General features: G+C 43.3%; 1 protein-coding gene across 1 annotated transcript; it reads left to right on the top strand.

Moving 5' to 3' along the window:
* The first annotated feature begins 36,551 nt into the window (after positions 1 to 36,551).
* On the top strand, positions 36,552 to 42,969 carry C1QTNF7 (C1q and TNF related 7). Its single transcript, XM_077814631.1, has 3 exons — positions 36,552 to 36,687; positions 38,707 to 38,952; positions 42,160 to 42,969. The coding sequence occupies exons 2-3, from the start codon at positions 38,715 to 38,717 to the stop codon at positions 42,789 to 42,791; spliced, it is 870 nt and encodes a 289-aa protein (XP_077670757.1). The 5' UTR covers positions 36,552 to 36,687; positions 38,707 to 38,714; the 3' UTR covers positions 42,792 to 42,969.
* The last annotated feature ends 29,120 nt before the right edge of the window (positions 42,970 to 72,089 follow it).

Below are 72,089 nucleotides of genomic sequence, written 5' to 3'. Positions count from 1 at the left end.
GGATTCCACTGTATATGCAAAATCAAAGTGTAAATCCAGAACTATATTTATTTAAAATGTCACCCAACATATTTTAACTTTAGCGATAATCTGCAATCTTAGTACAAATAAAACATTGTCGCAGCAATAATTATCTGTATTGTGGTAGCATCTGGGGCCCTAGGCATGGATTATGGCCCCCTTGTGCTATCTGCTGTACAAATACAGAACAAAGAGACTGTCCTTGCCTGAAGAGTTTACCGCCTGTAATCTGTCAGTACTGTCTAGTATTTTTATAGTGCTTTTCTTCTCCACAGGGTGCTTTACAACTATTAACTCTTTTAGCACCCCTGTGAAGGAGGGAAATATTATCTCAAATGTACAAATGAAGAAGCTGAGACCAATTAAATGATTTGCTCAAAACCACAGAGTGAATCATTGTCAAAGTCAGAATTTGAACTCATGATTTCTTAGCTTCTAGTCCTGTATTCTGACTAATATTGCCCACCTCTCTGTCTCCTCTGAAGTGGAGATGGGTGCAAATTGTAAGCAGGATCAGAATGCCATCAGCCTTTGGGAACATTTGATTCTGAATCCCAATTTGGCATTTCAGGCTCATCTCTGACCGGTAGGAATGCATACTATTGATTCATTCTGACAGTAAAGAGAACCATCTCAAACGTTTCGAGAGATGCCTACCCTCCTCATGCATCTGAACAAAAGCAATGTTAGAAGTACATTTTAAACTGTATAACCCCAATAGTGCATACATTTTCAGGAGCAAAGCATGCACACAACAGCATATGTGATGCCATCTAGTGGTCAAAAGAGAGTATAAATAGCAAATGTTTATAAAGCTCAAAAGTTAAGTTTATGATAAAGCACTGTTGCATGCCGAGATTTTGCTCTGCTGATTCCTGATTTGATCAGGACTGGCCTGTTCATGACTTACTTTCTTTTGACTTGGCTTTGCTGAACTTTTCCCTTTACTCTGGTAATTGCTTGTTGTGCTGTTATATGTTGGAAAGAGGCAATAAAAAAGTGTTCTGAAAGCAGACTAAAGTACGAGGCTATTGAGAGGTGTGTTCTCCACTTATATAAATACTGTTCTTTTTACTGTTTAGCAAGAGCCTATGACATTGTGGGTGCTACCAAAAACTAATACTAAATAATATTATAAAATCATTAATACTTTACACAACTATAATGATTTGTATTATGGTTTATTTGTTGAATGCCAGCTATGTGTTTGACACAGTACAAAACACAAAATGAAGACCATTCCTGCCCTGATGAGTTTACCATCTAGGAGACGGGCACAACAAAGCCAGGACCCAGGAATAGTTTGGGGTTTGGAGGTTATTTTTAATAACTGTTGGCTCCCTTCTTGCACATCCAGAAAGAGTGAGATTTTAGGAAGAACTGGAACAGGGTGAGTGGGATGGCTTGATGGACAGTGAAGGGGAGGGGATTCCATGCGTAGGAGGCAGGGAAATGCCTTGTGAGCCATAATTGGAGATACAGGCTGGAGCACAATGGTGCAGGACACTTTAAGAGCACTTTACAAATGTAATATTGAATTAAGGCTCATAATATTCCTCAGCGGTAAGTGTCTCCATTTTATAGGTGGGGAAACAGAGGCACAGAGCAATTGAGAGGTTAAGCAAGGTCATAAAGCAAGTTAGTTTTGGAGTCAGGAATAGAACTTGGATCTCCTGGTTTTCTCATTTTTTGAGGGAGTATTTAGTTGGCTACTAGCCAACACTGTCTCTCATGTGTGGAAATACTTGTTAAATCAGGAAAAAAATGTTTACTTACATATGCCTCATTCATAGACTATGAATAAGCTATCTCTTTAGTTTCTTTGGACTTGTCTACACATAAAAGTTGTACTGCTTTAACTATACTGGTACAGTTAAAGTGATACAAACTCTCCAGTATGGATGTAGTTATACCAGTTGTCAAGGTTCCTTCCCCACTCTGAACGCTAAGGTACAGATGTGGGGACCTGCATGAAAGACCCCCTAAGCTTATTCTTACCAGCTTAGGTTAAAACTTCTTCAAGGTACAAACTTTGCCTTGTCCTTGAACCTTATGCTGCCACCACCAAGCGTGTTAAACAAAGAACAGGGAAAGAGCCCACTTGGAGATGTCTTCCCCCAAAAATATCCCCCCAAGCCCTACACCCCCTTTCCTGGGGAAGGCTTGATAAAAATCCTCACCAATTTGCATAGGTGAACACAGACCCAAACCCTTGGATCTTAAGAACAATGAAAAAGCAATCAGGTTCTTAAAAGAAGAATTTTAATTAAAGAAAAAGTAAAATCTCTGTAAAATCAGGATGGTAAATACCTTACAAGGTAATCAGATTCAGAACACAGAGAATCTCTCTAGGCAAAACCTTAAGTTACAAAAAGACATAAAAACAAGAATATACATTCCATTCAGCACAGCTATTTTACCAGCCAATAAACAAAAGAAAATCTAATGCATTTCTAGCTAGATTGCTTACTAACTTTTTACAGGAGTTCTGAAGAGCATTCCTGATCTGTTCCCGGCAAAAGCATCACACAGACAGACAGACCCTTTGTTTCCCCCCACCCCCTTCAGCTTTGAAAGTATCTTGTCTCCTCATTGGTCATTTTGGTTAGGTGCCAGAGAGGTTATCTTAACTTCTTAACCCTTTACAGATGAAAGGGTTTTGCCTCTGACCAGGAGGGATTGTATAGTTCTGTATACAGAAAGGTGGTTACTCTTCCCTTTATATTTATGACACCAGTATAGAATCATAGAATATCAGGGTTGAAAGGGACCTCAGGAGGTCATCTAGTCCAACCCCCTGCTCAAAGCAGGACCAATCCCGAACTAAATTATCCCAGCCAGGACTTTGTCAAGCCGGGCATTAAAAACCTCTAAGGATGAAGATTCCACCACCTCCCTAGGTAACCCATTCCAGTGCTTCACCACCCTCCTAGTGAAAAAGTTTTTTTTCCTATTATAAAACCTAAACCTCACCCACTGCAGCTTGAGACCATTACTCCTTGTTCGGTCATCTGCTACCAGTGAGAACAGTCTAGATCCATCCTCTTTGGAACCCCCCTTCAGGTAGTTGAAAGCAGCTATCAAATCCCCCCTCATTCTTCTCTTCTGCAGACTAAATAATCCCAATTTCCTCAGCTTCTTCTCATAAATCATGTGCTCCAGCCCCCTAATCATTTTTTTGACCTCCGTTGGACTCTTTCCAATTTTTCCACATCCTTCTTGTAGTGTGGGGCCCCAAAACTGGACACAGTACTCCAGATGAGGCCTCACCAATGCCAAATAGTGGGGAATGATCACATCCCTCGATCTGCTGGCAATGCTCCTACTTATATAGTATAAAGGTGCTTGTTTTGGTATAGCTTAGGCTATGTCTACGCTTGAAATGCTACAGTGGCACAGTTGTAACACTTCAGTGTAGACACTTACTGCAGCAACGGGAGGGGTACTGTTGCTATAGATAATCTCTCTCCCTTAGAGGTGGTAGCTAGGACAGACTTTTGTCAACCTAGTGCTGTCTACACTAGGGATTAGGTTGGCTTAACTATGTCTCTTGGGGTGGGTGGATTTTTCACACCCTGGAAAGCCTGGGAGGTGGGTGAACCCCCCCTTCAGGGAGGCTAGCCCACCAGCCCTGCCTCTTCTGCCCAAGGCCTTTGCCCCCTGTATGCCAAAGGCTTGAGGCACACCCACTCCCTGTGGCAAGAGGAACCTCAGCCTGCCCACCCCAGCCACGCTAGCTAGCCTCCACAGTGCCGGGCCGGCCCCAGCGACAGGCTGAGCCGCTGGCCCAACCCCCCCCACACACACACTCCCTCCAGGCCACTCTGAGCACTGCCCCTGGCTGCTGGCATGCCCAAGCTCCAAGCTGCCGGCTGGAGCTGAGCCCCCCCACCAGCTTCAGGTTAGAGGCAGGGCCTCCTGGCAGAACATGTGCAGGGCCACAGCCGGGGTCAGGTGAGGCTTAGCCTGCTCTGGCCTTTGGTACCTACTTTTCTGTGTAGACCAGCCCTTATTCTTGTCCATGAAGGGGACTAAGCCATTGTGGTAAAAGGGACCTTTATAATGATATATCTGTGTCTACACTAGGAGTTGTACCAATATAATTCTATTGGTTAAAAAAAAAAAATCACATCTCTACCCAATATAATTATACCAGTACAAAAACTGTGTGTAGACCAGGTCTTACTTATGTTTTGTCTAAAGACCAATGACTCTCTACAACATTAACAGCCTCTTATGTCTATTATACAGCTCCTGACACTGGCCCAGTTAGGCCTTTTTCAGACTGGGGAAAAACAATGGTTTTTCACACCATGTTAATTATGATGTTTTAATTAAGGGTTGTCTCGCATGATAGCTCCTAGTGTAGAGAGTTTAACACCTTTAAAGATGTGTTAGCTGGTCACCAATCCTGGTGCTGTTTAAAAGCATGTTAGCATTCAATGTTGACAGAGCGGAGCAACCTCTTGTTAGCTGGTTGTGTTGTGTAGCGAAGGATTTGGGTAGCCTTTTGTTGACCAGAACTAGCTTGAGTGATTTTAAAGGTTTTAAACTCTCTCTGGGTGACTGGGCAACAAAATGGCAGATGAAATTCAATGGTGATAAATGCAAAGTCATACACATTAGAAAACATAATCCCAGCTATACATATGAAATGATGGGGTCTAAATTAGCTGTTACCACTCAATAAAAAGATCTTTTGTGGAGTCATTGTAGATAGTTCTCTGAAAACATGCACTCAATATAGCAGTGGCAGTCAAAAAAGCTAATAGAATGTTGGGAATCATTAGGAAAGGAATTAATAATAAGACAGAAAATATCATATTGCCTCTATATAAATCCATGGTATGCCCACATCTTGAATACTGCATGCAGATCTGGTTGCCACATCTCAAAAAAGATATATTGGAATTGGAAAAGGTACAGAAAAGGTCAACAAAAATGATTAGGGGTACGGAACAGCTTCCATATCGGGATTGATTAGTAAGACTGGGACTTTTCAGCTTGAAAAAGAGATGACTAAGGGGGGTTATAATAGAGGTCTATAAATTTGTGACTGGTGTGGAGAAAGTAAATAAGGAAGTGTTATGTACTCCTGTGATAGATTTATGTAACGAATCTGCCTGGGGCATCAGATGATCAGGCTGAGGCCACAGGATCGTTTCGGGGGGAGATGACGAAACACACCGAGTGTCTAAATTGTAAAGCTTTATTCCCCATGTCACTTAGAGGAAGGAAGAAAGCGTTAGTGCCCGTAAGCCCTAGCCCACTTTCATACACACACACACATATACATTCTACCCGAGGCTGGCCAAGCCTGGGTGTAACGTAAGCAGGAGAGGGGAAAGGGTGGACGGGAGTTCTGTCCTGGGCCCAGGTCATCCAGGGTCTGCTGTGATCTCCGAATTACTCCAGCTCTCAGGAGGGTTTTTAGGCCTGGGTTCCTTTGGGGGTGTTCCATTCCGCAACCTCTGTTCCTGGTGCTCTTTGTGCCAATCCAAACCGGCTTTCTGTGGTGGTCTTCTCTTTCCCAAAACACAACGGCTCCAGGGATGCAAAGCTCCGCTTCCCTGCTTGTTGTCTCACCTGTGGTTTCCATCTCTTCAGCCCTAGTTTTCTCATGGCTGGCTGTTGCTGAGTGAGAGATAAACTTCTCGTCTAGGGCCGTGACCTTGGACTGGGGCCAGCGTCTTATCGTTGGACTGAGCTTTCTAGCTTCAGTGTTGAGTTAACCTGTTCCTTGCTCTCTTTCTCCTTCCCCCTTTGCCATCTTGCAGCCTGCAAAAGAATCTTCCACTCCCCACTCACACCTTTGACCCTCCCCAAAATGCTTTGCAATGCTTGCAACAGTGTTAGCAACATGCAGTGCTAATCTGCCTTCCCTCCCTTGACCCTTGATCAACATTTTGTTGTGAGGGGTCACCACTTAGGTTTCCACCCTCCCTCTGACATGGTGGCTAGGGTCACGGTTGGCTGCCTACCTAAACAGCAATGTAGCACAAACAAGTTTGTCAGGGCGGCAACAATTGCATATACTAGCCCGTAGTGGCTTCTGGCTGCAGTAGTAACATAGCATAACACATCCCCCGGTTGACATAAATGCCCCATCCGAATGGCTATGACAAAGGCAGCTTTCTCCAGATTAAACGTATTACAACACCGTAAAGGAGAAGGCATCTGTCTGGAATATAGTCAGTTGTTCCCAGGTGTGCTTTAAGGGCAGGAAAACATTGGGTGCAATCTATGAAAAATTAAACACACCATAGTTAGAGATATTAACCATACTTTGCGTAACTGCGGGCCAATGCATCGAAAAATTTTGCGCCTGAGACTGTAACAGCAAATCAAGGGGCACATTAGGGGTAGGTGGTTCTCCAAACACATGCAGAGGTATTGGTAAACACATGGGCCTTAGTGGCGGCATATCCCGATAGCTCCCCTTCCCAGCAGATGTGTTGACCCACCTCGTAAAAGCGGCCTGGCATTACCTTTTCTTTACAGATCATTTTGGGGGGCTCCATAGGCCATAATTGCCAGGTGTTGCCCTCTGCAATCCGTACGTGCTGATGGTCAGTGGCCGTGGTCAGCACATACCACTTAATTGTGTTATTGGGGGAGCTACCTCCCACACGTTGCGATGGACCACCCAATCCCAGATAATATGTGATGCCACATTACCAGGATGCTAAACCACAATTGCCTGCCGACCCCCCCGCCAATGAATAAATGACCTTTTTTTTCCCACCATGGTCAATTCTGAACAGTGGTGAAATTAACAAAGGAGGCCCAAAATATCGGAAACCCAAGGATTCCCAGAGAGAAATACCACCATACATAGATTGTTTTTCCCTGATGAATTTTGCAGGCTTAAAGCAGCAAAAGCGGTCCCACCACTCCTGTTTGGGGTGTCCCTGGGCTCTCGCTATTACTGCCTTGTCCTGTTAACAAAACAAGAGAGAAAGAAAGAGAACAACACAAATCCACCTATTGGGGAAACTGAGGCACAGATTAAAAACTCCCTAAATTATTAGTTGTCCCATTACAGCCCTCCCTGGCTTTCATTATGGATGTTGTTTTCCTGGTTTAGGAGGTTACAACAACAATATTACATCCTGAGATCAGTAATTGCTATTGCTTGCCCAAGGGCTTCCCATTCCACTTCCACTCCAGGCCACCACTGGAGGAACAGAGTTTGTCCCCATGGGAGGTTTGGGGCCACCCACCAGGTATCTTGCTGTGGCCCTGCTGTGTCTGTCCGGACTATGCACTGTGTCCAAGGTGCCTCCCCTCCTGCCTTCCGCCACACTGTGGCTTGGGCCCCTTCGGCCGCTCGAGCTAGGGAGAGCCTTTGGAGGTATTTTTCCTCCTCCTAATTACGATTATCCAGATAATCCTACGGACAGCTGAAAACTCAGATGGTCCAGGCAGGTGGTTGGTCCACAACCAAGGCCCATGACGCCATGACCAGAAACCTAGGGAGAAGCATATGTTTTGAGCCAATTGGCATGTCCCCATTTTAGTTTGCCTGGTAGCTGAAGCTGGTACGCTACCAGGGAGATGCGGTTTACGATGGCTTATGGACCCACCCACTTGGCATCCAGAGAGTGGGCCTCCTTCCCCAGCTTTTGCAACATTACTTTGTTTCCAATTTGCCATCCCTGATGTCTTTAATGATGATCCCCTTACGCTTGGCCTTTTCCTTATCTAAAGTGGTCTCTATGGCTTTGCGGGTTTCACATAGCTCCTCCCTCAACTGGGCAAAGCTGAGACTTTCTTGGTTGTGGCAAATAGTAAATGTGATTATTGGTAAACATAGTACGTACGTTATATTTACATTTGTCTACTAGCGGGTTGCTAACACTTCCATCCTCCCAAAATACTTTTTCCCAGGAATTAACACATACACATTGCCCATTATACAGTACTTTGGTCTTATTATCCAATTTATCCCACATACAGGATTCTAGTGAAATGTCTTTACTACATGGCTCTGGAGCAACGGGCAAGGACAAGCACACCCACTTTTGAGGAGTCCACTCGGTACAACCTCTGGTGTCCAATAGCTTCCCTCCCTCCCCAGCCCACTGGCTCGAGGTCTGGGCTAGCCAGAAAGATTCCATGTGCCATATGAGGAGTGGGTTAACTTTCCATATCCTTGCTTCCAGAGCTTTTTGGTGTGTGTGTTTTTAACAATTTTCCCAATTAAAAGGTCTGGCCTTACTATGCCAGAAACATACTGCATCCATTCGTATTAATAAGTATCAAACAGTGATCTTTTTCTTTGCTTTAGCAAGTGTATCAAAACCTTAGTGTTTCCTGATATTTCCCAAAACATTTTATGTTTCAATGTGAACAAAGCAAGTATCTGCATTTCAGAACATCCCATAACTATAGCAGTATGATTTTTTATTTTCATTTGTTTCTGTGTTAGGCTGTCCTGTAGCTGGGACAGAGAGCTTAATTTATTCTTAATCATCTCCAGGTCTACAGTATTTATAATCCCTGCTTCAAAACCAATTTCTCCTAATGTGGTGTCTGCTACCTGAGGAAGTTTCCCTGCAGCATTTGGTACACAACAGTGCTAGCAACAAGACAACACACAACAAAACATAGAACAGAAAACACAATTTCTATTGTGACAATAGATTCATGGTATTCTGGGTTGCTCTTCAGCTGGCATCAGCTTTTCCTGTTCTGAAATAAAAGAAAAATATATTTCTACCCCTTTGGGGGTGGCAGATTATTGCTTAAAATATTCCTTTCTTTTACAAATACCCTTACTGGTTGCAGACAAAACAGAGGAATTACCCCCATATTTTCCTGTGTTTGTTCTATAGGTAGGCGAGGTTTCAATGGCTTCTACAGTACTTTTATCAATTAGGTAATTTGCATTAACGCAGACACTTTCTGGCTTGCTTTTGGATTCAAAGCCATTCGCAGCTCAGAGACTCTGTTTTACAAGGGACACAATCAACATTCACCAGAGTTCTGATTACTGTTCACTTTCAACTGCTGCTTTTAAAACATACAAAAATTTGAAAAAGAAAACACAACCTATTGTCAGGTTTCAGAGTAACAGCCGTGTTAGTCTGTATTCGCAAAAAGAAATGGAGTACTTGTGGCACCTTAGAGACTAACCAATTTATTTGAGCATGAGCTTTCGTGAGCTACAGCTCACTTCATCGGATGCATACTGTGGAAACTGCAGAAGACATTATATACACAGAGACCATGAAACAATACCTCCTCCCACCCCACTCTCCTGCTGGTAATCCAGCAGGAGAGTGGGGTGGGAGGAGGTATTGTTTCATGGTCTCTGTGTATATAATGTCTTCTGCAGTTTCCACAGTATGCATCCGATGAAGTGAGCTGTAGCTCACGAAAGCTCATGCTCAAATAAATTGGTTAGTCTCTAAGGTGCCACAAGTACTCCATTTCTTTTTACAACCTATTGTGGCTCCCTTTGGAGCCCTAATAGGATTTTAATTAAGTAGCATGGTATGTTTGCATTTCTTTTACCCCTTTTACAATATACACTGCTCTGTTTTTACATAGCTGTATATAAATTGCATTCCCTTTATACATTGGGGGCAGTTAAGTTCCAGTAGAACCCCCTTATATTCTTTTAGCAAATTTGACTAAATTGTCCATAGTCAAATGATTTCAATTAGATAGTCTCTTTGCCTGGATTATTTACAGACATTTCTTTGGAAAAGGGCCCATTTGTCCTTCAGAATGGCTGCAAAGAAACCAAGAATTATCTTTCTATAACACGTTTCCTTTTTAACACTGTTACAACATTTAACTGCTTAATTTCCTCCAGCCTCTGCAGAGTTAACTTCTCATTCTCTTTCCTTAAATCACTTGCTTATCTCCCAAACTGACACCTTCATCAACTCAGATTTTACCATTCCAAATACTATTTCAGGGATCTGAATTTTCCATGCCTGTACTTACTGCTTCCTTTACTCCTGCTTTACTCCTCAAGGCTTCCAACCTGTTTTCCAATTTCTTTATCTGCTACTGCCTGCTTGTCTGGGCCTGATCCTTTTTTTCTCGCTGCACTGTCCCTTTCCATGGATACAGGCTTTGTTCCACTACCAATTTAGCAAGGAAGGTGGGCTCCTTAATTAGCTCCCACCCCTCCTGGTTCCTTTCCTCTTCATAATCACCCCTCGGAGTGCTCTCCACGTAGTTGGGGGTGCCGTACATACAACCTTCTCCCCCTTCAGCCGCTGGACTTCTTCTCTGTCTTAATGAGGGCAGCTATAGAGGTGCACCAAGGTTCTGCCCAAAATTGAGGATCCTCACAAAGGGAGAAATCAAAGCCCTCACAAGGGTCACCCGAATCATCTCCCATGAGGGTCACCACCTGAACCGAACACACACGGTTAACTGACGTTTTAACTGCTCAGTTTCCTTTTCATGGTGGACACACTGCCACTGCGGTGTTGCTGAGCACGAATAGTCAAATCTTTGACAAGCCCCTGAAGGCCCGGTATTTGCTTAGCCGGTGCTTCCTGGTGGGTGCGTTCCGCTTTTTCCACCTGGAAGTCCTGTCTCAAGGCTTGCAACTTGTCCTGAGTATAGGTTTGTGTTGCAGCCTCATTAGTAATCTGTACTTACAATTGCTCCATTTCCACCAGGTGTCGGGTACACACCTCTTCCCTTTTCCCCCCAACTCCTCTTTCTGTCCCGACAACATCTGATACCACATGGCTGCTGCAGTCCAAATTAATCCCACAGCTGCCCCTAGGTTCTTACCCTTCTGCTTTTCATACTCAGCACATAGGTCTGCCAAGTCTGCACTCTTCTCTGAAGCTCCACCATGGAACCCCAGGGATTATATCCCACCTTGGTGAGAGCCTTCTCCAGCCAGGAAAGGTCTTCACCCCGCTTTGAAAGAGGCAGCAGGGTCCCATCCCTCTTTGCTGCCTCTCCCGTGGCTCAGGCATCAGGTCCACTAGCCTCCCATGACACCAACGGGCTGGGCAGCTGGACTTCTGCGTCCACACTCCCTAACGCCCGTGTGTCCAGCCTTGAACCCATTGTTGATGCCGTTGCCCATGACTGCGGGACTCCTGAGTACTCCTGAGTCCGCAGTTGTAGTCTTCTGTTTCCTGAACATGCTGACACAATCCCCTTTTAATCAGTTGAGATGTCATGCTGCCCACACTAGCACCGGGGCTCACCATGTTACCCCACTGGGCCAGAGGGAAGAACGCTAAGCCACCCTCTGTATTACTCGGCCTACTACCACCAAAGGTTCATGCACCAAATACAAAACTCCTCACAGGGGCAGAATGAGAAACCCAAAGTTCTTCTCCTTTGCTGAGTCATGCTACACTGAGAGAGTATGCACCGAGCACACCTGTCACGTGGAGCGACGGTCTCTAAGCCCATCTCCTATTGCTTGGCACTCCTACGACTGGGGGTTGACCCACCTGCACCCTTCCCCCACCAACCAGGGTGGAGAGAGGAATGCTAAACCCCTCTCTGATTCTCAGCCATGCTACGACTGAGAGTGGGGCATACCTGTAATCATAAAATCCTCAACATGAAATACCAACAGTGCAAGACAGAGCAAACATGAAATACCAAGGGCAGAACAGTTGGTGCGCTCCGCAGGGCTCCCCCCTCCCCCACTGCATTCTCCACCAAAACTGTGACAGATTTATGTTACCAATCTGCCTGGGGCGTCAGGTGATCAGGCTGAGGCCACAGGATTGTTTGGGGGGAGATGATGAAACACATCAAGTATCTAAGTTTTAAAGCTTTATTGATAAAATAATAAAATAACAGCGGAGAGTGCTGAGGGCGGGAGGGGGGTCCCCACGTCACTCAGAGGAAGGAAGAAGGCATTCGTGCCCCAAGCCCTAACCCACTTTCATACTCACACACATTCTACCCGAGGCTGGCCAAGCTTGGGTGTAACGTAAGCAGGAGAGGGGGAAGGGTGGACGGGAGTTCTGTCCTGGGCCCAGGTCATCCAGGGTCTGCTGTGATCTCCGAATTACTCCAGCTCTCAGGAGGGCTTTAAGTCCTGGGTTCCTTTGAGGGTGTTCCATTCCGCAACCTCTGTTCCTGGTGCTCTTTGTGCCAGTCCAAATCAGCTTTCTGTGGTCTTCTTCTCTTTCCCAAAACACAACTGCTCCAGGGACACAAAGCTCTGCTCCCGACCCTCCCCATCGTCTCACCTGTGTTTTCCATCTCTGCAGCCTGGTTTTCTCATGGCTGGCTGTGGCTGGGTGAGAGATCAAGGTCACAGCACTAGACGAGAAGTTTGATTGGGGCCAGTGTCTTATCATTGGACTGAGCTGGCTAGCTGCAGTGTTGAGTTAACCTGTTCTCTGCTCACTTTCTCCTTCCCCCTTTGGCCTCTTGGAGCTTGCAAAAGAATCTTCCACTCCCCACTCACACCTATGACCCTCCCCAAAATGCTTTGCTATGCTTGCAACAGTGTTAGCAACATGCAGTGCTGATCTGCTTTCCCCAGGGGAACCCCTGAGGTTGTGACACTCTTCAGAACACAAGAACTAGGGGTCCCCCAAAGAAAGTAATAGGCAGCAGGTTTAAAACAAACAAAAGGGAGTATTTCTTCACACAGTGCACAGTTAACCTGGGGAACTCTCTGCCAGATGATTTTGTGATGGCCAAGACTGTAATAGTTTCAAAAAGAACTAGATGAGTTCATGAAGGATAGGTCCATCAGTCACTGTTAGCGAGGATGGGCAGGGATGCAAAACCATGCTCTGAAGTATCCCTTGCCTCTGTTTCTCAGAAGCTGGGAATGGGTGATATGGGATGGATCACTTGTTGATTACCTGTTCTGTTCATTCCCTCTGAATCAGCTGGTATTGGCTACTGTCAGAAGACAGGATAGCGGTCTAGATGGACAATTGGTCTGACCTAGTATGACCATTCTTATGTTCTACACAAGGCACTTTGGAACAGTCTTTAATTAAAATGTGCTCACTAACACATTGGTAAAAATCACCTTTCCTGCAACCAGTCACATTAGTTGAATGTGTTTCAATAGCTGATTGTTTACTATGAAACCCAAACCAGTCCAGTATGCTCCATCTTGTCTACACACAGACTAGCACAAGGTGTGTTTTTTAAACTTATTCAGTTAAACCAGTACATACCTCTGTGTGGACCCTCTTAAATCAGTCTGGAAATAGCTCACTCTGATTTAGCTTATATCAATCCCTTACTGAATTAAACTAAACCAAAATAAGCCATTTCTAAAAAAACAGTTTGAGTATCCACACAGGGGTTTGCCCTGATTTAACTAAATTAGGGTATGTCTACACTGAAATCGGAGGGTGATTGCAGCTTGGTTAGGAATACCTGTGCTAGCTTTGATCTAGCTAGCACAGCTAAAAATAGCTGTGAAGACAGGGCAGCACAAACCCTGGTGTGGACTAGCAAGGTGAGTATGTACTGAAGTCTGTGCTGCTGTGCGAAATTAAAGCTCCTGTCTGTATGCCTGCATAACTGCAATCATGCCTCCGACTGCAGTGTAGACATAGCATGAGTTTAAAATTACATGAGCTCAAGTTTGTGTGCAGGCAAGGCCTTACAAACACACAACATCCAGATAAATTCAGAAATAATAACTGTGGTAGAGACTTCCACTTACTTTCTCACCACAGCTTTGAACTTCGCTAAGTAGCCAGTTGGTTAATGGGCTCACCCATAGGCCTTGTCTTCACTTGGGGAAAAGGTACATTTATAATCTGTTTTAACCTAGCCTATGTTAACTATACTGTGTTAAAATCCTAGTGAAGTCAAGGAAACTGTAGTTTTAACTGTTGGTAAATCAAGGTAAACTTGCTATGTCTTCATGGGTTAGTTAACAGGGGTTGAAAATACACCTTTTTTCCTAGTGAAGAGACAGCTGTAAATTTTTCAGAGACAGGGTTGTTCATGTTCTCTGGTGGTAGTTAAATATTTATTTATGAATGAAGGTTTGTCTACATATAAACAGCTAGTATGGCACAGCTGCAGCTATGCTGAAATAGTACTTCAGCGAAGACACTACCTATGTCAATGGGAGGGGTTCTCCTGTCAGCATAGATACTCCCCTTCCCCGAGAGGCAGTAGTGAGTTCGATGAGAGAATTCTCCCGTCAGTCTAGCACTATCTACGTCAGGAGTTAGGTCGGTTTAACTGTGTCGCTCAGAGGTGTCGATTTTTTTTCTTACCCCTGAGTGACGTAGTTATACCAACCTAATTTCCTAGTGTAGGCTAGGCCTAAATCTCACAGGTTTATAAGCTTCTCCAGGGGTGAAAATAAATCAAAGAAGAGGGGGAGTACACCGTTTAGTGATGTCATGTTGAACCATTCTGTACTGATAGGTCACAGAAAAGAGAACGGGGAAGAATGGAATAAGTTTGTGTCTCCCAGCAACCAAAAGTGTGTGCGTGTTGGAAGTGGTAGTTCTCCTCACTGGTGCTCCTTAACCCTTTTTTCTACAAATGCTCTCATTTAGATTTGACCAGGGAGTGAATCCGTTTTCATGTAAATACGCAGATGTGCGTACACACACAAATAGTGGGGTCTGTGTGTTCTTCTCTGAACAGTCGGAAATATCCAATACAGTTTTCTGCCTTTTTGAAGATTTAATGGCATTTTGAAAGACACATTTCATGCAGAATCTCTGTAGTGTGTTTTCATTACTTGTCTTTCCTCTGGAAGAGTGAGGGAGGGAGTTAGAAGCTATGGGTCTCCTCCTTCCCTTTCCCATTGGAGGGGCAGAGAGAGCAGATCTACCTTTAAATGAAAGAAGGTAAATAAGGAACTCCCAGCTGGGTCACCTCCTCTTTCCCTGTCAAGTGTTGCAGCTGCTACCAATGGTGAGGGGCCGTGGAAGGTCCTCAGACAGGAACCAGCACCTTGTGGTACTCCCAGTTTAGATTTCCCTACCTGGTAAATCCTCACCTAATCAGCCAAGAGAGAGGGGAAGCAGAGCTCCCCCAAGCCAGAGGGATGAGGGGGAGCTCTCTTTTCAGAGATACCAAAGTGACCTTCCTCCCTGAATACACATACATAAGTGCTAACTTATTTGTGAAACAGACTCTTTGCGGCTTTTAGAAATGTCCGGCAGCTGCATTCCTCATGTGTGCTCTCCATAGGCGCCGGATCTTAACCAGCTTAGCAGCCTCTGAGCATTTGTGGTGGTCATCGAAGAAGAAAAGCTTTAGGACATTAGCCCTGCTGTCCCCTGATTTGAGGATGGGGCACAGAGCCAGGTGGAGAGAGAAAAGTAAAAAATCCTGCAGCTTACAGATGAAAATATGCGATATAACAATCTCTTTGCATAATGGGCTTTGTGTTTTTGCCAAAACCACTACACTTGCTTTTACGCTATGAGTCATTATTGGCTACTCTACCCTTCTTCCGCTGCTGGGGGCTCCGAAAAGGAGATTGTTTTGGCTGCAATTACAACTGTACAAGTGCAAAATCTTTACTTCATGTCTGGTCTACAACAGAGAGTTAGTCTCTTACAGGTTAGTTGTCAGAGTGGACAGGACAGAGTATGTGAGTGGTGGTTTTGTTCCATAGCTGCTTTTCATTGTTGTGGGGTTTTTCTTGTTTGTTGGGGGGGGGGGAGGTGCGCAACTGCTGGCATATTGCATGCCTACTGTGGAGTCTGGATAGGCCCCAAATGCAGAGGATCCACTATGAGATCCAAGCTTGTCACAGCTTGATTTTTTACAGTAAGTAAACCACATTTTAACATATTTCCTGTAGAAATAGTTCCATGGCCCAGGTGGCCCACCCATAAAGTTGGCTCTGGTTCCACGTATGAGACTTTTTCATTTAGTGGCTTTTGTAAGTGGTCTTTCAACTCAACCAGCCATCCCAGAACTTTTACCAGAACTGCCTCTGCACAGTCGGTGCCTATGATGTATAATCATACAATCATAGAAGATTAGGGTTGGAAGAGACCTCAGGAGGTCATCTAATCCAACCCCCTGCTCAAAGCAGAACCAACCCCAACTAAATCATCCCAGCCAGGGCCTTAGAGGTTTTTAAGGATGAAGATTCCACCACCTCCCTAGATAACCCATTCCAGTGCTTCACCACCCTCCTAGTGAAATAGTTTTTCCTAATATCCAACCTAGACCTCCCCCACTGCAACTTGAGACCATTGCTCCTTGTTCTGTCATCTGCCACCACTGAGAACAGCCGAGCTCCATACTCTTTGGAACCCCCCTTCAGGGAGTTGAAGGCTGCTATCAAATCCCTCCTCACTCTTCTCTTCTGCAGACTAAATAAGCCCAGTTCCCTCAGCCTCTCCTCATAGATCATGTGTCCCAGCCCCCTAATCATTTCCGTTGCCCTCTGCTGGACTCTTTCCAATTTGTCCACATCCTTTCTGCAGTGGGGGGACCAAAACTGGACACAATAGTCCAGATGTGGCCTCACCAGTGCTGAATAGAGGGGAATAATGACTTCCCTCAATCTTCTGGCAATGCTTCTACTAATACAGCCCAATATTCTACTAATATGCCATTGGCCTTCTTAGGAACAAGGGCACACTGCTGGCTTATATCCAGCTTCTTGTCCACTGTAATCCCAAGGTCCTTTTCTGCAGAACTGCTGCTTTGCCAGATGGTCCCCAGCCTGAAGCGGTGCATGGGGTTCTTCCTTCTTAAGTGTAAGACTCTGCACTTGTCCTTGTTGAACCTCATCAGATTTCTTTTGGTCCAATCCTCCAATTTGTCTAGGTCACTCTGGACTCTATCCCTACCATCCAGTATATCTACCTTTCCACCAGCTAAGTGTTTTCTGTGAACTTGCTGAGGGTGCAATTAATCCCATCATCCAGATCACTGATAAAGATGTTGAACAAAACGAGCCCCAGGACCGACCCCTGGGGCACTCCACTTGATACTGGCTGCCAACTAGACATTGAGCCATTGATCACTACCTGTTGAGCCTGACAATCTAGCCAGCTTTCTATCCACCTTATAGTCCATTCACCCAATCTATACTTTTTTAATGATCTGTCAGAAAGACATCTGCTCCTGTCGCTCATAAGGCTAGTTTGTGCCTAGACCTAAACATGTGCACATAGATCAGGGGAGAGCGGGTGGTAAGATCCTTCCCAACCTTTTGCCCTATGCTTGGTCAGGGCAAGACTTGGTCATTGCCCTCCTGGCACTCAAAGACCTGGGAAGATGCTCTTGAAGGACAACAGTGCTAAGAGGATAGAGAGTTGGAGGGCTGTGCATCAGGAGGCAGAACTGGACAGATACCAGAGAATGAGGGGAGCACATACTGCACCCTATAAAAGGGTGTAGCAGATGCCACTGCTGTCCAGTATGCTCCCAGCCTCAATGCTCCCAGAGGTTCTTTACAGAATTGTACTGTACAGTACCTTACCTGGTACAGAAGAAGTGGGAGAACAGGAAGGCACTGATATTCAGTAATGCACCTGGGTTCAGTTGACAACTTATCCTGACTGAAGGATGAACCTAGACCATTTGGCCATCTGCTTTGAAAAATGTGAAATTAGTTTTGAACGGATTAACCACTACTTTAAATGGGGAATTGAAGCCTGAATTATGCTGTCAGAAATGTACTCGTTAAAGCAAAGTGCTACAGAATGTCTGAACTTCCATTTCAGTGATCCAGAGCAACCATGGGTATTCACACAGCTCTTATCAGCTAAAGGAAGTCTGCCTTTAAAAGTCACTCATGTCTCCTGGAAAACATTTTATTTAGAAACAAATCTGAGTGTGCTGTGTTTTCCTGGGAAGTTTAGAAAGATTTTTTAAGTTAATTCATTGTTCATTGAATGCAAACCTATTTAAATCCTGGGATGGTGAGCAGAGCCCTCTTACAACAAATGGCCTACTGCCTCAGATGAGAAAGGGGCCCCAGGACTCAGGACTTAACCAAATGTGGGGAGAAAAAATGAAAAAAAATGGGAATGGGAGTGAAGATTATTGAGTCAAAAGGAGGGAATCAGACCAGAGGGGACTCCCTAGTAGAAAACCCTGGAAAGTTGCAGGCCTATTTGAATCCTAGGAGGGTGGGCCAAAGCCCATGCAGGACGAAAGGCCCACCCCTCAACTGGGCTGTAGGGTTATAGAATCTGGAAGACAACAGAATTACAAGGGCAACAAACAATAAAACAGGAATGAGAGTGAGGGTCATAGGTTTATAACAGAGGATATAGATAGGGACACTGAGCAGAGAAACCTGGACGGCGTCCACTTGCGAAAGGTGTAGGATTGACAGTCCCGACACATAGTGGCGTAACGGGGGGCACGGATCCATGTTCACGTCATGCTCCCCATTAGTGCCTGGCCTGGGCAAACTAATGATCCAACCAGTGGACCAAATTCAGTGATGAATCCTGGTCACAGGCCACCCGAGGCACATTGTGCATACACTAAGGAGTAGCATAACAAGCTCCATGCCTATTCCATTCTCTTAGGACAGTCGTCAGTTGGGAATGCCTTTTATTGTATTACTTGCAATTAGTGATTTTTGTGATGTGGACTGGTACGCACCACGAATGGGGTGAGATGAGAGCACCAACTCATTTCACAAGCACCACTGAAGCCAGACAGTGACAATCTTCTGTCACTAATGACCCAGACCAAATTGACACCACTCATCTGAAGGTGAAAGGGTCTTTGTTCCAATTTTCCCTGTAGCCATTTAGTCCTGTATCTATATCTCCTAACTTAAAGTGCAGTTTTACTCTAGAAAGTAACTATATAAATGGTAGCTTTTTGCCCAACAGATCTATTTTTTCTTATTCAGAGTAATACCTGCTTATTTTAGTGATAAAAATAAGTTTCCCCTGCTTATCACTCATGTTAACGCTGCAGAATAAAGATGAGGACTGAGGCAACTGGATTCTATTCCATCTCGCACATCATCAACAGAATCCTAATCTGCTATACTTTGGTTTCAATGAGAATGCACATGGGTTTGCAGAGGTGTAAATGGGAACATAATCTGAAGACAATGGGGTTACAGAGATCTGCAGAACCTTCATTATTGGTGATGATGCTACATGGTAGAAAGAGCATAGTTTACACTCGGAATTAGGGTTGACCTTGAAGTATTTAGAAAAAAAAAATTTTTATTAGTATATTGAGTGTGTCTGATGTATTATGTTGGAAATATTTGTGCCAACAGCATGGAGCCCTTCAATGCCAGTTTTCAGAAGAGAAACATTTTCAAACATGGATGATTAATATAAAAATGAGGCAAAGTAGAACTATTATTTTATTTGATGGCATTATTCTGTTTGTGGCATCACAATTATGATGTCACAGGAATCGATGGGTTTAGGTGAGGAATAGGCAACAGGAACAGATGAACTTTTGCCTAGACCTATTTTCATGAAAATATTCCAGTAATAAAACAAACAGAATAAGGAAAATACATGGGAGAGATTCTGGATAAACAGAACTGTCTCCTAATAGAATGTGGTTTTACGGTGCCCCTCCCATTAGGTATTAGTGGGTCTATAAAACTTTAGTTTATTTTTTAACTTTTTAGTTTATATATATTTAAATTTTCTCAAAGGAAAGAAGAAAAAATAGAACTCACACAATAAATCACTGTATCTTACAGAAAGAAAATGAGACTTCTAAGCAAAATAGATATGCAGGATAATAGTAAGTCCTCTATTAGGTTTGAGTAGGGGAGAGTTCTCCATCAATAAATGTAATTATCCCATTCAGTACATAATCTGTATTTAAAGCAATAAATAAAATCACAAAAGATACCATATTCTGCAATATGGAATGCAAATATCTGACAAAGATAAAACAAAGAAAAAAGCTAAATCAGCTAGAGAACAAATCTAAGTCGATAGTTTATTTAGACCATCAGAGAATAAATTTATATTGGAGCAAATTAACTCTATTATTCATAGTCAGATCTTTAGAATCTTTAATAATACCTTTGATGGAAAACACATCCAAATGAGCTTCAAGGTTTTAAAGAGGCACTAAGTGAGAATCAGGAAACCTTTGACTTGGTGAAAATTTAAATATCCAGACAAAAATATGCACTTGGGGTGGGGCGGAATAGCTGCTTGGGCAGGTTTGAAAGAATTCAAATGTAAAGAAATTCACTTTTTGTCAGGTTTATATTTTTGATTCATCTTCTTATAACTTCAGTTTTATGACTGGAAAGGATGTTTCTAACAAACGCAGTAGAAAGTTATTTAGTGCTTTTAGTATTTTTTGCCACATTTGCAAGTCCATACATTTTTCCACTCACTGTAGATTTTCATCAAAGTGGAAATTGCAAAAATCTTTTCTCAGCTTGGAATCTTGAGGTGTATGTGCCTTGAACCTGTATGTGCCTTGATTCCTCTCTTTTCATCCTTTAATTGTGTGTATAACTATGCAAAGAAACTTGTAAGGGCTAACCTCTCTTTTCATGGTTTTACTGAAATACCTAAAAAGACCCATGGTTGTATGCAGTGTTGTTGTAGTCATGTCGGTACGAGGATATTAGAGAGATAAGGTGGATGAGATAATATCTTTAATTGGACCAACTTCTGTTGGTGAGAAAGACAAGCTTTCGAACTTATTCAGAGCTCTTCATCAAGTCTGGGAAACTGGTTTCCTAGAGCTGAAGAAGGGTTTTGTGTAAGCTCGAAAAATTGTCTCTCTCAACAGAAGTTGGTCTAATGAAAGATATTACCTCACCTACCTTGTCTTTCTAAGAAAAAAACCATGGCAGTCAGCTGGCACTGATTTGTTTTTTTAACACAGACTTTATCACTGCTGTGGATTACTGCAGCAGATACCCAAGATACTACAATAATCCACCATCTGACAGTCATATTGACCACTGGTGGAATCTGTGGGAGTTTTACCTATGAATCCCTGTTTTCCTCGAAGGAATTTGTAGACTTTGACACTGCTAATTTTCCAGACACTACACAGTCATTCCAACATGATGGCCTTACTGGGAATCAATCCAAACCATCAAATAAATGTCAGCAAAGACCCCTTCCTCAGTGTGCTTGAGCACCAGAACACTATTATTGAAAACTGTTAAGTCAACTGGACCAAATATTGATGCCCTGTATAAAGAAATATTGGGAACCTGATACAACAAATTCTAGCCAGATATTCATACAAGTTAGACTGCATGACAAATGACAACCACAGTATTACTACAGCAAGTCAGCTAAACCTTTTTCAAGGTGAAATTCAGCCGTGGTGTAAGGAGTTGCACATCACTTAATTGCAGTGACGCTGTGCCCACTTGCTTTAGGACTGCGTTTGGCTTTCAGCAGTGTACTCTGACACAAGTGATGCCATTAGAAAGTCAAAATCTGTCAGCTGTTACACATGACCTCTCATGCTTTATGTACTGGTAAGGCTATGATTTAATCATGGGTATTTTTTAGTAAAAATAATGGACAGGCCATGGGCAAGAAAAAAAAAATTACAGCCCGTGACCTGTCTATGACTTGTACCATAAATACCCCTGATTGAACCTTAGGGGAGGGCACTGCCAGGGGGAGCTCGCAGCACTAGCAGCTGGGGAGGGAGCCCCGGAGGGCCAGCAGATACTCCAGCCGCCACTGGGGGTGGAGCCCCAGGGCCAGCTGCTGCTTCAGCCGCCCCGGGACTGCTGCCAGAAGCTGTGGCTGCTCCCACCACCCCCAGGATTGCTGCTTAGGCAGTCCCTGGGGCCAGCTGCATCGGCTGCTGGTTGGGCAGTCCCCAGGGCCAGCTGCCTGGGGCCACGAGAACAGTGACCGATGAGGCTAACCCTGGGAACGCTCCAGCAGCAGCTGGTGTGGCTGGCTGCAGAGCTGCCTGAGCAGCTGGCCCCACTACTCGGGCGGCCCTGGGGTCAGCCATACTGACTGCCTCAGAAGTCACAGAGGTTGCAGGAAGTCACAGAATCCTTGACCTCCGTGACAAACACAGAGCCCTACATATAGGGAATAACTGTGCAGTAACTGTTGCTGAATGCTGCTTTCAATGAGTGAAGAACAAAGAGCATCTGAAAGCTGCTTGGGAAATAAGACACCTTTTCTCCATTAGCAGAGTAATATCAGCACTAATTATTATTATTTTTATCATCCTCTTACAGATGAGGAAGCTGAGGCACGGCAAGGTTAAGTGATTGTCACGAAAAAAATAGCATCTGACAGAACTGGGAATAGAACTCAAAGCCCCGACACCAACTGTTGTGCTTTAACTACAGGACTGTCTTTTTGCCTCTGGATAAGCCTTCTCCTGCAACACTGAAGTCAATGGGAGCTTTGCATAGGACTTAAATGTGTGCAGGATCAGGCCTAATATGCAATAATAATTACATGTCCAAAGTTAGAGTTATGATATAGCAGGGGCAACTAGTGCTCTTCTCAGTATGGCTTCCTTAGCTTTCCATTTTGCACTCTGTTTTTCTAAGCTAATACACTCAGACTTCGATTTGTGAAAGTTTTTGGGATATATTGCAACTATGGTAGATGGCCAAATAGATTTACAGACTTGTAGGAGCTGTATGTAGCAATGTGGTTTTGTTTCTTCCAATGTTTGTGCGAAAAGAAAAGAAATAATTATGTAAGCGAGATACAGCTTTTTCGTTTTTCCTGGACTTCTCTTTCTCTGAGATTTAAATCTGTCTGTAACGGAGTGCACACAATGCCTCTCTGGTTCGGCCCTTTTCCCCCTCTTCTCAGAGACTTAGGGACACCTCAGGATGGTGCAACACCTGTGCTCTTTATTTGTGATCAAGTCTCCACCACAAGTTTCCAACTATATACAGGCTTTTTACAGCAGCTTGGTCTACCTCAGGCCTGGCCAGCAACAGACTAGGAGACCCCACCTCAGTCCTGTCCTGTCCTGTCCTCCTGGTCTCCAGCCCTACTCCACTATCACTTCCTCCCAGCCTTACAGCTCCTGCTAACGAGGCTGGCAGGCGTGGTCAGTTAGCCTGCTGCTTTCCTGGTATCTATCCAGCCCCAATCAGGGGGATTAGATTGGGTTTGGAGTGGCAGGAGCTGATTAAGGTCTCTCTAGCAGCACCCTGCTACACACCTCCCACCTTAAGCCACCACCGGGGGGGCCTGATCCAGCCCGTTCTCCCCCTGCCTGGGAGGCTGCTTGGGGTAGGCCCGCTGCCGCCCATTCGGTGGTCACCAGGGTCAGTCTATCCCCCAGCCATAAAAGGTGCACTGAGTTGAGGCGGACCGCCCCACAAGTATACTGCTATCCACAGGTCCTCTCACCAGTTGCAGCCTCATGGTCGCCTTCCCTGCTGCTCCCCCTTTTTGGCTGGCAGGGGAGCCGGGTGGGTCTGTACGTTGCCCTGGCCACCCAGGGCCACAGGTGCAGTTACCCTGCCCAGGGGGGTCTGGCTCTCCCTGCCTGGAGGCTCCACCTTCAGGCATTCCTTGCGGCCCTCCCCCCTTTTGTCCTCAGGCTCCTTCCCCTTGGGTTCTATAATAGGACACTCCTTCGGTCCCTCACCCTCTCCTGCTCTCGATGGGTTGTCTAAGGTCTTTCTCTCCTGTCCTCTGTGGATCTGGGTCCTCCGTCTCCCTGGGGCCACTGGGCATAGGGGTCTCCCCTTCCTTCTTGCTGGGGGTCCCCTTCCACAGCCTCCTTTCCCCTTTGGGATGGGGCCCCAATCTGTCCCCACTACCCCACTATCACCCCCACCCATTGACAGGCAAACCAGCCACTGACCTCCAGGAGCACCTGGGCCACAGGACAGGGTCTCCAGTCTCTGTGGATGCACTCAAGCGTCATTCTCGCCCTGGGAATAAACCACTGGGGCTTCACCAGCCCTCTCTGAGTGAGGGAACGGTCTCAGGCCGTGTCCACTAAGCCCCTCTGGGGCTTCCTCCCGACCTGCACGGGGATGGTGGCCAGTCCTTGCCCCTGCTCATTCCCTCCACCATTCGTCCAACCACAAAACTCAGTTAGCCCACACTCCATTTCTGGACAATCTCTGCGTTTGTGTCCCGGCCGCCCACATCACCAGCAGACCAACTGTTCCGGGGGACTAGGGGCTGCCTTGTTCTTCTCCTTTCTTTTCTCCAGGCTTCTCCTGGGGATGGTGGTTCTCGGGGTTTCTTCACCCAGTCCAGGTCCCGGCCTGTCTGACCCTCCTTTCGAGGAACATCTGCCTCTGTGTATTCCTCAGTCAGTTTGACAGCTACCTCTACCGTATTCGGCTGGTGCCTCCAGAGCCAGACTCCCAGAGGCCCTACACAAATTGTTCCAGGATCACCCTGTCCATAATCTCTCCCACTGTCTGGGTGTCCAGCCTCAGCCACCAAATGGCCAGGTCCATGAGTTTCTGGGCAAAAACTTGGGGCCGCAAACACCCTGTCCACCAGGCACCCGAAATTTCTGTCGGTACTTTTCCACGACAGTCCCATCCAGTCTAGGATGGCCGCCTTCACTGCATCATAATCTTTGGCCTGTTCATCACTTAAGGCCATACAGGTAGCCTGTGCCTCGCCGGACAGATAGGGGGCCAGTCTTAGGGTCCAGGTTGCTTGCACCCGTGGCCACCCCCTCAAATGTACACAGGAAGGCGCTGGGGTCATTTGCAGGGCCCATCTTACAGAGTCCCAACCCTGGCACACAGTTGCCATCACCTCCCGGGGGACTCACCCAACAGAGCAGGAGCTGCTGCTGTACACTGGCCTGCTCCATGATGAACTCCTGGAGAATCTTCTGTTGTTCAGCCTGCCAGGTAGTAAGGCCTGCCGCTCTGCCTGGTGGGACTGCTGGAAGGGCTGCAGGGTTTTCTGCAGCTCCTCTTCCCGTTTAGCTAGCCATTGCTCAGTTCCCTCCATCCTCAGGTAGCTGGCAGTGGCTTTGTGATCCCAGACAAGCTCCCACATGTAACAGGGCACACACCGTGCCCCTTTGGTTCAGCCCTTCTCCCTCTCTTCTCAGAGAGGCCACAGGCTGGTGCAACACCCATGCTCTTTATTTGTGATCAAGTCCCCCCTACCAGTTTCCAACTATATATGGGCTTTTTACAACAGCTTGGCCTGCCACAGAGCAGGCCAGCAACAGACTAGGAGACTCTAACCTGCCCCTGCCCTTGCTCTCACTTCTTCCCAGCCTTATAGCTCCTACTAACGAGGCTGGCAGGTATGGTCAGTTACCAGGCAAGCATCAGGCTATCTACCCATCCCCAATACAATCCCCCTGATTGGGGCTGGAGTGGCAGGAGCTAATTAAGGCCTCTCTAGCAGCACCCTGCCACACTGTCTATTTGAAATGCTATCTTCTGTCCAAGTCTGTACATTATAAACACACACAGAAAAGATGAACTCCAGACTGAGGAGCTTGAATAAATGAGGAGCTCTTTTAAACTGGCTTTTAAGTTTTAAAATGTGTACTTATAGTGAGGTCATGTGACCTCCCTCTGAGCCTGACAGGAAGGAACCACTCTCCAGCCCCTCGTGGGTGGAGCCAGGCAAGCCACGCCCCCCATGCCTGAAGCAGAGGGGTAGGACAGAAAGTTTAAAAGGCTGGCCTTACAGCTCAATTGTGTGACAGCCAGGGAAGGAAGCAGATGTCCCTTGCCAAGCTTTGTGCTAGAGACTGAGCTCTACAGTGTCAAGGACGCAGTGGAGGTGCTGGGACTGCCAGTCGGTCAGTACCCAGAGGAGCTACTGGGTCTGTCACTGGCTGTGTACCCTGGGGAGACAGAGGTACACTCAGAAGGGGTAATAGGAAGTAGCCCTAGGATACCAGACATTAGTCTGGTTGTATTGCCAAAGTCTAGGTCTGGGCTGGGACCCTGTGGAGTAGGGTAGACGTGGGTCCCTCTACCCCTGCTGCCAGCCCCACCCCTGTGGTGGCAGCCTACCTAACATAGGCCGGATGGCCTGCATTTGTCTGCTGTCTTCCACAGCCAGAGAGCTGGGCCTTAGATGGCTTATTCCTCCTCCCTGCCAAGAAGGCCAGAGCCCTTAGATGGTTTATTGATCTGCTATGCCCAGAGGACCAGAGCTCTTAGATTGCTAATTCCTCTCTTGAGTATTGTAAAATGTAGTGAGGTGGGGTGGCCTCCTTCTGAGCCTGCCTCCTTCTGAGCCTGATGGGGAGGGACAGCCACAGAACCACTACAGTATTCAAGAACACTTCTTATGCTTGGTCAAAGAAGCAAGTTAGCTATTTAGGGTTTTATTATCCATAGTATATACATTTAAAACAAAATCCCCCAAACCAAAACTCTACTAAAACAAAACACACCAGTGCACATGCATTTCTCCCCTTGAGAGTGGATGAAAAAAAGAACAAACCACATATGACAAATGTCAGTCATGTCACTTAGTGCACTACTGGAAGGTGTGCTAATACTATGATGTTGAGTTCAGAATAAGAACCTAACTAGACTAGACTGCCTTGTACTTTATGTAGTTATTCCCACCATTGTAAAATGGATGTAAAACACTCCCAGATCAGGATGGTATAGTTTTACTCCCACTTTGGACAAGAATAAACATCTGCACAAAGTATAAGGTAATGGAAAATCGGCCCCATAAACTAGAAACACACAAACTAATGTTTATTATAAATTAATATATTTACTTAATATTAAGAAATCTGTGTCAGGGAATGCGTAATAAGTCAGAGACTGCTGGAGAATGGCTTGCTGTAGCTAGGTGGACAGGTTTCCTGAAAAAGAATTGTGCCTGCTAACACACTTAGCTCATTGCTCTTCTTCTGGGCTGCTGGAACGTGGACCAGACCCTACTACAAATGGAGATAATTGAGGGTAGGCCTAGGTGCAGCTGGATTTTCTAAGAAGTGTGATAAAAGCAGAGACATCATCCTTTTGACTTTCATGTGGAAACTCAAGTCTTTCATTTGAATAAAAATATTTCCTCCCTCCACCCCCAAGCTTTTAATTGTAGTTTGAGTCCAAATGGTTTCTAGATCTTTCTCAAACACAAGTGTTCTTTAACTTCAGTTTCATAGACACAGAGATCAGCCTCATTGAAAGTCATGATGTTATTCAAAGGTATGATTTCATTCAGGAAGATGCATTATTTAAGCAGCTTGTTAAAGCTGACGCAGTTAAAAATCCTGCTATTATCAAAAAGCAGACATTACGTAGATTTAATTCTATTTTTATATCTTTCTGGCTGTTACCTTAAGAATTTGACATGAGCCATAACAATTACATACAGCATGTACCAGGCCAGATTCTGTTCTCTATTATACCAGGGTAAATCTGGGGTGATTCTACTGAAATAAATGGAGTTACTCCAGACTTGTACTGATGTACTACTTTGTCTCTGGTGTTTAAGAGTATGTAGAATTTGACCCAGAATGTCCACTATACCAGACAATCTGGGAACTATACATAAAGCTTTGGGGCTAGATTTTTATCTCCTTAGTGACACAGCTGCAAATCCAGAAAAACACTATTGAAGTTAATAGAGCTATTACAGTTACACTTGTCTAAATAAGATCAGGCTCTAACCCTTGATCTGTAACAGACTTGTGACTGGTTTCAGAGTAACAGCCGTGTTAGTCTGTATTCGCAAAAAGAAAAGGAGTACTTGTGGCACCTTAGAGACTAACCAATTTATTTGAGCATAAGCTTCCGTGAGCTACAGCTCGCTTCATCGGATGCATATTGTGGAAAGTGTAGAAGATCTTTTTATATACACACAAAGCATGAAAAAATACCTCCTCCCACCCCACTCTCCTGCTGCTAATAGCTTATCTAAAGTGATCACTCTCCTTACAATGTGTATGATAATCAAGGTGGGCCATTTCCAGCACAAATCCAGGGTTTAACAAGAACATCTGGGGGGGGTAGGAAAAAAAAGGGGAAATAGGTTACCTTGCATAATGACTTAGCCACTCCCAGTCTCTATTCAAGCCTAAGTTAATTGTATCCAATTTGCAAATGAATTCCAATTCAACAGTTTCTTGCTGGAGTCTGGATTTGAAGTTTTTTTGTTGTAATATCACAACTTTCATGTCTGTAATCACGTGACCAGAGAGATTGAAGTGTTCTCTGACTGGTTTATGAATGTTATAATTCTTGACATCTGATTTGTGTCCATTTATTCTTTTACGTAGAGACTGTCCAGTTTGACCAATGTACATGGCAGAGGGGCATTGCTGGCACATGATGGCATATATCACATTGGTGGATATGCAGGTGAACGAGCTTCTGATAGTGTGGCTGATGTTATTAGGCCCTGTGATGGTGTTCCCTGAATAGATGTGTGGGCACAGTTGGCAACGGGCTTTGTTGCAAGGATAGGTTCCTGGGTTAGTGGTTCTGTTGTGCGGTACGTGGTTGCTGGTGAGTATTTGCTTCAGGTTGGGGGGCTGTCTGTAGGCAAGGACTGGCCTGTCTCCCAAGATTTGTGAGAGTGTTGGGTCATCCTTCAGGATAGGTTGTAGATCCTTAATAATGTGTTGGAGGGGTTTTAGTTGGGGGCTGAAGGTGACGGCTAGTGGCGTTCTGTTATTTTCTTTGTTGGGCCTGTCCTGTAGTAGGAGACTTCTGGGAACTCTTCTGGCTCTATCAATCTGTTTCTTCACTTCCGCAGGTGGGTATTGTGACTGGGACATCTGAGATCAACATCTCAGAACACTTCAGTTAGTGTTACAGGGTAAAATTTTCAAAAGCACCTAAATGACTTGGGAGCCTAAGTCCCAATTTATAAAGTGACTTTGGCACTTAAGACTAGCAATAAAACTTAGGCTTCTAAGTGTCTAAATCATGTTTGAAAATGGGGACTTCGGCTCCCTTTAGGCTCTTCATAAAATTTTATCCACAACTCTTAACAGTGTAAAGATTCCTTCTTACCCAGAAATTTTTTCTTCCACAACACCCATTTTCTTTGGCAATATCTGTTTTGAAATGCATTGTTATGCGGTTTGTAATATACATTTTGAGAGTTCTCATACAGAGTTCTGGGAGTTTCAGCAAGACAATTGGATAGTCTTTGCTTAGAATTGGATTTAAAAAGTCCTCAGTACTGGTCTAACTCTCTCTTCTCATTGATGTCAAAGGAAGCTTTGCCATTCTTGGAAGCATAGGTAAGTCCAGTGTCAAGCACTTTTGAAAATTCCCACCATTCAATTCTGACATAAAATGTCAACCTGAGGGAAAGATTTAAAAAAATCAAGCTTGGTTTAAGATGATACCATCAGATTAATCAGTAAGAATATTACTTATCAGTTGTAGAGTGTTTTATATCTTCAAAGTGTTGCACAAATATTAATGAGTTAACCTACAACAGCCTTGGGTTACACAAGTATTTGTCCTAGTTCTGTAGCTAGGTAAACTAAGGGCATAGCGGACTAGATCCTCAGCTGTGTTTAAAGGTCCATGTGGTGCAGCTGCCTGGGGCTCCCAATCTGCCTGGGGCTGAAATGCATCTATTTGCAACCTCCCCCTGAACTAGGGAACTAAGGGTGTGTCTACATTGCTATTAGACCCCTGAGGATAGCCCATGTCAGCTGACTCAGGCTCATGGGGCTCAAGCTAAGGAAATTTTTAATTTTGGTGTAGACATTCAGGCTGGAGCCTGGGCTCTGGGACTCTTCTTCCCTCATAGGGTCTCAGAGCCCAGCTTCCAGCCCAAGCCCAAACATCTACATCAGAATTAAACAGCCCCTTAGCCCAAGCCTCCCAAACCTGAATCAGCAGGCAAAGGCCAGCTGTGGGTTTTTAATTGCAGTGTGCACATACCCTCAAGGGCCAGCTATGCCAACTCTACATTAGTTGTGAATTTGCCAATGCAGAAAAATCTCCAGCTATCCCTTTGGGTCAGATTTACAGCTTTTTTATGATACCAGAGAAGCATAGAGTCCCTCGGCCGGGTCTACACTTAAACAGTTTTGGCAGCAGATAGCTATGTCAGGGACCTGTTTGGAAAAAATCACACTCCTAGCTGACATAATGATACCAAAAAAAGCCCCAGTATTGTACCAGTTATACCAGCAAAAAAGTTCTTTTGTATAAATGCTTTTGCTTGGGGAACTGTTTTGCCTGTATAAGCTATGTCTCCACTAGGAGGGTTTGCACCATAGTTATACCAGGAAATCCTTTCTAGTGTAGACAAAGCCCTAGTGTGGGTCAGAGAAGGTAAGTGGCCAAAGAGCCAGTCAGTAGCTGTTTCTGGCTCCTAGTTCCATACTGAGTTCACCAGACCAATGATTCTCAAAGGTCTTAAACCTGGGGGTGACCTCTTCCTTAGTCAGACACTTCTCAGTTTAATCATAGATTCATAAATTCTAAGACCAGAAGGGACAATTGTGATAATATAATCTGATCTCCTGTATCACACAGACCATAGAACTTCCTCAAAATAATTCCTAGATCTGATCTTTTAGAAAAGCCATCCAATTTTCCTTTAAAAATTGTCAGTGATGGAGAATCCATCATGACCCTTCGTAAATTGTTCCAGTGGTTAACTACTCTCACCGTTAAAAAGCTATGCCTTATTTCCAGTCTGAATTTGTCTACTTCAACTTCCAGCCACTGGATTGTATTATACCTTCCTTTGCTAGATTGAAGAGCCCATTATTAAATATTTGTTCCCCATGTAGATACTTGTAGACTGTGATCAAGTCAACCTTTAGCCTTCTCTTTGTTAAGCTAAATAGATTGAGCTCCTTGAGTCTGTCACTATAAAACATGTTTTCGAATTCTTTAATCATTCTTGTGACTCTTCTCTGAACACTCTCCAATTTATCAACATACTTCATCAGAATGGTTTCCTATCCCCTTCCATCTTTGCTGTGTCTGAAATGAGGGCATAGGTCTCTGGCTAGATGTTCATTTTTGAGAGATTTTTTAGCACACATATAGTGGCCTGGGTGATACCATTTGATCAGCCTCCAGAACTGAATAATTTGTAAGGGGGAGAATAAATCCCTTCTATGGGGTCTGGGAGTATCCTTTCCTGGTATTTTTTTATTTTAAAATGTTGGTATTTGGTGCCTTCCAAAGGCAAATGGGGAAAAAATAACTCTTCAGAAGTCTCTACATTCTAATAACTTGCATCATGACAGGAATAGGAGGTGAGCAATATTGGAGATAGGGATACACTCAGCAAGGAAATACCCCACTTCCTCCCTCCCTTATATGCACAGCCTGCTTCCCTTTCTGCCCTGCCGCATTTGTACCTATGCAAAGTGAGTACAAAATGCAACCCAGTTGTTAGAGAAGCATCTTACATGTAAGCAGAGTCAGAATGAGCTCTACCCTGACATCTGGTGGTGAGTTGTGGAAAAGGACTTCAGGGGGTGATCTCATTTGCATGGGCACACCCACCCCGCCTAGCATGATGGGACTGCTTGCCTAAATAGTCAGTTTGGCTGCTGTAGGATCCCCAGTCTCTTTGTTATTGGGGTAGGAGTAATAAAGTGTTGTTATCCTGGTAATGGAATCAAGGACAGTAGAAATGTACTTGGCATTTTATGGTGGAGGGACTCACCCTCAACTAAGTAGCACTCGCTAGGCAAGGGGCTTGGGTTCCAAAGCCCAGTGAACTCAGAGAGACTGGGAACAGGTATATGTACTCGGTAGTGTGGGGTTCCTCCTGAGGGCCCCAAACACTATTTTGACTCCTTTCTGTCTTTCCACTGTGTAATAACAGAGCTGCGTTTGACTCAATTAGAAGTCTTGTCATATGCTGTAGAGCTGGAATCACTGATTCCTAGGTCTAAGCATTAGATCTACTTTGGGCTATGGTTCTGCTTGTGCTAGCACTGGGCCCTCCCCTACTAGCAGCTGAAATCACTAAAGAGCTGAAGTTACTCAGAGCTGAAATTGCTGTGTTAAGTGGAGGGGTTGAAGGCATATTGGTGAGTGGCTAGCAGGATGACTGGCGGAGAGGAGTAGCCAGCAGGGTGGCTGGTGGAGAGGCGTAGCTGGTGATGAAGACTGCAGCAGAACCCCATGGAGAGGCATGGCAATTAGTCATTGACCCAAGCACTGGAGCATGTAAGATGCCACCATACCTCCCCCTACTTCCACCCAGGCTCGGAGGTAAACTCTGCAGATGAACTTCTAAACTTTTGGGGCTGCACTGACCTAGAATAGGAACTGTGGGAGGGGTGACTTTTGGGTTGCTGGACTTAAGACCCTGAGGGGAAAAGGACAGTGCCAAACTTAATTGGGGATGGGTCTTTTGCTCATGGTTTGTGTTATGAATCCTGTTTGTGGTGTTTCCCCAACATAATGCCGTATTGTTTACCTCCTTTATTAAAAGGCTTTTGCTACACTCAGACTCTGCGCTTGCAAGAGGGGAAGTATTGCCTCTTAAGAGGCGCGCAGGGGGATGGTATGTAATTGTCCCAAGTCACTGGGTGGGGGCTCGAGCTGGTTTTGCATTAAGTTATTGAAACGGAACCCCTAGATACTGAACCCGGCCCTTGTTGCTCCCAACTCTGACGGGCAGAAGGGTTACATACACATGTATTTGCTCTTGTTATGCACGGGTGTGGTACTGTGGCACAAGAAGTAAAGCAGTGGAAAGTCAGCCCTTGTGTGTGAGTGACTCACACTCACACACATGCATTTTCTATTACTTTTGGTCTTTTGTCTCTTCCTATGCCTTTCAGGCTCTGCCATGTTCTCTTTCCTGCCCTCTACCTCTATCTCCCTTGCTCCCCTTCCCTTTCCTTGACTGTATTATCCCCTTCTGCCCCATTTGTGACATTATGGCTAGGATTATAAATGTATCTTGTTTGGTAAGGAAGAATGTTCTAGTGCAGGGGCCCTCAATCTGATGGACTCTGGCAAGAGTATAGAGAAGTGATTATGGGAAACCTGAAAGGATCAAGCCAGTCTGAAGTAAAAGAAGGCAATGGGAGTTATCTGCCTAACTCACTTTTGTAAATTCCATTAGGTGCCTGTCTGTATCTTTTGGTACCTAAACACCTTTGTAAACCTGGGCCCCAGATATGTCATTAAACCTGCAAACTGAGGGGCATCATAGAGCTCTGCTCTGGCGATCTGCACTATCTCTGTTTTTGGAAAGGTGAAGGAAACCCTTCAGAAGCAGCTCTTTTCAGACACATACTTGTGTCGTGAGTTTTCTAGTGTTAGATAATGAACATTCTTTTTTGTAAGACACTTTCATTTTCCCCACAAGGCTGCTGCAAATTGCATGAGTGACTTTTCTAGATTCTGAGCTTTTTGGTGTCAGGAACAAAAAAGCACAAAAAGACATCATGATTTAATTTTTTGTATGTGTTGGCAGTAAAATAACTGTCCATGTGTGCCGGCCCAAATATTACAAATACACGTGGCTATCCAGGCCAACATAGAGAGTCAGCCTAGCTCACAGCAGGGATCCAGAACAGCTTGTAGGGCAGCTTTTAGCAAAATAGCTGGGACCAGAAAGAGCCAGATTGTTTGGAATCAGAATGAAAACTAAAATGAACCCCACCTTGATGGTCCTCAAACCACGCACAGTGAAACCATAGGCAAATTGATTTTATGTCCCATGTTTTCCATGTGTCCATGGCCATGGAATTGGACACACAGTCATGGAATCTGGCTGCAGAATACACTTTCATTCTTTTAAAAAAAAAAAGTGTACTGAAGCATGGGATGAGAGTTTAAATGTCAGCATTGTTAACTAGGCCATTACGGATCACTTTCTCAGAAAGATTTACCTACTGTACCTATCTGTTATCTTCAGTGGCAGATATCTTTGGGGATATTGGGGCATTATTGGGGTGGGAAACAAAAGTTCATTCTATCCAAAAAGTTTCAGGTCACCTCTCCCCTTATTACACAAGGTGGAAGTAAAGAGAAAATGCAGAGCTTCTGTAATCTACTGGTCTGTGTGTATTGCACATTTCCCACTGTGTCTGATTCATAGAGCATGCAAGTCTGTTACAGTGCCCAGCTCTGGAGTCTGTATCCTATAGCTGTAGAGTCTCATGCTTTCAGCAGCGGAGGTCCCTGGTTCAATTGTCAGTGCATCGATAGAGATCATCACACTTCTGCTGCCTCTTGCAAGCTAGAATGCTAAACTGCCAGAAGCCTCAACTGCATCCTGTGCAAACCTCCAACTTTCTATTCCAACATATTCTATAATGCAGAACAGCGATGCCTATGCAAAATTTTTGTGACACAATTTGTGAGTAGTATAAAATATTGTTAATCCCTTTTGACCTGAGCGAATAGTCAGTGTTCGGAACCCTGAGGGTGTTCCAGTTGAGAGTAGAAATTGACAATAGAGTCTGGTATTTTCTTTGATACAGTCTTGTTTATTTACTAGGAATGTACAAAGTTCTGCTTCTCCAAATGCAGGAGAAACCAAAGCCAAAAGGAGAGAATTTCTTTCCTTACAACCCCTTTTCAGCTAGCACGAGACCCAGAAGCCCCCTCTCTGGATTTTTCCAGGGTCATACACCATGCTTGTCCAGAGTGTCCATCTCTAAGTCTTGCTTCAGTTTGTCTGTTCCTGTGTCTGTATGATGGGGTATACGAACCCCACATTGGGATGAAAGGGGTTATCATTAACACTGTGTGCTTGTGTAACCCATGTGCCTAATATGGAGATATCTCTTTAAGAGACCCTTTCGGTGGGGAGGTAGGAGTGAGCTGTGTCTGGGTCATTGTTGCTAGGCAGATTAAGCACTCCACATCCAGAAGCTTCTGGAATTGGGTGCGGTAGTTTTGGGTATGCTCCAATAGGTTCCCTGTTGCTGGGGTCAGACTTCATGAGGGCAAGCAGTGGGGGCAGCTGCTTTGCAAAAGGCCATGTGCCCTGGGTGAGTTGGGAGAAGCTGAGCCCAGGACCAGGAAGCCGGCTGTTGTCCCTAACTCTGAAGCATTTTGCAGCAGGTTAGTGATATTGTTAACCCTCTAACAGGGAAGCATGGGCAATGCTAATTATAGGGAGGGAAAAATAACTTCTATTTTAATTGTATGCTTTGAATGTCTTGATTTTAGCCAAACTGTTCCAGTTAAATTGTCTCAACTAGTCTGAATCACCAACTTTTCTTTAAATGTAGAAATGGGGAAAAAGTCATTTCAGTTTTGCTATTCTCAGTTTTCCATTTTTTTGTAACAGGGTTTTCTTTAACCAATCACTCACTTAAGTGTATAGATTTAATCAGTTAGCTGACTGGCTATCAGTGATTTCAGCAGCGGAAGAGATTCCTACAAGCAAGTGGAGGAAAGATGTTGTTTTAGACTCAGCAGACTGTGTAGATTTGTTGATCAAAGACTCTAACTGAGGGCATGCCTACACTTGCAGATGTAGAGCACTTTGAGTTAAACTAGCCTTCGGAGAGCGCAGTAGGGAAAGCGCTGCAGTCTGTCCACACTGACAGCTACAGGTGCATTGGTGTGGCCACATCAGCAGTCCTTGCAACAGCCACAGAGAGCGGTGCATTGTGATAGCTATCCCAGCATGCAAGTGGCTGCCACGTGTTTTTCAAATGGGGGGGTGGAGTGGAGTGTGACAGGGAGTATGTTGTGTGTATGTGGGGGGAGAGAGAGTGGGTTTTTGGGGGGCTAAGAGCATGTCAGCTTACTGTCTTGTAAGTTCAGACAGCAGCAGACCCCCCTCCTCCCCCGCCTCTCTCTCACACACAGCATTTCACAGTAATGGTTGCTTGTCTCGGAGCAGATAAGCAGCCGGTTGTCAGAAACGGAGCTTTCAAAGGGCATATCCACATTCCTACAGCAAGTTCAAAACAATGACAAGAGTGGCCACTTGATTTAAGGGGATTATGGGATGTTTCCGGAGGCTGATCAGAGCTCAGTAATGCAACACCTCGTTCACACTGATGCTCAGGCATTTCAGCCAAGGCGCAACAAACGTTAATCTTCTCTTCAAGGTGGAGTACCAGGAGCGCTTTAGCCGTGGAGTCAGCACGCTCTATGTGCCTTGCCAGTGTGGACAGGTAGTGAGCTAGGGCGCCTGGGGCTGCTTTAATGTGCTCTAACTCACAAGTGTAACCAAGCCCTGAGACTTAGATGAACAAAACCTAAGCTTTCAGGAACTTTCAGTTTCTTCTCGCTGTATTTCTGTGGGGACTGAACTGTTCAGATTTAAATTTGTTTTTTTTAATTTATGTTTATGTATAACTGTGAAGGTAATGTCTGTAGATTATAAAATAGCCATGTCATGCTATAAAAATTATGTTATTATTCTTTATCATAAGATTTTATAAAGGTATTTAATTAAATTCATTTCTTTAGTTCCTTTTGGGACCTGAATGTTGGGAGGCTGACCCTGTACGATCCTTGCTGAAAATCCTTAGAGACTGAACTCTGGGTCTCTAGCTACTTTCTGTGGGAGTTGGTTTTGTTTTGTTTTTGTTTTGTTTTGTTTAAGGTACTGGAGACGGGAAATGAAGTGAACTCTAGCCCACCCAAACGTTACACTTGTTCTGGCTTCGAAGATATGCAGAAAGAGTGGACTCCTGAAGTTTGTTTCCTTGATGGAAAAGAAATTATTTGGCACAGATGACTGACATCATTTCCTAATCTAAATTATTAACAAATATGTGTTCTTTGGAAGAGGGATACCAGATATGAAAAGCAAAGTGCATCTTATAACTCACGGATTTAGTTCCAATTTTAGTACTCTAGTAAAACAGCTGTGATCAAACACTCTAGTCATTCTGTGTTCCTTCCAAAATTACAAGAACCAATCACTTAAACTAAAGGTGAGTCTCTCTGTTAGCTGTCAACAGTAAAGGGACTAAAGCACAGTTAACCAATTCTGATTCCATCCAGTACAGAGCAGTAGCATACATACATACATACTAGCCAATTCGTTACACACACGTTTATTTGTACTGTCCCCAAATACTCATTTGCCATTCTGTAGCTGCTTTTTTTTACCCTCGCCCTCTAGAGATGCTGTGCATGCATTCCCAAAGCCGCCACTCTGTCATCTCATGGGCTTCTTTAGTACTACATGCTGAGGATGCATTGGTCATGTAGCTCTGGGAATTGGACAAGCAAAGTTGTTCCTTTTTATCCAGCTGCTCTCAAACATAAAAGAAAGCCTGCTCATATTTATACCTTGCTCTTAAATGCAAAGAGTCATATTCTTCCCTGATTTAGACCCTGTATGGTTCTGGTAACTTCAGTAGGGCTGCAAGTGGTAGAAATCAGAACAAAATTTCATCCAAAGTCTCAAGTGTTGGTTGCTAACTACCATCAGCAGTTGTCACTTATTGCTCTTGCAATAAGCACCTATCTCTTAACCCAATTGTTAAAGATCAATTGTGTCTGCAATGGCTGACCCATTCTGTAGGTGCCTATCAAATTTCAATAAAGTTATTAGTACAGTCTCCTTGCCATTTTTGGTACGGGATTGTGTATGACAATCAAGTGACACAATAGCCCTAAAGGATCTGGAGCATTTCTCTTTTGCTCAAAAAACATTGTATTTGGTTCTTTTGTCAGTCTCCACTACCACCTGACCATATTCTCTCTCTCTCTCTCTCCATTGCCATTCCATTTCATTTATATTTAGTAAAATAACTAAGATGCATAGTAAAATTTGTATTTATCTGGTGACTCAGTGAAAAAGTTTTTTTCCCAAAGGAGCTGATACGGGCCTGCTATACACCAAATGGAAACTCATGAATTATAAAGGACTGTAAATGGCTCTGGTTTTACAAATAAATTATCACATGACGAACTAGTATGACCAATAGGGTGCCTAGATATTGTGGAGAGAAGTGAGTGAGATGTGGATTCTCTGGGGAAGTAGTCTGATTCTTTGTGCAATTTGCCTGAGTGTTTCATTATAATAAAGCCATAGATAGCATATAAATGGATTTCTTTGATTCCGTCATTCCATTTCTTTTTTTTGCCAGAAACTGTGATTTTCTTATAAGCTATAAATTAGCACTGCAGAGATGGATAATTCCACATAAATACTCTGATCTGGACACTGAAATAGAAAAAATACAACTCTATTTCCAGAATCACAACTCACACTAGTTTCAGGCCAGTCAATCGTAGGTAACACTGATTTAGGACATTGTTGTATGTAAGGAACTGCAAGTTCTTGGCAGCAGGTTACTATTGTAAGCTGTTTCTTCTTTCATCATATGGTATATTATAAAACCAAAAGGCACAAATGTAAAAATCTCTGATTATTTAATCATGAAGACCGACAACTAATAAAAACCAAAATACTCTTGTGAAAGCATGTTGGGAGACTATGCAATGTAGATCAGTTTGTATCCCATTCAGAAGCAGACTGGAGAACAAGTGTGAACAGTCTATTCTATTCAGACTTGACTCACAATCCCAGAGTAGCTGGCTGATTCTTCCTCAGTTACCACAGTGAAATAGTTAACTGTACTGTAAACATGAGGATTCAGAGTTAAATTCCCATTTTCTTAACTGACTTCACACCTCTTTTAAGGATATTGTTTTTATCTGTCTGTAGTCTCAGTGTGACACACTGCATCATTCAGATGTGGAAGATTTTTCTTTACATAAAGAAGGCTTGAAAATTAAATGAAATCTTTAAATTCTTCAGAAACTGGTGGGGTCACTACAGCATTGCTAGTTCAGTGTGCTGCCCTGCATTGGCTCAATCCATATTATGTTTAGGATTTTAAAAGTGTGAAGTATATATGCCTATAATCTAAATCAAAACCATCTGAAGGCTTTAATGACAAGATATGCATTCATGGTCTGTACATATGTATTTTTTCCAGAGCCAAGGATGTTTGCATTGCTTTACATTACAAGTTTTGCCATCTATACAAGCGGACAATCTCTTCACAACCAGCTCAAAGGAGAAAATTACTACACGAGATATATTTGTAGCATTCCTGGCTTGCCGGGCCCTGCAGGTCTCCCTGGAGCTATTGGATCACCAGGGCCCCATGGGCGTATTGGTCTTCCAGGAAGAGATGGTAGAGATGGCAGGAAAGGAGAAAGGGGTGAAAAAGGGAATGCAGGTATTGAATATTTGTGCTAACTAATGGAAAAAACAAAACAAAGAAACCAACAACCAGGATCTTCTCCTGGAACTTACTGTATTTTTTTAAATTTTATTTATCAGTGACTTCCTGAGTATAAAATACTAGCAAATATAAATGTAAGATACTGTTATGTATGTATGTAACAAAAAATGACAACTTATATCAGATTTAAACTCATAAAACAAGAACACTGAATCTCCAGGGTGAAACTTCATTATTATTATTTATTATAATTTACAATTTATTATTCATTTAGCTGAAAAAAAATTAAAAATGTTAAGGTGGAGTTAAGGTTGAGATTATCTATCAGTAACTTAAAGTTAAAACATTACAGATGTTGTAATTATCCCAAAAACAATTATAAGCACAGGAAATTCAGACTTAAGGTGAAACTTAAAAGAAATCCAAGCAAGTTAAGAAAATAAATAGTTAGTGCACCCAAGCGACATTAACTTCATCCTGAAATGATACATTTAATAACCATTCAATTAAGATTAGCGTATCATAGTTTTGTAGTTCCAGATTAGATTAAACTGAATGTTAAAGACACATTAGATATTCTGGGTTTTTTGTGTGTGTGTGCCCTAATTAAGTACTTCCAGACCTTAACATGTTTAATTTTGGGGGGTCTACTCACCTGTATAAAGTTACTCATGTGGATGGACTGTTTGCAAGATCCGGGCCTAAATGAACACACAACACAATAAGTAATAGGGGCAAACAATGTGTGGAAGATAAGAGGAAAGGAGAGTGTGTGTGTGTGAGAAAAAAAAAGTTTTCATAGTTACAAATAGTAAATTATTATGTGTAATTCATGTTCCTCAAAATGCATGCACCCTTTTAAAAACTTCCTACCCTATTTGTTTCTAAAACATCCCTGGTCAGCCAAAGGACATGGTCAATATTAATGTACAATTTTCTTTATTAGTGAATCACTCCAAACCTTGTCCCACCATTACCCCTTTTCTTGTTGCTTTAAATCATTTTTCAATATTTGTTTTTTAAATTTTGATATAAAATCTCACCACATTTGTGGTGGTATTGCTTCTTATTTGTTACATAAGGTCATCCTTTGTTTTGGAGACATCCCTCATGAGATTTTGATTTTAAAAAATGGAACAATATAAAATTAACGAGGCACACATTAAATGGATTAAAAATTCATCAATGAGCAGATGTGTTTCTAATGGGGTCCTGAAGGGATTAGTTCTTGGCCTTACACTATTTAATATTTTTGTCAATGTTCTAGATGAAAACAAAATCATCACTGATAAAGTTTGCAGTGACACAAGTTGAGGGAATGGTAAACAAGAAAGAGGACAGGTCACTGATATAGAGTGATCTAGATCATTTAGTAAGCTGGGTGCAAGCAAACAATATGTATTTTTAATATGGCTAAATGTAAATCTAGTAACAAAGAATGTAGATCATTCTTGCAGGATGGAGAACTCTGTCCTGGGAAGCAGTGACTCTAAAAAAGATTTGGGGGGTCATGGTGGAAAATCAGTTGAACATGAGCTCTCACTGAGGTGCTGTTTCCAAAAGGGCTAATGCGATAGTGGAATGCATAAATAGGAGACTCTCGAGTAGAAGTAGAGAGGTTATTTTTATCTCGATATTTGACCCTGGTGTAAGTGCTGTTGGAATACTGTGTCCAGTTCTGATGCCCACAATTCAAGAAGGATGCTGATAAATTCTGGTGCAGAGAAGAGTCACCAGGATTAAAGGGTTAAAAAACATCCCTTATAGCAATAGACTCTGTAGCCCAATTTATTTGCTTAACAGAAGGTTAAGGGATGACTTGATTACAGACTCTAAGTATCTACATGGGAAACAAATATTTGATAATGAGCTCTTCAATCTAGCAGAGAAAGGTATAACATGATCCAATGGCTGGAAGTTGAAGCTAGATAAATTCAGACTGGAAATAAGGCATAACACTTTAACAATGAAAGTAATTAACCATTGGAACAATATACCAAGGGTTGTGGTGGATTCTTCCTCACTGACAATTTTTAAATCAAAATTGGATGTTTTTCTAAAAGATCTGTTCTAGGAATTTGGTTTTTTTTATGGCCTGTGCTATACAGAGGGTCAGAATAGATGATCGCAGTGGTCCCTTCTGGCATCTTTGAAAACATAGGTAACTATTATAGTATAATACGTATAATATTATATAGACATAAGAAAAGTACAGTTTAATAGATTGAGTTCAGTTGAGAGGTACTGTTTAATACTTTGGTTGTCAAATGTCTATGCCATATGCAGCGGTCCCCAGACTTTTGAGGGTCACACCCCCCATACCCACCCCAGAGCCCAGAGGGGAGCCGTGGCTTGGGGGCAGGGTGGGAGAGGCTGGAGTAGAGCTGCAGCCAGGCTATGGTGAGGGCCGGCAGCCGGGCCCATGGCCAGATGCAGCTCTGCTCCTGGCCTGGCCCCCAGCCTCAGCCCCGGGCCAGGAATGGAGCCGTGGCCAACAGCCTAGGCTGTGGGCTGGAATGGGGCTGGGAGCAGAGCCATGCTGAGGACTGGACTGGGCACCAGGCCAGGAGCCATCAACGTGTCTGGAGATGGGACCAGAACAGAACTGGAGGCGGGGAGGAGGCTGGGTGGTGCTCCCTCCTTCCTCCCATCTCGTGGGGGCTGGCCTGGGTCCCGCCATGCCATCTCAGATGTTCCTCCACTCCCTGCTGGGGGCACGCCGGGACCTCTGCCATACAGTAACTGGAAGTTTTAAAGAATTTCCAGTCTAAAAAATATAAGCTATTTCTTGTCAATAGTGACATAACTTACTAATAGAATTTTCAAGCTCTTATGGCTATATCCTGTCATTGTTCTGCACACAGAACTTCCATTAAGAATAAATGGAGTTTTACCTTTAAATAAATAAATGCCAGATTAAGGTCCTTAGTATTAATATAATGTCTCACCCTTGTTTGACATTTGATGAATTTTATGCATTGTCAGTGCACACAAAAACAAAAATAGACATGTTTTTTAAATCTCAAATTCCATTCTAAGTGTGGGGTGTTTTTGAAAATCTGACAAGGATTACACCAAACCAGTTTAATTATATATTTAATTTTGTTCAAACATATCCAGGAGCTCATGGAATCATTTGCTTTGCCACCTACAAAAGAGATTGTGTATGTAATAATTAACTAATATAAAATGTTTTTCAAGGTTTAAGAGGCAAGACTGGACCTTTAGGAACAACTGGAGATAAAGGAGACCCAGGACAGTTTGGTAAAAAAGGACCTACAGGATTGGTTGGTGCCAAAGGCGAAGTGGGTCCCGCTGGACCACCTGGGCCTAAGGGAGATAAAGGAGAACGAGGAGAACGAGGTGTACCAGGGATCTGTAAGTGTGGAAGGATAGTGCTGAAATCTGCCTTTTCTGTTGGCATCACCACGAGCTACCCAGAAGAAAGATTACCAATCATATTCAATAAAGTCCTTTTCAATGAGGGTGAGCATTACAGTCCGTCCACGGGGAAATTTATATGTGCTTTTCCAGGGATTTATTACTTCTCTTATGAGATCACCTTAGCAAATAAGCATCTTGCAATTGGGCTGGTTCATAATGGGAAATACCGAATAAAGACATTTGACGCTAACACAGGAAACCATGACGTAGCTTCTGGATCCACGGTGATCTATCTTCAGGCAGAAGACGAAGTGTGGCTTGAGATCTTCTACACTGACCAAAATGGTCTCTTTGCAGATCCCACTTGGTCAGACAGTTTGTTTTCTGGATTTCTCTTATATGTTGATACAGATTATCTCGATGCCTTATCTGATGACGATGAACTGTGATATGGGAGATGTCAAAACTTCTCCAAACAAACTAGACAATCTGACACAGGATTTGATTTGGAGTGTATAGGAGACAAAACAATAATGATATGAACTGTAATTTTATTTTTGTTTTGATGGGACCACAAATCGAATGTGGAAGAAGGTTTCCAGCCTCTATGCAGGACATTTTACCAAAGAGCAGGGATAACAAAATTAATTATATACTAATGAATGACTGTCACTCCAGACCTGCATCCTCTTAAAGATTATGTTTATAATAATATTTAAACAAATTTAAGATAATGTACATCAAATTTTATATAAAAATATATTGAGTTGTGAAGTGACTGATAGAGTGATATTGACTTATTAAACCTCTGGATATTTTGTATTTGTTATTAAAGGAAAATTGAATGCCTGACATCACTAACAGCCTTGGTCATTCTAGGGAGGTAACTATTTAAGAGATACATGTGATAAGAAATTTAGAAAGTAGAATGAAATAATACAGTAATGGCCATTTGAGAGTGATGGACCCTGGAAAGACCATTACTTCACTTCAGTCACATACCAACACTAACAAAAGACATATGGAGCCAGGTGACTTCTGAATGGAGCCAGGCAGATTTACACCAGCTGAGAATCTGGCTCAATTACATTAATTAAAAGGAGACCAGCACCAAGGGTCTGTATTCAATAAATTGATTAAAAATTGACTAACTTAGTGAACTCAAAAAGTAATTGTAAATGGGGACTCGTCATCCAATGTGGGTGTTTCTAGTTCAGTCCCACAGGGATCTGTTCTTTCCAAATGTAAGATATAAAATCACCCCTGGCAAAGTGTTCAGATGACACAAAAATCAGTACAGTAAAAATAATGATTAGGATAGTTCTACAGAGCAATTTGGATCCAATGATAAGTTGGGCTTACCTGAACAATATGCATTTTAATACAGACAAATGCAGTGTCATAAATTGGGGCGGCGGTGTGTGTGTGAAGGTCGGTCACGTTTGTAGGATGGGGAACTGTCTCCTGGAAAGTAGTGACTCTGAAAAGGACTTTTGGGCTATGATGGATAATCAACTGAACATGAGCTCCCAGGGCAATGCTGTGACTAAGAGGGCTAATGTGATCTTGGGATGTATAAGCAGGGGAACATCAAATAGGAGTAGGAAGGTTGTAGTACTTCTGTATGCCGATGAAACCATTTCTTGAATACTGTGTCCAGTTCTCGTGTCAACACTTCAAAATAAGATATTGGTAATTGTCAAGGTTCCTTCCCCACTCTGAACGCTAGGGTACAGATGTGGGGACCTGCATGAAAACCTCCTAAGCTTACTTTTACCAGCTTAGGTTAAAACTTCCCCAAGGTACAAACTATTTTACCTTTTGCCCTTGGACTTTCGCTGCCACCACCAAACATCTAACCGGTATTATTTTATTAAGAAAGAGTCCGTTTGGAAACGTCTTTCCCCATCTTTCCTGGGGAAGGTTTGATAAAAATCCTCACCAATTTGCATAGGTGAACACAGACCCAAACCCTTGGATCTTAAGAACAATGAAAAAGCATTCAGTTTCTTAAAAGAAGAATTTTAATAGAAGAAAGTAAAAAGAATCACCTCTGTAAAATCAGGATGGTAAATACCTTACCGGGTAATCAGATTCAAAACATAGAGAATCCCTCTAGGCAAAACTTTAAGTTACAAAAAGACACAAAAACTGGAATATCCATTCCATTCAGCACAGCTTATTTTCTCAGCCATTTAAACAAACAGAATCTACCGCATATCTAGCTAGCTTACTAAGTTCTAAGACTCCATTCCTGTTCTGTCCCCGGCAAAAGCATCACACAGACAGAGAGAGAGGCTTTGTTTCTCCTTCTCCCCAGCTTTTGAAAGTATCTTGTCTCCTCATTGGTCATTTTTGTCAGGTGCCAGTGAGGTTATCCTAGCTTCTTAACCCTTTACAGGTGAAAGGGTTTTTCCTCTGGCCAGGAGGGATTTTAAAGGTGTTTACCCTTCCCTTTATATTTATGACAGTAATACTGTAGGAGCAGCAGTGATCTGTATGCTCTGTATGACTATGCTATGTATAACCTGTATGCCCAAAAGGTCTGCTACACTTCCCCCCTATTTTCTCTCCTCTCCCTCTTTGAATACCTGTGAAGTGGCTTTCCCCCTCCCTCCTAGAATGCTTGTGGGATGAATGGGCTGGTTGAACAGCTAGAAGATCAGAAGGGCTCCTAGGTAGACAAGGTTTCTGGGACTCTAATTAGTCAGCGATCACACACCCAGTGCATGGACACTGCATGGACGCTGTCCGAGGTGGAGTGTGACCAACCAGACGCGGCCAAGTCATCTCTAGTCGCAGGACATGAGGAGCAGGTCCTTAAAAGGGGAAGGGGCCATGTGCTCAGGAGTGCACTCACAAGCTTGTACCTCCTGTGAAGGCCCTTCGCCCGGACTGCCAGGCCAGCGGTTCATCGCGTTGCGTTCCATCGTGCCTCAGGAAGACTTACCTTCATCGCACCGTCCGTCACTGCGCTGTGGGACGCTTACCTTGAAGGATCCTGACATCTCCAGTGCTGTGCCTGTCCTGGGAGCGTGAGTATGCGAGTGTAAGTGTGACACCCCCCCACACCCTTCTTTTGAGCTTAGCTATCAGTACAATAAACGTGTTGCTTTTTGCTAAATTCTGGTGGGTCAGTAGTCCTTCCTAAGCTAACTAGCTGGCCTAATTTCAGGTAACATTAATGGTGGAGAATGTGGGCAGCTTAGTGGAGGATTTGACCCAAGAGTAGGGGTCTCTTAGTGCCCCCCCGGTAGTCTCTTGAGTGGGTCCGGCTCAAGTCTGTAAAAAGTGGTAGGCTAGCAACCCACTGCAGGGAGAAAAGATGCCACTGTTAAGTATGCCAGTGTAGGGAAAGGGAGAGAATTAGGTGTAAATCCCCTGGTGCCCCCTGGTGGTCTCTTGGGTGGGTCCAGCTCGAGCCTGCGTGAAAAAGTGGTAGGCTAGCAACCCACTGCAGGGAGAAAAGGATGCCGCTGCTAAGTATGCCACTGTGAGGCAAGGAGAAGGAAAAGGCAAAGCAGCCCGAGCGAGAAGACACACCCCTTGTGGAGCAGCGCCACTGCCTGGGGTGTTAGAATGGCTCCAAAAGAAAGGGGCAGACCCCTGGATGCCAGTGGCAGTTCCACCTGGGAGTTTTCATGAGTTGGAGAAGGAACGGGATAATGTGGAAGGCGCAGGTTCTACTGCGGAAGTAGAGAATGCTGCTCTGAGCCACACAGTTACCTACCTGAAGGATCTGGTTCTGGAGGGGTCTGCCCAGGAGAACAGGGTCTGGGGGGCTTAGTCAGCCTAGGCCGCCACCATTGGAGTGAAAGCCCGGGGGGGGGGCACGGGACCAATAGATGATTGGGACAGGGATATCTGGTATGATCTGGATCCCCCGGATCCGGACTCCAGATGGCCGGACCCCAGACACCATATTGCAGTGGTCCAGAGGATGGTCCGAAACTATGGGCCTGCACCTGCAGGAGGCGGGGCATCTCCAAGTACCAAACACCCTGTGGCAGAGACCAAGTTGGCTCCCACGCAAGCAATAGAGTTAGCAAAAACCCTGGGTGGCATAGATAAAACCCCAGAGGGAAAATGGGTACACCGCAGACAACTCAACCAAGCAAGGTCTGTCGCAGTGGGAGCACTGTGCTAATTTGTTTCTAAGCTTCTATCTTTCAGCCTCCAAACTGGAACATCAGAAGAGCTGGTATCAGCTGAAAAGTTACAGAAATACTATGGTTATAGTGTCGCGACAAAGTCTGTGTTCAGTGTTCTGTGTCTGTCTCTGGTGGGTGTCCTGTGCTAGCACTGGGTCCAGAGAGAGAGAGGATACTACACTAGGGTAAATGCCTTTTCCTCTCTCTACTTCCCCGATCTCCAACCAAATTATCAATCACATCCACCTCTGTCCAAAAGACTTTGGTCCCCAAGGCATCCGGTTTATTTTTGTTAGGTTCTCTAATAATCATTTTGTTGATTTTTGTTATTGACACATTTGTATTGTTAGTTACATTTTCTTGTATTGTTAATTCCACACTTTCCTCTATGCACCCTGGTTCTACTTCCCCAAGTTCATGGGCTCCCATCAGGGCCGGCTCTAGCTTTTTTGCCGCCGCACCCGCCCCCCCCCCCTGCACTTTTTTTTTTGGCCTTTACACATGGGATGTGCCAGCTAGTGCTGATGGGACAGGGGCCGGGATGGCTGGCTGGGTGGGATGTGTGATGCTGGGGGGGTGGGGCCTGCCCCACATCGGGTCTCTCCCCTGTGGTGTGCCTTGGCCCCGGGGATGTTGACTGTGGGAGGGAAGGACACACACAAGACAGACAGACAGACACCAAGCCCACGGAGCGCACTAACCGGCACATATACCACTTGACCCACCTTTGCCACCTCCCGGGTGCCGCTTCCCAGCCGGAAGCCCTTGGACCAGACCCAGAACTGGAACTTGCCTTTCTCCCCCCCACCGGAGCCGGTGCCCGAGCCGGCGCCCCCCTGCAGCACCTCAGCGATGCACTGGTACTTGCTCCGGGTCACAGTCTTGGTTTTGGCTGAGTCCCCGTAGGTGCGGAGGCACCAGTCCCGGAACTGCCGCCCCAGCTCACTGTCCCCGGGGCGGCTACTCCGCAGCAGAAGTGGGGGCTTCGACATCCGGGATGGAGGCAGCGCCCGACCCCCTGACCCGAGCTGGAGATGGCAGCAAGCCCGGCCGGCCCCTGCGCTGTGCCCTGCCCAGCCCAGCTGGCGGGAATGGAGTCAGGATGGGTGGCGGGGGCAAGTCCCTGGGAGGGGCCGCTGCAGGGCAGGCGTGGAGGAAGTGCGGCAGCCGGACAGTGACCCAGCAAGCCGGGCAGAGGGAGGCAGCAGCGATGCCAGCAGCAGCTGCTCCTGTCACAGATTCACAGTCGGCTCCGGCTCATCCCCTTCCCTCCCCCGGCCCGGCCCGGCCTCCTCCGCCCCCCTCCAGCCGCCTCCTCCTCGCTGCGGGATCCCACCTGTTAGAGCTGCAATGCGGCCGCCCTTACCTCCTCGCCCAGCCCAGGGGCACAGGGTTCCGCGCTACCGGCCTGGGGCCAGACCACAGGCAGAGTCGCATGGGGGCTGGGCAAGGCAGCACATGGCTGGACAAGGCCACCCCTGCAAATGTGCTGCCCCAAGCATGTGCTTGCTTTCCTGGTGTCTAGAGCCAGTCCTGGCCCACATTATCACCTCCTAGTTGGATTTTTGACCTTGGCCCGTGATTGTAGGGCCCCGTCTTTCAGGTCTTGGATTTGTTCCCCCCCCGCCCCCCCCTCCAAGACCTCTTGAGAACAAGTATTAGTAATAGGGGATTCTGCAACATTTTAGCAACTAAATGTTTGTTTAAGTATCCGCAATTTCACCAAGTTCCCTGTTACTATGTATCTTCTAAATCAGTTTAACTTTGCATAACAACTGTGGTACTCCCACAAATCTTATTTGTTGTGTTTTTAAGGTTTAGCGTTAACTTTTATTGTTTGATGGCCATTGCAGCATCAAACTAGGGCCTCATTTTGTTTGTCAGTGTACCCAATTATTGAAATGGTGATGGTTTTATTGTATTCCCAATTATTATAATTGTGATTGTTTGCATTTGTGTTTATATTATATCTGGTGTTTAGTCAATTGTAATGGTTTTAGTTATAGTCACCTGGTTATGATTGTTTGGGTTGTTTGCAACAGATTACCTGTGCCATACAATGACTGTAATGATCATAGATCAAGGGGCGGAGTGCTGTAGGAGTAGCAGTGATCTGTATGCTCTGTTTGACTATGCTATGTATAAATGTATGCTCAAAAGGTCTGTTACACTTTCCCCCCAACCCCATTGTCTCCTCTCCCTCTTTGAATACCTGTGAAGTGGCTTTCCCCTTCCCCCTCCCTCCTGGAATGCTTGTGGGATGCTTGTGGGATGTGGTTGAACAGCTGGAAGATCAGAAGAGCTCCTAGGTAGACAAGGTGTCTGGGTTCTAATTAGGCAGCGCTCACACCCCCAATGCATGGACGCTGCATGGACACTGTCCGAGGTGGAGTGTGAGCAACCAGACGTGGGCAAGTCATCTCTAGTTGCAGGCCATGACACTCTGATTAGGCAGCGCTCACACACCCAATGCATGGACACTGTCTGAGGTGGAGTGTGACCAGCCAGACATGGCTAAATCATCTCTAGTCGCAGGACATGAGGAGCAGGTCCTTAAAAGGGGAAGAGGCCATGTGCTCAGGAGTGCACTCACAAGCTTGTACCTCCCGTGAAGGCCCTTCGCCTAGACCGCCTGGCCAGTGGTTCATTGTGTTGCATTCCATCGTGCCTCAGGAAGACTTACCTTCATCACATCATCCATTGCTGCACTGTGGGACACTTACTTTGAAGGATCCTGACATTTCCAGGCTGTGCCTGTCCTGGGAGCGTGAGTATGTGAGTGTGAGTGTGACCCCCCCACACACACTTCTTTTGAGCTTAGCTATCAGTATAATAAACGTGCTGCTTTCTGCCAAACTCTGGTGGGTCATTAGTCCTCCCTAAGCTTACTAGCTGGCCCAATTTCAGGTAACAGTAAGGGCTCAGAATGAGATACAAGAATGATTTGAGGTTTGGAAAATCTGCATTAAAGTGAAAGATTTAAGAAAGTCAACCTGTTTAGGTTATTAAAGAAAAAGCTATGAGGTGACTTGATCAAAGTCTTTAACTACCTGCGTGGGGAGAAAATTTTTGGTAGTAGAGGTCATTTTAATCTAGCATACAAAGGCATGACAAGATCCAATGGCTGACAGCTGAAGCTAGATAAATTCAGACTGAAAAAAAAAAAACAATTTTTTTAAACAGTGAGGGTAATTAATCACTGGGACAACTTGATGTGGTGGGTTCTCCATCACTAGAAACCTTTAAAATAAGATCAGATGTTTTTCTAAAAGATAAACTCTAGCTCAGCTAGAAGTCATGGGCTCGATGCAGGAATTATTGGGCAAAGTTTTATGCCCTGTGTTATGCATGAGCTCAGATTAGATCAGTGGTTTTTAACGTGGGGTGCGAGATGCCCTTTCTGGGGGTGCGAGACATGCCAGATTTTTTGGGAAGGTAAATCATTGAAAACACAAATTAAGCACAGGCACGTAAGTACAACTACTTTGTTTCATCAAGCCTATGTATTTATTAACATTATACATTTTTAACTATTACTGTAATATACAAACAAAAAAATATATCTAGGTTTAAAGAACTGACCTACTTCAATGATTTTTGATAAGGGATGCAAGAACATATTTTGAGAACCAAAGGTTAGGATAAGAACCACGATGATCAAAATGGTCCTTCTAGCCTTAATATATCCTAACTCCATTGAGGTCAATGGCAAAACTCTCATTAACTTAATTGATAAAAGGACCTGACCTAAAGTCCTTCCAATTTGTATTGCAGCTTCTCCAACTGCTGAAACCAAAATCTTTCTCACGGTAATTACATGGAGACATACAGTAAACAACTATGGTAATGGGTTTATTTGCAAGCAGTAACACATGCTCATGTGACGGGCTGGTCAAAAAATTATCTTTCTGGGGTTTTCTTTAAGGAGATTTGGGTTTTCAACTAAAAATTTGTCAAGGAAAGTGCCTGCTTTCTGTGAAATTATTTTGGTTTTTGGAAATTTTTTTCAATGAGAAGTTGAAATTCCATGGAAAATACCCATTTTCTGACCAGCTCTACTTACATGTTTAGGAACCAATAATTAAACTGAGTTTATTACAAATAAATAGTCAGTTGAAGAGATGTTGACAGTATCATGGTAGCAACTCTATAGTTAAGGTTCAGTGATGTCTCTTTTATTTTAAGTCCCTGTGCTCAGCTACTTATAATTTTCTCAAAAAATTCTTTTGGTGCTGAAACTTTTCACTCTTTGCCTTAGCCCAGAGATGACTTTTAATGGAAACTCTGAAGAAAATTTTGAGTTTTCTGAAGGTGAACAAAAAACTGGGTCTTAAATTATTTTGTAAAAAATTCAGTTGGACTTTTACAACTAGATATCTCAAAATTAGCTTTGTTTTAATTCAATAATACATGCTTTCCCTTGTTTGAAAAAAGATGGATCTGAATGTAACTGTCTTTACTGATTTCAGCACATACCAAAGTATGATGTTCTGAGGACTCATAGATTCAGATATGAGTATTCATAGATTCAGATACTTTTTTCTGTGAACGTTCTCTTAGCCTCAAACAACTCTATATGACTATAAGGATGGCGAGACCTTTCTAGCCATCATAGAGTCAAGGTATATGTACCTGCTAAAGTTTAGACTTGTTATCCAGGATGAGTTTTCCTAAAGCATCCTTTTTCTGTAAGAGTAATCTTTTCAACTTTTCCTGCACAACAGCATATGACATTTTTAAGGATGATTTATATATGACTTGCCTTCATTTGAGTTTTAGAGGATTCTGGATTAATTATGATAAATCATGGAAGTCTTGGTATGTTGCAACTGGAAAGCCATTGACTGGATACTTGAAAAAGATTAGCTGTCTTGGTCTGAGCATACCTGATATTATCTAAAAGTTTTCAAAAAGTAAGCGGAGCTGGGCTTGTAACAGAAATCTTTATAAAAAAAATCAAAACATGATAAATGAATGGGATGGGTGGTAATGAAGAGCAAGAATATTGAGGATTCAGAAGAAGAGCTTTAATTTGAACAGTTTGGTGCTACCATTAAAATATTGTGGTTAAAGGAAAGATAAACAAAACCATATGATACCTGAAAGAAGGATGGTTATTAGACACTTCCCATGTTTCCACATAGCTCAGCATGGATTATGGGTCACATAAGGCCATCTTCCACAAAGAAAGAGAAGAAAAGATGGAATGGTTTCAGGATCCTCATCTTGAATACTTGAGATTAATCAAGCAGCAGTCTTGGTAAGAAATCATAGTGAAAAACAAGAGTTTTAAAGGTTTCAGAGTAACAGCCGTGTTAGTCTGTATTCGCAAAAAGAAAAGGAGTACTTGTGGCACCTTAGAGACTAACCAATTTATTTGAGCATGAGCTTTCGTGAGCTACAGCTCACTTCATCAGATGCATCTGATGAAGTGAGCTGTAGCTCACGAAAGCTCATGCTCAAATAAATTGGTTAGTCTCTAAGGTGCCACAAGTACTCCTTTTCTTTTTAAGAGTTTTAAAGTTTCCCATCTAGAATGCTCTGCTCATTGGTCAGACTTGTTTCAATGTGTAGCACCTTCTTCGAATATTCTGATCCCCAAGAATGGTACAGTCCATTGGCTGCTCCATTTGAAGTGATTCTGTAACTCATTTTAGGGCCAATGGGCCAGGCTTCATTAAGCTCTTTCATTTGATGGCAGGACTTCTGAATATGCAGTGCCTCCTTCTAGTAGTCAGGTGAATAAATGCATGCACAAACCCTATTACCTCTAGGATATTAACATATTTAAAATGAATCTAGGACCAGTTGATCATAAGAAGAAACAAATAACTTAATAGGGGAAAGTTCTCAGCTAAATTAAACTGAGACAGGAGCTGGTGGACAGAGGGGACCAGGATCCATTGCTGTCTCTGGCATCATTATGCCATCCCCAAGGCAACTCAGCAGGCTGAGAGCCCAGAAGTAGGATCATGGTCAAGGATACCACTCCTTCTGGCAGCTGGGCCAGAACTTGGAGAAAGGCAGAACCAGTGTGGTTCCTTGGCCACAGGAGAAGTGTAGGCCTCTCCCCCCCATGCCGCCATGGGAAGGGCAGAGACTCCAAAGGCCTGGGCTCTCACTGTCCCCCAGCCCCTGGCCTATTCTTATATTCTTTCATCTCCATATTAGTTTTTTTGGAAGTATGGGGGCCTCAGTTTCAGATTTTGTTCCAGACCCTCCAAATTCTTTGTCTGGCTCTGCCATCACTTGGAGAGAGAGAGAGAGAGAGTTCCTACGGTGACAGAAAAACCCCTTCCGTCACTGTTGTCTGCATCTGTACTATGGGGTTACAGCAGCATAGCTATGTCACCATACCTGTGTTGCTGTAGCACCCTGTAGTGTAGACATGGCTAGAAATGACAACAGAATTGGGCCTGTAACCCCACAGAAATCATAATTCAATGGGAGCAGGATTGGGTCCAAACCTATATACAACAAAAAACATTGATAACTTTGCTTACTTTCAACTTATTTTTTCCAAAAATGTCCAGTGCATGAGTTTACAAGGAGACTTAACTGTTCGGAGCTATTGAGAAAAGTTAGGCAAATATAAAAACTTCAAATTTGGGAAACTTTTTACTAACCAATAACTCAAAAACTGCATGACTGGTTTTCTTCAAATTCTGCAGAACTATTCACCTTTGCCATCAAATTTGCTAATTTTCAGGCAAAACCAGTTTTCCAAGCCGAAGTTATGGTGGGGGACTAAAATAGGGCTTTATAGTGAATGTTGGTTGTGACCCTAGCTGTTAGAGAGACTACTGCCTTTTATAATCACGATATAGTAAATGAAGTGTGGAATAGATGAATGTTCTAACCAGGCTTAGGATGAAAGTTATGCCATGGGAACAAGTAAACTGAAATGTTAATACTTATCTCTACTTAATTCTAGACTTGTATTTTAATAGTCATGCAAAAGTAGCTTCAGCTTCCTTAAGTTTTCCCACTTGGATTACGTATTTGAGATAAGGCTGTCAATTAATTGCAGTTAACTCATGCGATTAACTCAAAAAAATTAATCGTGATTAATCCCAGTTTTAATCGCACTGTTAAACAATAGAATACCAATTGAAATTTATTAAATATTTTGGATGTTTTTCTACATTTTCAAATATATTTTTTTCATTTACAACATAGAATACGAAGTGTACAATACTCACTTAATATTATTTGTATTACAAATATTTTCACTGTAAAAATGATAAAATAAATAGTATTTTTCAGTTCACCTCATACAAGTACTGAAGTGCAATCTCTTTATCGTGAAAGTGCAACTTACAAATGTCAGTTTTTATTTCTGGTTACATAACCGCTCTCAAAAACAAAACAATATAAAACTTTAGAGCCTACAAGTCCACTCAGTCCTACTTCTTGTTCAGCCAATTGCTAAGACAAACAAGTTTGTTTACATTTACGGGAGATAATGCTGCCTGCTTCTTATTTACAATATCACCCGAAAGTGAGAACAGACATTCACATGGCATTTTTGTCGCTGGCATTGCTAGGTATTTACGTGCCAGCTATGCTAAACATTTGTATGCCCCTTCATGCTTTGGCCACCATGCTTCCATGCTGATGACACTCGTTTAAAAAAATAATGCGTTAATTAAATTTGTGACTGAATTCCTTGGGGGAGAATTGTATGTCTCCTGCTCTGTGTTTTACATGCATACTGACGTATGTTTCATGTTATAGCAGTCTCGGATGATGACCCAGCATGTTGTTCATTTTAAGAACCACTTTTACTGCAAAACGCAAAGAAGGTAGCAATGTGAGATTTCTAAAGATAGCTACAGCACTTGACCCAAGGCTTAAGAATCTGAAGTGCCTTCCAAAATCTGATCGGGATAGGGTGTGGAGCATGCTTTCAGAAGTCCTAAAAGAGCAACATTCCAATGTGGAAACAACAGAACCCAAACCACCAAAAAAACAAATCAACCTTTCTGCTGGTGGCATCTGACTTATGATGAAAATGAACATGCACTGGTCTGCACTGCTTTGGATCATTATCAAGCAGAACCAATCATCAGTATGGATGCATGTCCTCTGGAGTGATGGGTGCAGCCTGAAGGGACATATGAATCTTTAGCGCATCTGGCACATAAATATCTTGTAACATTGGCTAAAATAGTGCCATGTGAACGCCTGTTCTCACTTTCAGGTGACATTGTAAACAAGAAGCAGGCAGCGTTATCTCCTTCAAATGTAAACAAACTTGTAAACAAACAGGGACATGTTGGCCACCGCTTCCTGTAGCCCACATTGGCCAGGAACGGCAAACCATGGCCACTGGGAGCTGTAGGCAGCCATGCCTGCGTATGGTCAATGTAAACACTGTCTTGCGGCCTGCCAGCAGATTACCTTGACAGGCAGCAGGTTGCCCACCACTGGCATAAACTTTGCATCCCTGATCTTGTTTGGGGCCTCTAAGTATTAGCCTAAAGCTAATTAATATTGCAAATATTTGTAAGGTTAAAAAAAACCTAACTGAGAAAAAAGTGATTGTTAAAACAAACAACCTTTCAGACATTCTTTATTTAATGTCAAGTAACAAAAAAGGGCACAATCCCAACTATATTATATATTTATACACAATCCCAGCTCTTTTCCTTTGCTGGACACTTTTAACATATATACAAAATTAAAAGACTTCATTAAAGTAATCTTCTAATGGATAAGAATAAGTTAATTTGCATAGGTAAGTTCATTTTTCTTCACTGTTTCAGTACCTATTAGTAGTCAAAACCATATGGCTTGTATAGCTACTACATAAGTCTTTTCAGCAGCAATATATGACTATTCTTAAACAATTTCACATGATACTCTAACATTCCCCAGTACAGTTGGAAAAAGTTGATAGTGAACATATAGTGCAAAAGATTACATACATTCTTCAAACGGTTTTAAAACTATCTAAAGTGCTTAGATGGGTGTCAGTATAAAACCCTAAATTACATAGTGTAAAATCTTAAAGAGAACCAATGTGCCATATCCTTTATTGTGTATGTTTTAATAGTTGGTGTGACTATTTTTACAGTATTTTATTTGTATGTATATTCCATAAATCACATAATGAGTTTGGTTAGTTTATATATATAATACTCATACATTTAATTTAGCAGTTGGTATATATTGTATATACAATGTGACTACACTGATGTTTGACTAGGCAATTTCTTTGAATTGATAAGAATTGATTTAATGTGGAAGCATCCAGTTCACTTTTACAAATCTGTTTGAAATGTATCTAGTTCAATAAGTAATATATGTGAATTAGGTGATAAATATGGTTGAGAAAGCAATATATCAGAATCAGTAGGTGATATCACCCACTGAACTTCACTATACCATTTAATAGGTATATCTTTTCCTATGAGTACTACATTCTTTTCAAATGTGCAGTATAACTATTTCAGTATAAACTACTTAAAATTCACCAAGCAGTGCATTTATTTTAGTATGATCTATGCATCTAGGAGCAATACACATTAAATTCAGTTACTTAAACCAACATTCCAGGCTGTAGATGTGTCACAGTAGTTTTGAATATTAAGAGAAATGATTCTTTCTCACATTGTATTGACAGGAAGTTCTCAGTAATGTATTTGTCTTGGAGATATGGGCAATATTGACTCATCATGGAAACTGTTCCGTAGAGCATTATGTGACACAGTCAGACCTGACAGTTCTGAAGGAGTAACCATATTGGTCGTTGAATGGTTAAAGCCCTTTTTCCTATAAACTGAAAAGAGGTTACCTCAGGTTAATTATAGACACCTGAGTCCAGTTAAGGGCAGCCTAAAAATTGTCTCTGGTGTTTAAAAAACATCTGGGTTGCAGGATGCAGAGACAATGGTGCCCCTGAGCAACCAGTCCTACAGGATGAACTTTTGCCAGAGGAGCAGGTGTTACCTCAGGAGGAAACTTTGGCTGCTGTTACTTTCTCATCCTCCTCATTTGACAATTCTGGGACCCCACCCATCTCCTCCAGTTCCAGAGGATTTTTAATCCTATCAAGACCTACTCAGGAGAATGCTTTGGGCATACAAGCTGAACTGGTCCAATAGAATACCCACAAGCTGTTGGATGTTCTTCAGGTGCTGGACCCTGGCAGAGTAGCCCTCCCTATTAATGAGGCCTTTGGAGCCACTGAAGACCCTATGGCAGTGGTTCTCAAAGCTGGTCCGCCACTTGTTCAAGGAAAGCCACTGTCGGGCCTGACCGGTTTGTTTACCTGCCACGTCCGCAGGTTCGGCTGATCGTGGATCCCACCGGTCGCGGTTCACAGCTCCAGGACAATGGGGGCTGCGGGAAGCGGTGCAGGCCAAGGGACATGCTGGCCATCCTTCCCACAGCCCCCATTGGCCTGGAGTGGCGAACCGCGGCCAGTGGGAGCTGCGATCGGCCGAACCTGCGGACGTGGCAGGTAAACAAACTGGTCTGGTCCGTCAGGAGCTTTCCCTCAACAAGCGGCGAACCAGCTTTGAGAATCACTGCCCTATGGCACACAACAGCTTCCTTAGCTCCTACTGCTAAGTATACAGACAAATTTTACCGTGTCCTGATACAAAGCTTTGAGTGCTTTTATTCGCATCCTTCCCCAAACTTCTTCGTAGTTACAGCTGCCCATGAGAGGTGTGTCGATAAAGATTTAAATCAGCTCCCCACCCCCCGAAAAGCCCAAGATTCTTGATTTGCTGTGGGGAGAAATTTATTCTGCCTACTCTCTCCAGATGTGTATAGTGAAACGGCAGGCACTATTAGCTAAATATGATTTTTTGAACTGGGATACTATGTCCAAGTTTATGGACAAACTACATGAATGTGATGTTGTGGATGCTTCTTTTAGGGTGATGGCCTGTGCAATAACAATGAAAAGAGCCTCGTGATGACATAACTCGGGTATAGCAAACTATAGAGGATTTCCCCTTTGATTGTCATTTTTTGTTTTCTCACAAAAAAGGCAAGACTTTGCATTCATTTAAGGATTCTTGTGCTACCCTTCTCTCATGCTACACTCCACCCAGCTCCCAAAAGACATCAGTATAGCCTCTGTATAGCAACAGTACTATAGGCAGTCCTTTTATGCGTCAAGGCATCAAGATTTTTCGAGGAGAAAACAGATACAAAGAAGGAGGTCCTCCAGCTCCAATTCGAATCATCTGGCTTGTCCTCAAAGATCTGTTGGGCAGCAGCCATCCCATTTGACTTCTCTCTTGAGGACAGCAATACAGGTGTTTGTGATCTTCCAGATATCTTCCCCCCCACCATCTGGGGACAGATTGTCCCACTTCATCAATGCTTGGGAAGCCATAATGATGAACAAGCAGGTCCTAAGCACTGTGAGACTAGGATACTATGTCCCTTTTCATGGACCCATTTCATGAATCAGAGCTCTTTCAAGAAGTTCAGACTCTGCTCACTCTAGGGACCATAGAAGAAGTTCCTTTTCAACATCATGGAAAGAGGTTTTATCATACTTTCTGATCCCCGAGTCCAAGACAGGTCTAAGACCCATAGAGAACCTTTGGAAATGCAACAATTAATCAAATACATGAAAGTTTGCATGGTTTCCCTAGCATGGATTCTTCCTTCCCTGGATCTCAATGACTGATTTGCTGCCGTCGAGCTTTGAGGCACATACTTCCATGGGCAGGGCTGTCAAGTCACAGGAAGTTCATAGGACACCATTATTGGCATACAGTACTTCCTTTTGGCCTGTCATAGCCTCATGTGTACTTACAAAATGCATGGCAGTTGTGGCAGCCTTTTTGAGGAGTTAGGGAAGGAAGTTCACATCTTCTCTTATCTAGACGATTGGCTGCTTTAAGGCAGATCCGAGCATCAGTTTCTTCAGTGTGTCCAGTTCAAGGTCTGTCTCTTCAACCATCTGGGACTTATTCTAAACAAATAAAATAAATTTTGGTTCCTGTACAGAGAATTGAGTTCATTGGGGCCCTACTCAGCTATACAAATTCAATGGCCTTTCTTCCTCAAGGTAAGTTTCAGTCCATTCACCAGTTATGTCTGTCTTTTAGGCCACACTCTTCCCCCACTGATTGGATAAGTCTGACACTAATACGCCACATGGCCTTATGTACCAATGTGATGATGCATATATAGGAGAGTGTGGTGGGTTGCATTAACTACTTTGAGTGCCCCCCAATGCCTGGGCACAGTGTTGCTGTTTTCTTCAGCTCCTTACATACCCTGCAGACTATCAATTGGTCTCTGCAGGTCTTCTCTGACTCGACTCTCTGGCTGGATCACACAGTTCAAATCATAGAATCATAGAATTATAGAATATCAGGGTTGGAAGGGACCCCTGAAGGTCATCTAGTCCAACCCCCTGCTCGAAGCAGGACCAATTCGCAGTTAAATCATCCCAGCCAGGGCTTTGTCAAGCCTGATCTTAAAAACTTCCAAGGAAGGAGATTCCACCACCTCCCTAGGCAACGCATTCCAGTATTTCACCACCCTCTTAGTGAAAAAGTTTTTCCTAATATCCAATCTAAACCTCCCCCACTGCAACTTGAGGCCATTACTCCTCGTTCTGTCATCTGCTACCATTGAGAACAGTCTAGAGCCATCCTCTTTGGAACCCCCTTTCAGGTAGTTGAAAGCAGCTATCAAATCCCCCCTCATTCTTCTCTTCTGCAGGCTAAACAATCCCAGCTCCCTCAGCCTCTCCTCATAAGTCATGTGTTCTAGACCCCTAATCATTTTTGTTGCCCTTCGCTGGACTCTCTCCAATTTATCCACATCCTTCTTGTAGTGTGGGGCCCAAAACTGGACACAGTACTCCAGATGAGGCCTCACCAATGTCGAAGAGAGGGGGACGATCGCGTCCCTCGATCTGCTCGCTATGCCCCTACTTATACATCCCAAAATGCCATTGGCCTTCTTGGCAACAAGGGCACACTGCTGACTCATATCCAGCTTCTCGTCCACTGTCACCCCTAGGTCCTTTTCCGCAGAACTGCTGCCTAGCCATTCGGTCCCTAGTCTGTAGCGGTGCATTGGATTCTTCCGTCCTAAGTGCAGGATCCTGCACTTATCCTTATTGAACCTCATCAGATTTCTTTTGGCCCAATCCTCCAATTTGTCTAGGTCCTTCTGTATCCTATCCCTCCCCTCCAGCATATCTACCACTCCTCCCAGTTTAGTATCGTCCGCAAATTTGCTGAGAGTGGAATCCACACCATCCTCCAGATCATTTATGAAGATATTGAACAAAACCGGCCCCAGGACAGACCCCTGGGGCACTCCACTTGACACCGGCTGCCAACTAGACATGGAGCCATTGATCACTACCCGTTGAGCCCGACAATCTAGCCAGCTTTCTACCCACCCTATAGTGCATTCATCCAGCCCATACTTCCTTAACTTGCTGACAAGAATACTGTGGGAGACCGTGTCAAAAGCTTTCTAAAAATCCTTTCTAAGGTACAACAAACAAACTCAAATAGAAACCGTTCCTTGCCCTTCAGGATCAATTATAATAAAATAGTTTCTTGCCCATCTGGGCTGAATTAGACTCATAGACTTTAAGGTCAGAAGAGACCATCGTGGCCACAGAAGCTCACCCACCCCTAACTTCTGGCTGAGTTACTGAAGTCCTCAAATCCTGGTTTAAAGACTTTGTTACAGAGAATTTCAGTCCCTGGAAAAATCATGGAGCAGGTCCTCAGAGAATCAATCCTGAAGTACTTGCATGAGAGGAAAGTGATCAGGAACAGCCAGCATGGATTCACCAAGGGAAGGTCATGCCTGACTAATCTAATCGCCTTTTATCATGAGATTACTGGTTCTGTGGATGAAGGGAAAGCAGTGGATGTATTGTTTCTTGACTTTAGCAAAGCTTTTGACACGGTCTCCCACAGTATTCTTGTCAGCAAGTTAAGGAAGTATGGGCTGGATGAATGCACTATAAGGTGGGTAGAAAGCTGGCTAGATTGTCGGGCTCAACGGGTAGTGATCAATGGCTCCATGTCTAGTTGGCAGCCGGTATCAAGTGGAGTGCCCCAGGGGTCGGTCCTGGGGCCGGTTTTGTTCAATATCTTCATAAATGATCTGGAGGATGGTGTGGATTGCACTCTCAGCAAATTTGCGGACGATACTAAACTGGGAGGAGTGGTAGATACGCTGGAGGGGAGGGATAGGATACAGAAGGACCTAGACAAATTGGAGGATTGGGCCAAAAGAAATCTGATGAGGTTCAATAAGGATAAGTGCAGGGTCCTGCACTTAGGACGGAAGAATCCAATGCACCGCTACAGACTAGGGACCGAATGGCTAGGCAGCAGTTCTGCGGAAAAGGACCTAGGGGTGACAGTGGACGAGAAGCTGGATATGAGTCAGCAGTGTGCCCTTGTTGCCAAGAAGGCCAATGGCATTTTGGGATGTATAAGTAGGGGCATAGCGAGCAGATCGAGGGACGCGATCGTCCCCCTCTCTTCGACATTGGTGAGGCCTCATCTGGAGTACTGTGTCCAGTTTTGGGCCCCACACTACAAGAAGGATGTGGATAAATTGGAGAGAGTCCAGCGAAGGGCAACAAAAATGATTAGGGGTCTAGAACACATGACTTATGAGGAGAGGCTGAGGGAGCTGGGATTGTTTAGCCTGCAGAAGAGAAGAATGAGGGGGGATTTGATAGCTGCTTTCAACTACCTGAAAGGGGGTTCCAAAGAGGATGGCTCTAGACTGTTCTCAATGGTAGCAGATGACAGAACGAGGAGTAATGGTCTCAAGTTGCAGTGGGGGAGGTTTAGATTGGATATTAGGAAAAACTTTTTCACTAAGAGGGTGGTGAAACACTGGAATGCGTTGCCTAGGGAGGTGGTGGAATCTCCTTCCTTGGAAGTTTTTAAGGTCAGGCTTGACAAAGCCCTGGCTGGGATGATTTAACTGGGAATTGGTCCTGCTTCGAGCAGGGGGTTGGACTAGATGACCTTCAGGGGTCCCTTCCAACCCTGATATTCTATGATTCTATGATTCTATGAATTCATCATTTACACTAGTTTAAACCTGCAAGTGACCTGTACCCCATGCTGGAGAGAAAGGTGAAAAACCTCCAGAGTATCTGCAAATCTGAACCGGGGGAAAATCCCTTCTTGACCCCAAATATGGTGATCAGTTAGACCCTGATCATGTGGCCAAGACCAACCAGGCAGACACCTGGGAAAGAATTATCTGTAATAACTCAGAGCCCTCCCTGTCTAGTGTCACATCTCCAGCCATTGGGGTTTTTTGCTATTGTCCACTGCCAGTGGGCCACATGCCATTGTAGGCAATCCCATCATACCATCCCCTCCATAAACTTACCAAGCTCTTGAAACTAGTTAGGTGTTTAGCCCACACTGCTCCCCTTGGAAGGCTAGTCCAGAACTTCACTCCTCTGATGTTTGAAAACCCCTTCGCCTAATTTCGAGCCTAAACTTGAGGATGGTCAATTTATATCCATTTGTTCTTCTGTCCACGTTGACGTTTAACTTAAATAACTCCTCTCCCTTGCTAGTATTTATCCCTCTGATGTTTTTATAGAGAACAATCATATCTCCCCTCAGCTTTCTTTTGGTTAGGCTAAATAAGCCAAGCTCCTTGAGTCTCCTCTCATAAGGTAGGTTTTCCATTCCTTGGATGATCCTAGTAGCCCTTCTCTGCACCTGTTCCAGTTTGAATTCATCTTTCTTAAACATGGGAAACCAGAATTGCGCACCGTCTTCCAGATGAGGTTTCACCCAGTGACTTAGAATCATGGAATATTAGGGTTGGAAGGGACCTCAGGAGTCATCTAGTCCAACCCCCTGCTCAAAGCAGGACCAATCCCCAACTAAATCATCCCAGCCAGGGCTTTGTCAAGCCTGACCTTAAAAACACTTCCCTGTCTCTATTAGAAATACCTCACCTGGTGCATCCTAGGACTGGATTAACCTTTCTCATGGCCACATCACATTGATGGTTCATAGTCATCTTGTGTTCAACCTATACACACAGGTCTTTTTCCTCTTCATCACTTCCAACTGATAAGTCCCCAGTTTATAGCAAAAATTCTTGTTGTTAGTCTCAAAGTGCATGACCTTGCACTTTGCACGATTAAATTTCATCCCATTTCTATTACTCCAGTTTTTACAAGGTCATCGAGATCTTCTTGTATGAGATTCCGATCCTCCTCTGTATTGGCAATACCTCCCAACTTTGTATGATCTGCAAATTTTATCAGTGCACTCTCACTTTTTGTGCCCAAGTCAGTAATAAAAATGTTAAATAAGATTGGTCCCAAGACTGACCTCTGCGAAACTCCATTAGTACTCTCCTCCAGCCTGACAGTTCATCTTTCAGTATGACATGGTGAAGTTTCACCTTTATCCACCTTTCAATTCTCAGATTAATCTCCATCTTCTCCAAGTTAACTAATAATTTCATATGTGGAACTGTATTATATGCCTGACTGAAATCCAGATAGATTAGATCAACTGATTTTTTTAGACAAAGGAAATGCAGTAAGCTTCTCAGAAGGATCAGGTTGGTCTGGCACGATCTACCTTTTTTAAAACAATGTTGTATTTTATCCCAATTACCATGCACCTCTATGTCCTTAACTACTTTCTCTTTCAAAAATTTTCATAGTAAATCAGCAGGGTTCCTCGCACATTCCTATTCTTGACTGTGGCCAGAAACAGGTCCTCCCTGGCCTGGTTCCTTTGTCTGTGCCATAGGGAGCATCCTTCCTTACTCCACTGGCTTCAACCAGGAACTCTCTTGCAAGCAGCAGACAGCTCCTTTTGTTTCAACCTGCTGGGCCTTGATTGGCTGTTGCTGGTCACCACCCTTCTAGCTGCTGGAAGACCACATTGCAATGGTTCCCAAAATGGCTGCTCCTGGGATCCTTTTCTAGGCAAGCCTGGAGGGCTAATACTCACTGGTTTTTTTTCCTCTCGGATAACTTTCCTAGGTTGGGGTACAGCAAAGCATTGGGGGCTGCCAGCAAGGGGCCACAAAGGCCTGGCACACCCAATCACATACCTCCCTCAGCAGAAAGAAACCTGGTCTGGTCCAAGGGTAATATCCCTTACTCTTTTTCCATGAATCTTGCCCTTTTGAGGGCATGATCACTATCTGCCCATTCTTCTATGGATTCAAGCAGGGTGACCCCACTGACCATCTTCTCTAGGGCTACTGGCCTAATGCCTTCCTTGATCATTTTTTCCAGCCAGGGAGGTAGTTATTATTTGGCTACCTCAAGGAAGTCTTCAATCCCTTTAACCACTTTTTTATTCTCATCAGTGAAGTCTGAGGATACTACAACTCCTATCCCCCATAGTCCTGCGGTTATGTGGTGAATGAACCCCTTTCATGGTCTTTGGGACTTTGTAATTCAACATAAGTTGCACATCTTGTAAGTCTAATTCTCCAACAGCATCAGTGGTAATCAACAGCATTGTGCCCTTGCCACTGGTAAATCTGTGCAAGACTGCTTTTCTGTTTCTTTGGGAACAGTTTTCTAGGATACACTTGCATGCATGGCCTTCAGACACAAGGCCATTTTTCATCCAATCCAGCTCTCTCTTGTGATCAGAAATAATTTGAAATACTATTTTTTTTCCTACGGCCTTCAGTAAAGACTGTATGAAAGTCCATTTCTGAACCTCTTGAACCCACATCACATTGTGTGTGATGATAGCTGTTGAAGAGTCATTTTTGTTTTTCTCCCCTGAGAGGTTCTTCCTGTTGCATTTTGGCTCCTTCTTGGGCCTGCTTTTTTCCTCTTCAGCATGGCAGCTTCCCTTTCCAGGGCCTTGTTTGCCTTGTGCCTGACATTCCCTAGAGCTCAATTCCATCTTGAGGGCTGCCTGTGTACTTTCTAGTCATTCGATTCTCTTATCTCTGGTTTGGCTAACCTGTGACTATTGAAGTACTTTTCCATGAAGCTCCCTCAGTTCATTCTGTAACAGAAAGTGGTGGTGTTTGTTCTTTGCCATCCTCATTTATCCTCAGGCGGGCTAACTCTTGCTCTTGTTTTTTGGTTTGAGCCTGGATACAGTTCCTTGAAGAGTGTATTTCCTCTAGCTCCTGCAAGGCTACAGAATGTTAGGGTGCTGGATGTGTCCAAAATTCAGTATGTTCTTGAATGCTAATGCTTACAGATGCTCCCCGGGTTACGCAAGACCAGACTTACACAAATACGCACTTTTGGAAAAAGTTCCGTAAGCCAGAAATAGGATTTTTCTCAATTATATTATTACAACTACTAGGATTTTGGGGTGACGGACTTTGGGATATTTCCTGTGGATTGCTTGCATAGGAATAAATATAATATTTATATGTCCTTCCCATAGCAGTGATATAATTAAATCTGGTCACACTGCAGATATTATTGCCAATGTGTACATCAAAAACTTGGTTTATCAAATTCAACATAGCATGAACAGCTTGATCTGTACACCAGAGGAATAGTATATGATGGACCTCACTAAACTATTTCTATCTCAAGCACATTTAAATAGCTATTATCATGTTCATTTATTTTTGTGTTTGTAAAAGTTAGGAATGGAATGAAAGATATTCCCCCTGTTTTTAAAAATGATCAGATATCTTTGAAATATCACCTCTGTTCTTGTTACTGAAATAACATTGTGGTTGGCACTCTAGAAATAGCTGGATAACCATTACTCCCATTGCCTCTCTAGCAAATGGAGTCAGAGTATATCCCCCTTTAAGAACAATGCCCTGAGATTTAGTAAACTTTTGATACCCTGCTTTTGCTTTGTTAACTGTGAAAGCATTCAGAATAATACTTGTAATAACTTTAATATAAATTAATAGTATATTTCCTGATGTTACCTCTGTTTCATAGTATTCCCCTTCCATGCTCAGAATATTTATTGATTAGCTCTCTAGTCATAGGGATGTAAGAAAAATGTTTTCTGTAAGTCATAGCTGCTGAGAGATCATAATTTTCTTTTTCAGTATGCTGTTTCTTCATTTTCCCAGTGCTTTTCCTAAGAATTTTGTTGAGACATATCAATTTTGCATGTCTACACATCTTCAAGGAATGGGGGCATAGCTGTCTCCTCAGTATAGCATTGGTGAAAAATGTGCTTTCTGAAAACTTTAATGCATGAGAAAAAGAAGATGGTGTTTAGGAGCTCTTACAGACTTTGGTTTAAAGCTTTATCCTTGAATAACTTTTGTTTTATTATGATACTGTGGCATGGGAGAAATAAATTGAAGTCTGCAAGATGCCTCATAATGTCAGGATATTTTTCCTTAGGGAGTACTATTTTTAATTGTTTGGGTCTTTTTTTAGAGAGGAGGTGGGGAAGAACATGAAATCCTTTGGATGATGTGACTGAATCATGAACTAATAACAAAATGGCTGTTTGGAGTATGAAGGTAAGGAAGTTTACCTGTCTAAATTCTAGTCCCTCCTTTTTGCCTGATGTTGCCTGAATAGAATGTTCCCACTCACTTCTAATTCATGAGTTTTAGATCTTTGCCCTCGCCGCAACATACAACAGGAAACTGCATATCGAGCAGATTATGGAGCAAAGACATGAGGTATCTGAAGGGAAAAGCTCAGACTTGCAGATGGAAGCAGGACTGAGAAATTCTGAGGGGAGACTGGGTGAGGAAAGTGGTCAGTGGAAGAATGTGACTAAAAGAACCAGGCAGAGGAAAAGACGGGCTAGTGAAGGAGAAATAGAGCTCAATAACAGGTTTGCAGAGTTGGAAAATGAAGAAGGGGCTCAGTAGGTAGTCACTGAAGGTGGAAGGGCAAGGAAGAAGAGAAGAGCGGCTAGTCCTATAGGAAAAGGGGAAGAGTCAATGGAGACTACATCAAATGTGAGCCCCAGGAGGATAAAGGATGGGTTGAAGAGGATTACAAGAGAGAATAGGAATGGAAAGAACTTGCAGCGAGAGGGAACAGGGGATAGACTGGAGAATAGCACCGCCACCAGGGAAAGGCAGGTCTATGTGATCGGGGACTCCTTACTGAGAAGAACGGATAAGTCTGTAATCAGAGCTGATCCAGAGAATAGAAGGATGTGCTGTCTTCCAGGTGCTAAGATATGGGATGTAGACCTGAGGTTGAAAAGGATCCTAAAGGGAGCAGGAAAGAATCCCCTAATTATCCTTCATGGGGAACAAATTATATGGCTAGATTCTTGCTGGAAAGTATTAAGGGAGACTATGCTAGGCTGGGGAAGACGTGTAAGGAAATCGAGGCTCAGGTAATCTTTAGTGGGATTCTGCCTGTTCCTAGAGAAGGGCAACAAAGGTGTGACAAGATTATGACTATCAACAGATGGCTGAAGCAGTGGTGCTATAAGGAGGGCTTTGGGATGTATGGCCGCTGGGAGGTATTCATGGACAGAGGACAGTTCTCTCGGGATGGACTTCATCTGAGTAGGGAAGGAAATAGACTTCTAGGATGGAGGCAAGCATAACTGATTAAGAGAGCTTTAAATTAGGAATTTGGGGGAGATGGTTGGGAGATGTCCAGGTAATCTCCACGCCGGATTTTAGCATTGAGAGGGAAGAAAACAAAGTAAGAAAGGATACAGCCGTGGGTAGGAGAATGTATATAAGGAGGAAGGGCAGTGTGGATACATCTAATAGGTTATACTGGCTGTAGAATGACCATGCCTAATATGGTACAGAATGCGAGCGAGGCCAAACAGCAAAAGTTAAGATGTTTGTACACCAATGCGAGGAGCCTAGATAACAAACTGGAGGAACTAGAGCTACTGGTGCAGGAACTGAAACCAGATATTATAGGGATAACAGAAACATGTGGAATAGTAGTCATGACTGGACTACGGGTATTGAAGGGTATGTGCTGTTTAGAAAAGACAGAAATTAAGGTAAAGATGGTGGAGTAGCATTGTATATCAATGATGAGGTAGAATGTAAAGAAATAGGAAGCGATGGAATGGATAAGACAGAGTCCATCTGGGCAAAAATTACATTGGGGAAGAAAACTATTAGAGCCTCCCCTGGGATAGTGCTTGGGGTGTGCTATAGACCGCTGGGATCTAATCTGGATATGGATAGAGCCCTCTTTAATGTTTTTAATGAAGTAAATAGTAATGGAAACTGTGTGATCATGGGAGACTTTAACTTCCCAGATATAGACTGGAGGATGAGTGCTAGTAATAATAATAGGGCTCAGATTTTCCTAGATGCGATAGCTGATAGATTCCTTCATCAAGTAGCTGCTGAATCGACAAGAGGGGATGCCATTTAGATTTGGTTTTGGTGAGTAGTGAGGACCTCATAGAAGAAATGTTTGTAGGGAACAATCTTGGTTCAAGTGATCATGAGCTAATTCAGTTCAAACTGAACGGAAGGATTAACAAAAATAAATCTGCAACTAGGGTTTTTGATTTCAAAAGGGCTGACTTTCAAAAATTAAGGAAATTAGTCAGCGCAGTGGATTGGACTGAAGAATTTATGGATTTAAAGACAGAGGAGGCCTGGGATTACTTTAAATCAAAGCTGCAGAAGCTATCGGAAGCCTGCATCCCAAGAAAGGGGAAAAAATTCATAGGCAGGAGTTGTAGACCAAGCTGGATGAGCAAGCATCTCAGAGAGGTGATTAAGAAAAAGCAGAAAGCATACAGGGAGTGGAAGACGGGAGGGATCAGCAAGGAAAGCTACTTTACTGAGGTCAGACCATGTAGGGATAAAGTGAGACAGGCTAAAAGTCAAGTAGAGTTGGACCTTGCAAAGGGAATTAAAACCAATAGTAAAAGGTTCTATAGCCATATAAATAAGAAGAAAACAAAGAAAGAAGAAGTGGGACCGCTAAACACTGAGGATGGAGTGGAGGTCAAGGATAATCTAGGCATGGCCCAATATCTAAACAAATACTTTGCCTCAGTTTTTAGTAAGGCTAAAGAGGATCTTGGGGATAATGGTAGCATGACAAATGGGAATGAGGATATGGAGGTAGATATTACCATATCTGAGGTAGAAGTGAAACTCGAACAGCTTAATGGGACTAAATCGGGGGGCCCAGATAATCTTCATCCAAGAATATTAAAGGAACTGGCACATGAAATTACAAGCCCATTAGCAAGAATTTTTAATGAATCTGTAAACTCAGGGGTTGTACCGTATGATTGGAGAATAACTAGCATAGTTCCTATTTTTAAGAAAGGAAAAAAAAGTGATCTGGGTAACTACAGGCCTGTTAGTTTGACATCTGTAGTATGCAAGGTCTTGGAAAAAATTTTGAAGGAGAAAGTAGTTAAGGACATTGAGGTCAATGGTAAATGGGACAAAATACAACACGGTTTTACAAAAGGTAGATCACGCCAAACTAACCTGATCTCCTTCTTTGAGAAAGTACCAGATTTTTTTAGACAAAGGAAACGCAGTGGATCTAATTTACTTAGATTTCAGTAAGGTGTTTGATACCATGCCATATGGGGAATTATTAATTAAATTGGAAAAGATGGGGATCAATATGAATATCGAAAGGTGGACAAGGAATTGGTTAACAGGGAGACTACACCTGGTCCTACTGAAAGGTGAACTGTCAAGCTGGAGGGAGGTTACCAGTGGAGTTCCTCAGGGATCAGTTTTGGGACCAATCTTATTTAATCTTTTTATTACTGACCTCAGCACAAAAAGTGGGAGTGTGTTAACAAAGTTTGTGGATGATACAAAGCTGGGAGGTACTGCCAATTTAGAGAAGGACCGGGAAATCATACAGGAAGATTTGGATGATCTTGTAAACTGGTGTAATAGTAATAGGATGAAATTTAATAGTGAGAAATGTAAGGTCATGCATTTAGGGATTAATAACAAGAATTTTAGTTATTAGCTGGGGACGCATCAATTAGAAGTAACAGAGGAGGAGAAGGACCTTGGAGTATTGGTTGATCATAGGATGACTATGAGCCGCCAATGTGATATGGCTGTGAAAAAAGCTAATGCGGTCTTGGGATGCATCAGGCGAGGTATTTCCAGTAGAGATAAGGAGGTTTTAGTACCGTTATACAAGGCACTGGTGAGACCTCACCTGGAATACTGTGTGCAGTTCTGGTCTCCCATGTTTAAGAATTCAAACTGGAACAGGTACAGAGAGGGGCTACAGAGATGATCCAAGGAATGGAAAACCTGTCTTATGAAAGGAGACTCAAGGAGCTTGGCTTGTTTAGCCTAACTAAAAGAAGGTTGAGGGGAGATATGATTGCTCTCTATAAATATATCAGAGGGATAAATACCAGTGAGGGAGAGGAATTATTTAAGCTCAGTACCAATGTGGACACAAGAACAAATGGATATAAAGTGGTCATTGGGAAGTTTAGACTTGAAATTAGATGAAGGTTTCTAACCATCAGAGGAGTGACGTTTTGGAATAGCCTTCCAAGGGAAGCAGTGGGGGCAAAAGACCTATCTGGCTTTAAGATTAAAATCGGTAAGTTTATGGAGGAGATATTATGATGGGATAACATGATTTTGGTAATTAATTGATCTTTAAATATTCATGGTAAATAGGCCCAATGGCCTGTGATGGGATGTTATATGGGGTGGGATCTGAGTTACTACAGAAAATTCTTTCCTGGGTATCTGGCTGGTGAATCTTGCCCATATGCTCAGGGTTTAGCTGATCGCCATATTTGGGGTCAGGAAGGAATTTTCCTCCAGGGCAGACTGGAAGAGGCCCTGGAGGTATTTTGCCTTCCTCTGTAGCATGGGGCACAGGTCACTTGCTGGAGGATTCTCTGCTCCTTGAAGTCTTTAAACCATGATTTGAGGACTTCAGTAGCTCAGACATAGGTGAGAGGTTTTTTGCAGGAGTGGGTGGGTGAGATTCTGTGGCCTGCATTGTGCAGAAGGTTGGACTAGATGATCATAATGGTCCCTTCTGACTTTAGTATCCATGAATCTATGAATATCTGAAAACAGTAGGGCTTGACCTGGAGGAGGATATAGGTGAATATGCATGCTCAAGCTTTTCTCATCTCTGCCATTTGAAAAAAATAATTGTAACCCCAGTTAAAATCAATTCTGAGATAATGTAGGAACATACAATCTTTTTTTTTTTTTTTTTTCAGTTTAAGGACTAGGGAGAAAATAGGAGTCCCAAATCTTGATTTATATTGGGGTGTCACTTTTTTGTCCACAATTTGGCTCTAATCCTGCAAGGAAGTACACGTGAATAGTCTTACTGAAGTGAATATGATTATTCACATGTGTAAGTGCATACAGAATTGGGCGAATAATCATTTCCTATATATTACCACTTTCCCTTTCCTTTGACTGAATTTACTAAAATTTTTTAAAAAGTGTAGGTTTTCCTGCATTTACTTACCAGGAAAAGATTTCCTGACTCTGTCCCTTTAAAAACAAATTGCAGTGACCTTCCTTAGCAACCTTGTTGCTAAGATGGGCATTTTTGTTATGCCAGACTGTTGACTGCAACTTCAGAAGTACCGCCTAGGAAAACCCAGGTATGACTCAATTGTTTCCCTTTTGGATCTTTTTAAAAATCCCCACATTCTCCATTTTTCATTAAAGAGAGAAATGTAAGAAGCAGAAATCCTCAAAGTGAATTTTATAAAGGATTCGCAAGGTAATTTAATTTTAAAAGTGCAGTTAGTGATACTCCAGTGTATTTCTGTTTTCAGTTTTAAATTGTCTAGACAGACAACCCTTATGCTATTGAATAACTTTGAATCTCTTGTATTCTAGTATAGATAAAGGCATTCAATTATGCATTATACTTTTTTAAAGACATCTGCTATGGCAACTAATTTCAAGAAATATTAGAACAGTTATGGTAAGGACCTTTTTATATAATATATTCCCTAGTCACTTTTGCCTACACACAGGACTATTTAATTTGGTTTTCTAAAGTGATATTTATGTGCTATATATTCAAATGCTATAACTTTTCAATGTAATATTAGTAGGCCTTGAAATATATTTCATGTGAATGGTGCAAAGAAGTTGCAGTTTTCAGTTATGTCATTATGCTTAGCAGTAATGTGTTCTGAGCTACTATGGAGGGAATTCATCTCTGATCTGGTGTTGAGGATTATGCAGAAATGGAGCAAGATACAGCTTGCAACCATATAATCTGAGTTCTCATTTGGGTTTAAGAGTGCCTTAAACAGATTTAGCTGAAATTGATTCCCTGCTGACATAAACTGAATGGATATTAGGAGCTCTTAAACCAAAATAGTAGTTACAACACAAGGAGGTGGCAGCTCTTTAGCTAAATCATTTTCTAAACAGTTTGAGTTAAATCTCTACAACTTCATCATGTAGACAAAGCTTTAGACACATCTGTAAATTTCAGATTTGGCAAGAGAGAAATGCAAAGTGAACCCAGCTAAGAGGGAGAAGAAAGGGATGCCAATCTTGCAATAGACTCTATGTGAACTAACAATGGGCAGTTTGTATATGATTTACAACAATAGGCAATCTGTATACAATTTATATTTGTCAATTTGATTCACTTTGATAGGGAATTATTAAATAAACTTGAAGATATATTTTGAATGTCTTGTGAGTTGGCTACAAATAGAGGAA

Source organism: Eretmochelys imbricata, chromosome 4 (assembly GCF_965152235.1).
Source record: "Eretmochelys imbricata isolate rEreImb1 chromosome 4, rEreImb1.hap1, whole genome shotgun sequence".
Lineage (NCBI taxonomy): Eukaryota > Metazoa > Chordata > Testudines > Cheloniidae > Eretmochelys > Eretmochelys imbricata.
The sequence above is the reverse complement of the archived record's forward strand: the minus strand, read 5'-3'. Positions and strand labels throughout refer to the sequence as shown.

Bases quoted from the DNA above. Each gene is read 5' to 3' on its own strand.
- C1QTNF7 (XM_077814631.1), top strand. From the start codon at position 38,715: ATGTTTGCATTGCTTTACATTACAAGTTTTGCCATCTATACAAGCGGA. The intron at 38,953-42,159 runs GTATTGAATATT...ATGTTTTTCAAG, and splicing joins GGGTGAAAAAGGGAATGCAG to GTTTAAGAGGCAAGACTGGA.